General features: G+C 45.5%; 4 protein-coding genes across 10 annotated transcripts; 1 reads left to right on the top strand and 3 right to left on the bottom strand.

Moving 5' to 3' along the window:
- Nucleotides 1–12,837: 12,837 nt before the first annotated feature.
- On the bottom strand, nt 12,838–17,592 carry LOC133417790 (gastrula zinc finger protein XlCGF57.1-like). Its single transcript, XM_061705898.1, has 2 exons — nt 17,119–17,592; nt 12,838–14,522 (listed from the first exon to the last, which is right to left on the bottom strand). Exons 1-2 carry the CDS (start codon nt 17,147–17,149, stop codon nt 13,105–13,107), a joined length of 1,449 nt encoding a protein of 482 aa, XP_061561882.1. The 5' UTR covers nt 17,150–17,592; the 3' UTR covers nt 12,838–13,104.
- Nucleotides 17,593–18,758: 1,166 nt separating this feature from the next.
- On the top strand, nt 18,759–27,527 carry LOC133417788 (gastrula zinc finger protein XlCGF26.1-like). Of its 5 annotated transcripts, none has more exons than XM_061705893.1 (2): nt 18,759–19,285; nt 24,937–27,527. In XM_061705893.1, exons 1-2 carry the CDS (start codon nt 19,183–19,185, stop codon nt 26,619–26,621), a joined length of 1,788 nt encoding a protein of 595 aa, XP_061561877.1. In that variant the 5' UTR covers nt 18,759–19,182; the 3' UTR covers nt 26,622–27,527. The 5 variants fall into 5 exon arrangements, 4 of the variants coding, with proteins under 4 accessions (XP_061561877.1, XP_061561880.1, XP_061561878.1 ...); XM_061705896.1 differs by having other exon boundaries at nt 18,918–18,952; XR_009770401.1 differs by lacking the exon at nt 24,937–27,527 and adding an exon at nt 21,360–21,443 and having other exon boundaries at nt 19,268–19,285.
- Nucleotides 27,528–43,951: 16,424 nt separating this feature from the next.
- On the bottom strand, nt 43,952–55,492 carry LOC133395282 (high-affinity choline transporter 1-like). Its single transcript, XM_061664042.1, has 8 exons — nt 55,309–55,492; nt 55,012–55,125; nt 54,675–54,830; nt 53,052–53,200; nt 52,843–52,986; nt 44,890–45,043; nt 44,601–44,818; nt 43,952–44,527 (listed from the first exon to the last, which is right to left on the bottom strand). The coding sequence occupies exons 1-8, from the start codon at nt 55,490–55,492 to the stop codon at nt 43,952–43,954; spliced, it is 1,695 nt and encodes a 564-aa protein (XP_061520026.1).
- Nucleotides 55,493–63,920: 8,428 nt separating this feature from the next.
- On the bottom strand, nt 63,921–67,132 carry LOC133417800 (uncharacterized). Of its 3 annotated transcripts, none has more exons than XM_061705920.1 (4): nt 66,683–67,132; nt 65,408–65,818; nt 64,948–65,019; nt 63,921–64,271 (listed from the first exon to the last, which is right to left on the bottom strand). In XM_061705920.1, exons 1-4 carry the CDS (start codon nt 66,795–66,797, stop codon nt 64,018–64,020), a joined length of 852 nt encoding a protein of 283 aa, XP_061561904.1. In that variant the 5' UTR covers nt 66,798–67,132; the 3' UTR covers nt 63,921–64,017. The 3 variants fall into 3 exon arrangements, with proteins under 3 accessions (XP_061561904.1, XP_061561903.1, XP_061561905.1); XM_061705919.1 differs by having other exon boundaries at nt 64,948–65,037; nt 66,683–67,131; XM_061705921.1 differs by lacking the exon at nt 64,948–65,019.
- Nucleotides 67,133–71,126: the final 3,994 nt, after the last annotated feature.

Here is a 71,126-nt window from a genome sequence, read left to right as displayed (position 1 = left end):
CATTTTGCATGGTAGAGTTTTAACTTGCATTTGTAGATGTAGCGATGAACTCTCTTCACTGACATCCTAGCTTGTGAACAACTGAGCCTTTTGGAGATGCTCCTTTTAAACCGGATCATGACACTCACCTGCGTATTAACCTTTCCACCTGTGGAATGTCCCAAACTCGTGTTTTGTTTTGTTTTTAGCATTCCTCAACTTTTCCAATTTTTTTGTTGCCCCGGTCCCAGCTTTTTTGGAAAGCGTTGCTGGCATTAAATTAAAAATGAGAGCATATTTGCAAAAGAGCAAAAATGTTCACCATTAAATATTTTGTCTTTGGAGTGCATTCAATTGAATATTGGGGGGAAAAAAAGGCTTTGCAAATTATTTTAGGTTTACATTTTACACAATGTCCCGGAATTGTTCATTGGAATTGAAGTTGGGACATTGTGCCAACTTCAATTCCGCCAAAATAATAACGTCATTCCTTAAAAGTTGTGGCATGTAGAAAAGTGGGGAGCACGGATTTGACCTTCAGTGTCAGCCCCCGCTTATGTTCAAAATTGTTCAAAATGATTACGGTTCTCAGACACCATATCACATACTGCACGCTCACATCGACGTCCTTTTAACCACTTAGCAGCTCAAAGGCTTGTAAACGTTTGCGATAGCCGCATTGCATTTTACGGTGTCGTGTGGGTAGCAGTGCATCTCCAAGTGCCCATTGAGATTATGTAACATGTGAACTTCAGTCGCCCCCCCCCCCCCCCCCCCCCCCCGCCCTTCCCGGTCAGACAGAGTTCACCTCGCGTCCACTGGCTGTAGTGACAAAACACATCACTGTCGGCGCACCCGAATCCACTCCGCTACAAACAGCCCTCATCTCTCATTCGTGTTTGTTTCTTGTTTTTGTTTTTAAGTTCGAAAACCGAGGGGAAATATTGGACTGAGAATGTTTTAACAGCCACACTAAATCAATTACAGCAGCTTTTTTTCCCCATTAGAAAATATTACCGAAATCAAAGGAATAGTCTCAAACACCAAACCTGACTCGGAGAGACTAATTGATGCATTTGTAGGTTAGGCTAGAGAGACGACAATACGGCCCGCTCACAGGCGCTCTCGAAACGAGCTACAAGACAGCTGCCGTACATCCAGAATGCTGCCGCTCGGAGTCCTGCTCTGAGAACCTCGGGCACTCCGCAGTGCCCAGAGTCAGAGTCAGGACTAAATACGGTGAGGTTGCGTTTAATGCTGCTAAAATCCAGAACAGTCTTCCAGCAGATGTGAGACAGGCCTGAACTCTGGCAATGTTCAAATCCAGGGCGAAAAATCTCCCTTTGAATTCCCTTGGACGGTTGCATGCGACGCCTGTGGGTGCTAACCCCTGTATGAATTAAATATAAATGAAATCAAATCTTGGCTAGAGGACCCCTATACTTGTATGATACATACATTGCGCATACACATGTGGCCCAGAAAGGGAAGTGTACCAAACTTGTACCAAGCATCAGAACACCCCGAGCTAGCAACGTTGCTATGCCCACCAGTTACTGTTGCTACCATGACTTCTTCATGGTGGAATATTGCCAAACACAAAACACCACTGGTTTGATGTATTTATTGGGTACTATACAATCAATTCAAAGTATAAGAGAGGTAATCAACTTACCTGACGACCTGGTGACGGAAGCGGTGGTTTTCCCAGGCCAGCCATATGCAGCCATCCGTGTATAGAACGCCACCGTTATATATGTTTACACTTGGTTTGTTTGGAAAGGTTTCCAATTCCTTCTTTTTAACTTTTGGTTTTAACCTGCGTTAAATAATCTGGCCAAGAAACTAGAATAGCCTCGGGCGCACATGAAAATGATCGGTCTCTTTGGTCACACCTCCTGTCTCTACAGTGATTGGCTATTCTTGTCATGCCGTGACCAGTTGTAAAATAATAATTTAATTAAATAAGCGGCATTAGATGGGGCCGGAGCGAAGGAGTTTTGGTTTTGAAAGATCATTTTAATAATATACTACTGTCAAGTCATAACACAGTTTTAACATACTGTAGATGACGTTTCCCCAGATAATGAGCTATGGAAATGTTACAGCAGCATGGTAAGGGATGATAAACATTCAGAATGAAAGTCACACACAAAATATCACATATCACATCATATCACAGCAAGAAATGAGGGCAGAGAGAAGCAATAGGTACCGTAATAAGATTGAGAGAAAACGACCTCTGACTGAACTCCCAAGTGAACTTCTGCCTCCATGTCCTCCAGTTAACCTAGCTCTCGCTCTCTCGCTCCCTTTCTCTCTCACACACACACACACACACACACACACACACACATATATATGTACATATATATATGTATATATACACACACACACTCTGCACACCTGTTCCTTCCCGGCTTCACTGCCAGTTGGACGCATATTCTTCGAGAAAGCTGCATTCAAAATGCGGTGGAGTGTGAACCAGACAGGCTGCTTCATGGCTTCCAGCCCAACGAGGGTCTGTGTCAAGTGGTTCTTGGTTGTTGTTGTTTTTTCCTTCAGTCCCCTCGGGTCATTATTATTTAGCTGCTAAATGCTCGGCCATGTCCACCAGCCTGTCGCTAACGTTGTCTGTTGGTGCTAAAGATGGCGAGCACCAACTACTGATGTACTTTTGTATTCCTTGTTTCATAGTTCCGTCGAGCGTGAAATTCAACTTCTAACTGTTGTTAGCTGCCTGTTTCTGAAAACGCGTCTGTGAACAACTAAAGTTTTTTTTGTCGTCAACTATAGTGTGATGAAAAGTTGAGTCCAAGTCGATTCATGGATAACGTCATTGATATTTTCCGAACCCTTTTTCACCACGGACCGGTGTCGCAAAACCTCACCAGACCAGCATAGAAACTATCCATCCATCCATTTTCTGTACCGCTTCATCCTCACTCGGGTCGCAGGCGTGGTGGAGCCCAACCCAGCTATCTTCGGGCGAGCGGCGGGGTACACCCTGAACTGGCCGCCGGCCAATCGCAGGGCACATAGAAACAAACAACCATTCACACACACATTCAATACACTCAATTTAGAGTCTCCAATCAACCTACCACGTATGTTTTTGGGACGTGAAAAAAGACGTCAGCCTATCATCCATCCCGTCTCTTGTTTGATATACATATATAATCCATGACGTCAGAATTTTTCTGACACTTAGGTCACGCACATGCGCGAACAACGGCGCTAAAAGGTAACTGCAGATGAGCAAACAACGGTGCTAAGTGTGTCAAAACTAACAAGCTAGTCAGTGAGTTACTTCCAAATTTGTATCTCTCCGTGTTTTCTCTTAAACTTAAGAAAGGGTATCAAAATGAGTGGGGGAGCTGGACCAAGTAAGAAGACAAAAATGGACCACTTTCATACGGAATGGGAGGAGTATTCTTTCACGATGACATTTTCGAAATGCGTATGCCTCATCTGCCAGTCTGCCATCGCATTACCAAAGAAGGGAAATGTCGAACGGCATTTTAGGCGTGTTCATGGAACAACACGACACCGACTCGCCGCCAAAGAGCGAGCTGACAAAGAGAAAGGTGAAGGAACTAAAATCCCAGTTGTCCGGACAGCAGTTGTCACTTCAAAAGCGAAAGCCGCCACCGAAGCATCGTCATCGTTAAGAACAAGAAGTCCTTCCAAGAAGGAGAGATGGGGAAAGAGGCAATCGTTGAAGCAGCTGACGCATTGTTCCGGGACTTGAACAATAAGGCAGAAATATTATCTTCGATCAAAGCTCTCCAGCTGTCAAGAAGTACAGTTACTTCTGGCAGAGGATTTAACCCAGCAAATGTGGAAGGACATCGGAGATTGTGAGTGTTTCTCGCTGCAGTTGGACGAATCTACGGAAACAGCCCAGATGTGCATTTTCATTCGTATGGTGTTTAGTGATAGTCACTGCAAAAGAGGAGCTATTAACAGTACTGCCCAGGAAAGAACAGACGCGAGGAGAGGACATATTTCAGTCGTTGAAGAATTTGATCGAGAAAACCCAGCTCCCGGTCTACAAACTGGTGTCTTTCACCACGGATGGATAGTTGGCCGCGTGAATTGATTTATTGCAAAGTGCAGGCAGGACGATGCTTTCCCAGACTTCCTGAATTACCATTGCATCATCCACCAACGAGCGTTGGTGGAGCTAAAATGCTCAACATGAAAGAGATCAAGGACGTGCCGACGACGACCGCCTGTTCTATTCGAGCCAGAACTCGTCAAAGACGGTTATTCCGTGCACATCTGGTCTGGATGCGACCACTCTGAGTTGTTGCCGCACACTGACGTGAGATGGCTTAGTCGAGGGAAATTCCTGCAAAGATTTCGAGAGCTCTCTCCGGCGATTAAGGAGTTTTTCCGTGTAGCTGGACATGCAAGCAACTAAATGACGGTCAGTGGCTGTTAGACTTGGCATTTTTAACCGATCTGACAAACATGTTGAATGACCTTCATCGAGAGCTGCAAGGAAAAGACAAAACAGTGATCAATATGATCAGCTCAGTTAATGCTGCCAAACGAAAGATGCAACATCTCTCCTCAAAGCTGCAGCAGTCATGATTTGGCAAACTTGCAGAACCTGACGTCAGAGCTGGAGATGCAAGGGAAGGCCTGTGTGCAACTTGACAGTGCAGGCTACACCGAGCTGATTGACAATTGTCTGTCAGCGTTTGACAAACGCTCTCCAGGCTTTTCTTTGCTCCAGCCAGTCGCTACATTCATGTGCGATCCTTTGCGCGAAGATGCTGAGGTTGATTCACTCGCATCAAAAATTGCAACACTGCAACGCCTGAACTCTTCTGGAGTGGAAGATGAGATTTTGACGCTACAAGCCGACATTGAGCTGAAGTCCAGAGCTCATGGACAGTTTTGGAACTTACTCACAGAGCTAAAGTACCCCAACGTGAGGAAATGTGCTACTTTTTTAACTGCATTACTCGGCTCCACTTATTTATGTGAGTCAGCCTTTTCCCACATGAAGATCATTAAGTCCAAGAAACTTTCCACCCTAACTGATGAACATTTGGAAGTGTGCTTGAGGCTGGGTGTCAGCAGCTACTGTCTGGACTACGCATCCCTAGCTGATTCACTTCAGTGCAAGTCATCCGAGTAAAACCCAGGTAATGACAAAAAAGTGACATTGTTAATGCTGAGAGATTGCATTAAGATTGCGCGAGATTGGCTGATGCACGGTACATCAACATACATTGGTGCTGAGCTGTGTCGGCAGCCCAGAATTTTAGCTAATTGGAAGCGCCCTGCGCTCTCAAACCGGAGACATGGTCGCGGCCCCCAGCCCCCCCCCAAAAAAAGGTAGATCGCGGGAGGTTGGTTGCTTGAAAAGTAGATCTTGGGACAAAAACGTTTGGGCACCCCTGGCCTACCGTGTGTTGGGATAGGAATGAAATTCCTGTTATTACAGAGTTGTTGCCCGCACATTATTGGACGTACTGCAACATTTTGGTGCCAAAGACGGAGCTGCACTTTGTGCTGCTGCCCTCATTCCTCACTGCCGGTCCTGTGGTCCCGCTGTATTTTAAGACGAGCGGTGATCGGAATTGCCAAAGCTAGCGAGGCTAGCTGCTTTTCTCACACACAACCATCTTATTTTCACACTCGCCGATTAGCCGAAGCTACAAGGCTAACCACTATTCTCATACGCAATCATCTTATGTTCACACTCTTGGGCCTGCGCAGATGTATGACGACTGCGTCGCTCCGTTAGCTGGACATTTCCCTGTTTCACAGAGCGCTATAGTCGGGCGACGGCAGACGGGTGAGTTGAAAGTCCTCTGTAAATTGGACGATTGGGAGACGAGATGCCAAAAACACGTGCTTAGTCATCTTCAAGTTTTAAATATCTTGGGAATTTGATACATCACAGACAGTAGTGTTGTTAACAACCCTGCCAAACTTGAATGATGAGAAAAATTGCAGAGTCCGAGGCGGAGCAGGATAACCGCAGCGCGGCAGAGCGGTCCACCTGAGCCATCGGGATGGAAACCGAAGAGAGTTAGCGGGCTTGCTGAGGCAGCTTGAAAGAAGGGACGGTGCAAAACAGTTTAACGCTATAGCTCCGCACTTCAGTACGACATAGTTCTGAGTCTTTGCACGTGTTTTCGGCAATTATCTTCGAAACATGTCGAATATTTCTCGAAACTAATCTTTGATTTCACGATGCGGAGCAGTGAAGGCGACTTGTGGCCTCGTCGGCTCATCGGTTCGACCCCTGATGTATCATGTTGCATTTACAGTATCAACAACATATATAAGAAAATAAGAATGTGAACTGGGGTCCCTTGAACGGTCTGTCACTACGAAGCGAAGGCTACTGTACAAAGTGCTCTATGCTGCACTCGACCAGATATGAATCGGATATCCCGCCATTGCAAGCTAACCCGTTGGCTATACAGCACCTTTTAATTGCCAAATGGAGGTCAACGTACATCCACCCAAGCAATTCGCAGTATTTTGGGACACGTTCAGGTTGTTTCAGGTGGAGCATAAATGTAAGCAGTGACTTGGACAAAAAAAAAACAAAAAAAAAAAAAAAAAAAAACAACAACTGTGAATAGACAATTGCTTATTTCATCGTGAAATAAATGCGAAGACATTAGTGTGGCTTCTGGCCATGTGTTTGTGCTCCTCTAGCGTTCCAATAAACATTTCGACTTCACAACAGTAGCGGGAGTAGGCCAGAGGAGGGGGAAAATGAATAATAATTCCTTATGACACACTTGAATACATGATCTGTTTTGCTTTCTAAACACATGTACATATACAAGATGGGGCTATTGCATTCGTGTGTAGAAGTGTGTGTGTGTGTGTGTGTGTGTGTGTGTGTGTGTGGGTCGCGCAAAGGACAGAAGCACACAGGCGGTCTTTCGTCTGCCCTTAACTTAAACCCCCCCACCCACCCAAACATACACACACACGTGGGCGCACACCTCCCCTCCTCTCGTTCCCCTCTGCCCTCAACTTAAACCCTCACCCCAATCTTACCCCAGCCATCTCAACCTAGTCTACCCCCTACACCACATCCAACAGCCGTTGCCCCGTCACCTATCACCCACCCACCCACCCACCCGCTTGCACAAACGCTCATTTACACACACTGCCAATCGTTTGGACTATTACAAATCAAACATTTCAATCCTCGTATAGAGCCGACAACAGAGCCTGCAGACATTTCGTCGGTAACTTTCGCTACGCTGGCATGGGTGAAAGCCTTTTACGCAGCGCTATCAAAGTCCTGAATAGTGAACGACAAATCATCTGAGTCGGGACTAATGTAGTGGCCAGAATTACAGAATATATCGAAAAAAAACATGGTGTTTTTTCAAAGCAATCCCGCTCAGAGCTGATGCGCATTATGGGAAGGCGACGATGTTCCTCCGTCCTATTGATGAATCGGATACCAGAATTCACTCTCGGACACACTAACATAATCAAGGAACAAACTCCCGTTTTACAAGGTGCAAACACATCCACCCAAATGGAAGATCGCCGCACACTTGCAGCCAGCTGTCGTGAGCGAGCCCTGCGCGACTTCATGATGGCGAAGACACGGCAGGGGGGGCCGTGACCTCCGCACACCGCAATCTGATAGCGGAGGCGGGGGCGGGAGGCCCTCGGCATGTGCCTGATGTTGAACTCCGTTCTGGGCCTCGCTTGCACAAAAACAATAGTGTTTGAAAAGGTCGCACATTTTGATTTTGGCACCAAATGTAGTTTTTATTTGATTTTTTTTAAGTCATTCCAGCATCTACTAAAAGATGCCATGAAACGCTAATTTGGATCAGTATGATTTGCCTCTAAATCGAAGACTCCAAATTGCCCGTAGGTGTGAATGTGAGTGCGAACGGTTGTTTGTTTGTACGTGCCCCGCGATTGGCCGGCGAGCAGTTCAGGGCGTACCCCGCCTCCTGCCCGAAGACAGCTGGGATGGGCTGCGGCGTCCCGGGACCCGCGTGAGGAGAAGTGGTACAAAAATGGATGGAACTGTGCCGAACGAAGTCATCTTTTGCTTTTCCTTTCTTTTGAAATTACTTTTGTCATTACGGATAACTGTCATGTGTTTATAGGTTCGCTAAAATCAAATCAAAATCAAATCAAATCCGATTTTTTTTTTTTACAGTAGCATTAAACATACTTTATAGCAGTGTTCATTTTCTACGCGAAGTAGGCCAAAGTTCAGTTCACCGTTCCCAAAATGAGGTCGTTCAGCTCATAGGTTATAGTAGTTAACATAGTTCACAATTTTGAACTAAATTCACCATTCGGAAAATGAACGAGTTCATGGTTCCTTTTTCTTACGTCGCTGACAGGCGATTGCCCTCAAAATACCGACATTTCAATTCCTCCTTGTTGTCATCCATTCAGTCCGCACATGTAGCCAGCTGCAGCTTTCACCCTACAATCTCAAAAACATGAGGAAAACCTTTTTGCTCGAAGTGTTGTTTATTTATTTCTTTTTCATTTTTTTTTTTCTTCTGAGGATTTAAAACAAAAACGGACTTTCTTTTGTCCCTAGTGTCCAAACAAAACTGCAACACAGTCGTGACAGGAACGTTGGTGAAAGGACAATGAGAGCTTTTGCATTCCTTGCAGCTCTAGCTGACTATATTGACAAAATAGTTGATCTCATTTATTCTTATATTACAACACAAAATAAATCCCATATTATGCCAGTTCGATCGCACAGTCTTTGAGCTAAAGCATTCTGATACAAATAATCATTTTGCTAGAAATCAAATTTTACAATGACGTACTGCATTAAAAAACAAAAGACACAGGTCTGGAATGCCGGCAGGCCAGTCTTACGACAAAGCTACGCTGCTGTAACACGTGCAGGATGTGCCTTGGCATTCATTGTCTTGCTGAAATAAACAGGGACGTCCCTGAAAAAGACGTCGCTTGGATGGCAGCATATGTCGCTCTAAGACCCGTATGTTCCTTTCAGCATTAATGGTGCCTTCACAAATCTGCAAGTTACCCATGCCATGGGCACTAACACGCCTCCAAACCATCACAGAACCTGGCTTTTGAACTTTGCGCTGATAACGATCCGTATGGTCTTTTTCCTGCTTGGCCCATAGAATAGAACACGACGTCCATGATTTCCAAAAACAAATGGAAATGTAGACTCATCAGACCACAGCACACTTGTCCACTTTGCGTCAGTCCATCTCAGATAAGCGAGAAGCTGGCAGCAGATCTTTGTGTCGTTGCTATATGGCTTTTGTGCTGCATGGTAGAGTTTTTGAGCATGTCTCAACTTTTCCAGTCCCGACTTCCCCGTGTTCCCGGGCGTTTGGGAACTTGTACAGGCATGAAATTCAAAATGAGAGAATATTTGCACCAACAAAAAACAAAAACGCTCAGCAATTTCAACATGAAATATCTTGTCTCTGTGGTGTCCCAGCGTGGGCTCGGTTCCCATTCAGTGACGGTGTGAGCGTGAGTGCGAATGGTCGTCCGTGTCGATATGTGCAATTCCTGGGCGACCGGTTCGGTGTGTCGAAGTCAGCTGGGATAGGCTCCGGATAAGCGGTGTTGAGAATGGATGGATGGATGGATGGATGGATGGATGGACAAGGTCCCCACTGCATTGGAATTGGGGTTTGATATTATGGTAATTCTATTTCCAAAAAGGGGTTTTGAAATCGGAATCAGAGGTTAACCAGTCTCAAGGAAAAGACTGCGTTTGACCTTAGAGGCTCCATATGACTTGCGAACGACTACATTGGAACTGAAGTTACAGACCGCGTTCAGTCGGGGGGTCCACGTGTATTGTACGGGTTGTCATTGGTCTGTCACGATGGGCTTTCGGCCCAGACAGGGAGGAGCAGCAGGAAGCTGCCCGCCGTCAACACGCGCGATTTATGACACCTCGTCTTTCTTTGAAGAAGGGCTCCCGTTCGTACACGCTTAACTCCTGAAGCCAAGTGTCACTCCAGCACCCGCACGGGGGGGGGGGGGGGGGGGGGGGGGGGGGGGGGGGGGGGGGGGTAGATATCATTGGCTGGCATCGGCCACCGACACAAAATCTCCATGGAAACTGCTACCACACAGTTTCAGTTTAAGTGGGTGCATATGTTTGGGGTAGAGGTTTAGAGTACAAGTGACCTAAGGCCGAACCCTGAAGACATTGCCACTCCCTCCTATTTTTTTTGCCCGTGTGTGTTTATGGATTTAAAAACCCAATTATGGGGAGCTCAGAAGTGATAAGGACGAAATAGCCACACCTTCGGGGGCGAGACGACAGAATAAATCAATCAATGGAAATATAGGATGGGAAAAAAAAATCAAAGAGAGAGCAAAGGAAGAATAAGAAAGAGGAGTGAGAGAATGACCTCTGCCTGAACTCACTGGTGAACTTCTGCCTCCATGTACTCCAGTTAACCTATCACACGCACGCACGCACACACACACACACACGGTTTCGACTTATATAATGGCGAGCGGGATAATATGTGTTTCCAGTTAAGCTTTGGAAGTATGAATGGGCGCCGATCCCAGTATTAGTCATGTCGGCGGCGACTCCTCTCTCTCTCTCTCTCTCTCTCTCTCTCTCTCTCTCGCAATACGTACAATGGCACCAACATCTGATATTTAGGGGGCGCTTGTCATGTTTTCGTCGACAAACGTGCCAATCGAAGTTAGCAATCACAAATGGAAAACAACGTATTGGTCGATTTTCCTCGCTGAAAGATGCTTCAACATTGGGGCGGTAATTTCATCTGGCCTCAATGGGGGACAGTTTTACACGGAATTCCTTTGAAAGATGAAATAGTAAAATATCTTCTATAATAATATAACTAGTACAATATAACTGGTAAATATCTTAATCTAACCGCGGTGGGCTCTTTTAGTTGTATCTGATCTCGAAACAAGGGGTCACTGGCCTTTACTAACCTGGCTTACGTCTTCTCCAAGAAACCCAAAAAATAATTTCAATAATATTTCATCTCAGAGTATGTTAAGTGCAAAATATGGTCTCCATTTCACACATTTCGTTGGATTTGATTTGGGCTTGAGAGAACTGTCGCACAATTCTGTGGCATCGAGCAAGTAACAGCAGATTGAATTACACCGCCATCCAGCGGCAAAGATGTAAAAGTGCAAGTTATTACATTGGGTTTTTTTCTTCAAGTAATCGTTCATGTGCTCGTTAAAATACATATGACATCGCAGGGTCCAGCTCGATAAATTAGAATATAACAGCAGACACGGTAACATAGCAACAGAAGCCTGCAAATGTGATTTCATGTTCTCCAATTTGTCGTGGAACCGTTTCATTTTCCGGCGAATGAATCGCATCTGCAGGCTTCTGTTGCACAAGTTATTTCGCCCCCCATCTCAATTAATTAGAATAAATACATTCGAATGTATTATTTATTGAGATATACCTTTACACAGTATGGGAGCTGGAACAAATACAATAAAATAAGACGTTATTGATAGATAAAAAAACGTGATATCTTTAAAAAAAAAAAATATATATATATATATATATATATATATATATAATAATAATATTTACAATCAAAGTATAATAAACACGTAAATGAATAAATTCAAATGTTTGGTGCATCACCAACGTAAGTTATGACTTATTGTAGATTCCATAATACTTAACGATATATAATACCTTTTTGAAATGCTTAAACGTAATCGTATTCCCATCGATTGTGGTTGCTATTTAAGAAACCAATGGAAAATGGCGAGATCGCGACTCTTGAATTCAACAGATATTTTTGTTGTCATCATTATATTTGAATTGTGCCTTTACTTGTAGCAGGGCATTAAAAATGAAAAAGAAACCGAAGAAAATGACCGTATACATCTGAACGATGACCGTCACCATGGTCATTCGTGGAGTCCCACAGGGATCGGTACTCGGCGCTCTCTTTTTTTTTTTCCCTTCCAGTATTTACTGTCTATAATGGCGCTTGGTGATATCACACGCAAATATCAGATTAACATTCGCTGTTATGCCGATGATACTCAGCTATAGATGCGATGAAAACGAACCAACCCACGCGACTGCTCTCACGTGGTGGCTTCTTGTCTCGTCGAGATGAAACAATGGATGTCCGGTAACGCAAACTGAGCAATCGGGGGAGAAGAGCCTTGGTGAGAGAGGTCAAGAAGAACCCAAAGATCACTTGTGGCTGAGCTCCAGAGATGCAGTCGGGAGATGGGAGAAAGTTCTAGAAAGTCAACCATCACTGCAGCCCTCCACCGGTCGGGGCTTTATGGCAGAGTGGCCTGATGGCCGCCCACCAGCGTTCAACTTCCAACCTGACAGAACTGGAGAGGATCTGCAAAAAAAATCCAGAGACCGGCCAGTCCAAGACTTACAGAAGAACAGGACTTTTGGGAGTCCAAGGCTGTGACAAAACCAAGACCTTCAAAATGTGGTCTGAAGACCAAGACCAAGACCGGTCTCAAGTGTTACAGCACAAATGTTCAGGTTGTGACACATCTGCATTCAACGGAAAATGTAAGAAGTCAGCTTTGGCGGGCCCGGCAAGCCTACGGAGATGCAACAGAAACTTCCGTCAATCCGGCAAAGCATCCATCCCAGCTACGAAGTGTCGACTGTCAGCACCTCCGGAAGCTTGAGAGATTGATGAGATTGATTGCTTTGTGAAAAACCCACTCCTTTGAACTCTATCAACCAAAAAGGAAAGCGAGGCTCGTCAGGAATCTGGGCAACCAGAATCCTAGGGTAAAATGCAATAACTGACCCAAAGGGAACATCATGGGGAATAAAATTCCACGTTTAAGTTTGAAAAGTACTTTATTCAGGATTTGTATTCAAACTTTTTCGCCTTTCCACTAAACGTTAGTTGAAGTAAGTTTTTTTTCACCCTACTTCAATCAATCGTTCTCTTATTCGAAATGGACATAACAATCATTGGACAAACCGCATGCAAGTATTTTGGCACCAGTGCTAATTGTCAAAATCTATCCACAGGAGGCTTTTAGAAGACACAAAGGCGACAAGTAGATCAAATAAAAGATGCGAGATATAATATACGAATGGCCACTTTTGTATGATGAAATTCACTTTTAATATTAAACATTCACATATTCATTTAAAGCTTCTTGATCGTCGCTCATCTCACCGGCACACTTGTGCGTCTTGGGCCGAACCTTACGGGAAAATCTTTGACCGCAAGCTGAGCACGCAAAAGGCTTCTGTTCAGTGTGCGATTTTGTGTGTGTTGTCAAGGTTCCCTTTTTAGAGAATCTTTTACCACAAACTGAGCAGGCAAAAGGTTTCTCACCAGTGTGCGTTCGAGTGTGTATTTTCAAATAACCCTTTGTAGTAAATCTTTGACCGCAAACTGAGCAGGCGAAAGGTTTCTCACCGGTGTGTTTTCTTATATGTACTTTCAAATACCCCTTCATGGTAAATCTTTGCCCACAAACTGAGCAAGCAAAAGGTTTCTCACCGGTGTGAGTTCCTTTGTGGCGTCTTAAGTTCCTCTTTTCAGAGAATCTTGCGCCGCAAACCGAGCAGGCAAAAGGTTTCTCTCCGGTGTGTGTTCTCGTGTGTATTTCTAAGCTGGACTTTCGGGAGAATCTCTGACCACAATCTGAGCAGACAAAATATTTCTCTCCAGTGTGTGTTCTTGTGTGTATTTTTAAGCTTCCCTCTTGAGTGAATCTTTGACCGCAATCTGCGCAGACAAAAGGTTTCTCACCGGTGTGGATTCTTGTGTGTCTTTTTAAGCTTCCCTCTTGAGTGAATCTTTGACTACAAACGGAGCAGAAAAAAGGTTTCTCACCAGTGTGTGTTCTTGTGTGTCTTTTTAAATGTCCCTCTTGAGCAAATGTTTGACCACAATCCAAGCAGGCAAAAGGTTTCTCACCAGTGTGTGTTCTTGTGTGTATTTTTAAGTCCCCCTTTCGAGTGAACATTTGACCGCAAACGGAGCAATCAAACGGTTTCTCGCCAGTGTGTTTTCTTGTGTGTATTTTTAAGTAGCCCTTGTCAGCGTATCGTTTACCACAATCTGAGCAGGCAAAAGGTTTCTCTCCAGTGTGGCTCATCACATGCCTTTTCAAAATAGACTTGTAGCCAAACGTTTTCCCGCACTGAGAACATTTCCAGCGTTTGTCTCCAATGTGACCTTTAGACACTTCATCATCATCATCATCATCATCATCATCATCATCATCATCAGTGTGAGGAGTGTGTGACATGTCATCACTATCTGATATTGGAGCTAAGAGGCCATCTGTTTGTGATTCGTCACAGTGGTCTCCATCAGCTTCAGTTGTCATATGTTGACTAGAGCTCCAAGTGCTAGAAGGCTCCGCCCTTCTGCTCTCCTCACTTGGACCTTCATCTTCAGTCTTCAAAGGGACAGTAGTTGATGGCAACTTAGTGATATCCCCCTCCTCTTTGATGAGGCAGTGCTCTTCCTCTTTTTTAATGTGGGGGTGCTCTGGCCTCTGCTGGTCAGGACGGAGATCTTCACTGATGTCTGCAAGACAAGAAAATGGTCTAGTCAAATCAATTCTTACGTGACGTTTAAGGACCCCTCTAATGCCGTTAACATCCACACTTATTCAGCCTTTTAAAACGACGGGGATCACACCGCAGCGTATGTGTACTTTAAATTAGCGTAACTCCTCGCTACTTCGTGCAATGATAATCATTCAAACTGCCCCTGAAAGCTGCGAGACTAATAAATATATCTATTATTATGGTGCTAAAAGAGTTAAAAAGCAGGAGGAAACATTTCATTGCCCCATTTTGACACCCATTCGGTCCACAGCGCGAGCCAGCTCGAGCTTTCACCCTACAACCTCAAAAACGTGTGGAACAATCTCGTTGTTGTTGTTTTTCGTGAGGAATTCAAACAAAAACAGGACTGTCGTCCTTAATGTGCAAACAAAAACACGCAACACAGTATGACAGGAACGATGGCGGAAGGACATTTAGAACTTTGCATTCCCAGCAGCTCTGGCTAATTACATTAACAAAATATTGAATCGTTTCTACTCTTAGATTACAAAACAAAATAAATTCCATATGACCAAAGTGTGATCGTACAGTTTTTTTTAATCATTTTCCTAGGAATCCATTTTGACGTTTAATGTATGTGTTATATTACAAAAGCAAGCAAATTTATTTATATAGCGCATTTCACAACTCAATGGGCTTTACATGATTAAAAGCATTTAAAAACAAACATTTAAAATAGAGGGGGGGGGGGGGGAATAAAAGTACAATTAAAACAGCATACAGTGCAAGAAATATTTAAAAGTGGAAATGCTCTCAAAAGTGTGAGAAAAATGAAGAGTTTTGAACATGGACCTCTGTGGATGATGATTGCCGCATTCCTTGGTTTTCATCTGATGGCGAGACAACGGCAGACTCCTCCTCTGAATCCTCCTCATCGTCGGAAAATTGACAATCTGGATCATCGGTAACATTGTCCTCCGTCTGTGAAAGGTCCTCTCTCGCTGAAATATCTTCCTCTGCGTCGCCAACACAGTTCAAAATCTGGGAGCCAGTGTAAAGACTTATATGCTCTGACCTCTTTGTACTGGTCAGAACCCGGGTCGCAGCATTCTGAATGAGCTGCAGCTGTTTAATGCTCTTTTTAGGGAGTCCAGTCAGAGGACCATTACAATAGTCAAGTCCACTTCAGATAAAAGCATGGATGAGCTTCTCCTGGTCTGCTTGACACATGCACTCTTCACTCTGAATATGTTCTTCCGATGGTAGAAGGCAGTTTTAGTAATTGCTTAATGTGCAAAAAAAAATAATAATAATTACAGGTACGATGGTGGAAGGAGATTGATAACTTTGCATCCTTGCACCTCTGGCTGACTATATTGACAAAATAATTTATCTATAAAACAAACTAAATTCCATACTGTAACAGTGTGATCGTACAGTGTTTAAAATAGAACATTCTGATACAAATCCTTTTCCGAGTAATCCATTTTTACAATTATGAACTGGCAGGATAACCGGGGCCCCCCTTCTGGAGCCGGGGCTCGAAGGAGAGCGCCGAGCTAGTGCGTGAGGTTGAGAAGTTCCGACTTGATATAGTCGGGCTCGCCTCCACACATGGCTTGGCCTCTAGTACCAGTCTTCTGGAGAGGGGTTGGAGTCTCTTCCACTCTGGAGTTGCCCACGTAAGAGGCGCCAAGCAGGTGTGCATATAGTCGCCCGCCCGACTCGGCACACGCACGTTGGGGTTCACCCCGGCGGACGAGAGGGTTGCCTCCCTCCGCCTTCTGACTGTCGCCAAACAGTTCAGAGTGCCCGCCCTTTTTGGAGTTGCGAATCTCAGGCGTGAAGCCAATTCGATACATACATACATACAAGGGTTGCGATTCGATAGAAGAAAAAAAAGAACGATTTCTTTAAAAGGTGAAACGATTCGATATGATTCAATTTGGGAGCGATACGATATTACAATGTGATATGGGGAAAAAAAGCTACTTTTATTACTGTTGACGTAGACAATCATCAAGAACCCAATTCTATAAAATTACATTTGAACAGTTTTTTTCCCTAGCATTGTTGCTTTATGGCACTGTAAAAACAAAACAAAAAATGAAATCTCATGTCAATGTATTTATGCTTCGACATGGAATAAAAACATCATACAGCAACATACTTTTTTGTTGGCTGGGATCAGAAATGGGCTTTTTCAAGGTAACTGTGGCAACACTGCCTTGCTAATAATAATCGTAACCATAATCCATTCTCCATTCCGCTTCTCCTCAGTGGGGTCGCGGGCGTGCTGGCGCCCATCCCAGCTATCTTCGGGGCGGGAGGCGGGGCACACCCTGAACCGGTCGCCAGCCAATCGCAGGGCACATACGAACAAACAACCCTTCGCGCTCACTTTCCCACCGACGGGCAATTGAGAGTCTTCGGTCAACCCGGAGAAAAGTCACCCAGGCACGGGGAGAGCATGCAAACTCCACACGGGCGGAAAAGTGAGGCGAACCAGTTGGTCACTGTGCCGCCTTAATGTCATATAGTAACCGAAAATAAACAAACCAATGTTGTTCAAAATGGGGGGGAAGGAAAAAAAAAACAAGAAGTCAACAAACCTGCTGTGCGAAAGCCAATTGGAGTCTGCATCTTGTAAACAGCGTCCAGTACTTGACGTTGTGGCTCGCTCTCTCTTTCTCTCTTTCGTTCGTTCTTTCTTTTGTTAGCGTCCAGCTAGCTAAGGCTAAAGTCAGCGAGGCCGAGAAGCTTCAACCCGACACGGAGATTCAACGAATGAGGTTAAATGCAGCACATTAGTAACGGACGTACTGCGACGAGGATTCAGCACGTTCGGTACATAATTCAGGAGAATTGAGTTTGAGGTGGAGAGAAGAAGAAAAAAGAAAAAATTAAAAAAAAAGTACATCTGCGGCGAACGATGTACGGCCACTGCACTTGGACAAACTTTGTGTCACGAACGCGCGATTTGATCATTTGGAAAAACACCCACGACGGAGTAAATGAGAATAATTTGCGTTCAATTATAAAATTGCTCTTTTGTCTAAGAATTGCAACGCCTGTATTTGCGCCGTGGCGTCGCCGAATGGTCACGTGACGTGCGGGTGGGCGAGAAACTGTCCAGTCGGGCTTGGAAACCGCATTGCATTGTGGTTCGAGGCGGCCATTTTAATCCAGTCGGCTTCTGGGAAGCAGGGGCGGAGCCAGACGGGAGGGCGGGGTAGCACTGGACCCCCTGAAATCGGATTGGACGCGCCAGGTGTCAGCTGATTGTCGAAAGGAACCGTTTGCAGTGCTTTTCGGTTAAGGAATGCAACCAGCAAGGTTATTGTCATCGAATCGTGAGATGCATTTAAAAAAAATGGAGTTTATTTTCTATCTTATGAAAAATAAATGGTAATTGGACTGCACTCATATACAGTGCACCACCCCAGGTCTCCAACAAAAGAGGTCTCACCCAAATCTGATGTGGCATTTCAAAATAAAAGCCTGGTAGTCAACCTGTTTACATAATTGCCTCCAGTTTCTGTCCCGTGACCTTTTCCAATCCCCAAAATGAACCGAAAGTGCCCCAAAATAAACAGGAAGTGACATCGAAGTGCCCCAAAATGGACAGGAAGTGACGTGAGAGCAACACAATGAACAAGAAATGACTCGGAATTGGCCCAAAATGAACAGGAAGTGCCCTAAAATGAACCCAAAGTAAACCAGAAACTGTTCAGCTCATATCTATTCCAAATTTGTTCCAAAATTTCAAAAGAAAATAATAACATTTTGTGTTTCCCTTGTTTCCGCACTTCTTGACCGATTCAAACTGTTCCAACTTTAAACTGTTGGGCTCATTCCACGTCAGTCCATATCACTGCAAAATCTTTTATCCTTTTACACTGCAAATCATTCAAACAATATATCATATAATACCACATTTTGGCTTCCTGTAGAAGAAAACAAGTCTTGCAAGATCACATTTCAGTCCTTGATTACAGCAAAGCGTCGTCGGGGGGGAAAAAAAGATTCCGTTTTGGATAAAATGTGTGGAAAGTGACTGTTTGTAATTGTAGAATGTTGATCCAATTTCTGGTAGGTGACGTATGTAAATATTGTGCAGCACATAACTCAGTTGTCATATCCACCGGTTTGTTTGTTTTTTGTAATCCTGCTCCCCCAAAATGCGTTTTGTCGAATGCGCAGCCCCAATGTACGGCAATCCCACTTGGACAAACCTTCGTTCTAGAACGCGCAGTTAAAAAGCGTCAAATAAGCACTAAAGGGAGCTCCTGTGACTGAGTGCTAGCAAACCCAAAAAAGGTTCAATGTCGTATACACCGTTTTGCGTCTTAGTTTCCTTGTTATATATATTTGGAATATGGTGTTAGTGACATTAAGTTTGTCCAAGTGGCTTTGCCGTCCATCGCCTCCTGCAAATTTACCTCGGTAAGCGTCTTCTAGTTTAGGAAACTAGCACACGCGCTTCGCTAACCAATTCTTCCTCAATTCGTACCCAAAACGCAGAAACCTCGACACGTTGCGTCCATCACGACTTTACCGCACTAAAACCTCATTCACTGAGGCTTCGTGTCCTGTCGAACGCGTCTCGGGGGCACGTTCGAGCGCCTTGGCCTTCGTGTAGCTTAGCTTGCTAGCGAAGAGACGCGTTTGTGAAAATGTCTGCGAGAAGGACAGCGGAACTTTGGGGACCAAAACCACGACGAAGTCAACATCTGGACGCCGTTTGCACGAAGCCTCGAGTTGGGTCGAGCTCAGCAGGTTTGTTTACTTTTTAAAAACGGATGTAAGTGCATCCACTCGTCGCTTTTGTCAAAATAGGTTTGTTGACGTTTTCCATCCCCGTGCAGATGACACGATGGCGAAAGACGTAAAAGGTGATTTGGGCGAGACGTCACCTTTTGTAAACAAACAATAGATTTCAATGCACAGAGATAGCCGCGGCTAATAGTGCCGATGTTGCGAAAATGGTAAATGTACCTTCAAAATGGAGGATATCATCAGATAAGGAAGTGTTAAACGAATAAAATGAGCAATAGCTTGTAAGAATCAGATAGAGATGAAGGATTTTATGCTGTGTTTTTGTTGTTTGTTTTTTTTTGTTTGTTTTTTTAGCTTGAGAACAAGTGCATCGCCGGAATTGCTTCAAACTCCACAAAAAGCACGAATAATAACAGTGAATCATGGACATACAGTTTTCCATCGCGGACAAACACTACGAACGTGTGATTTCCGACGCCGAAATCGAGGAACGCTTTCCTCTTTGTCAGAACCATAGAAAACTTCGCCAAATTGAACCATTCAAAAGCGAGGTTGTTGTCATATACTGCCGTGCAGTTCCATCATAGTGGCCCGGAGGGCGCGTTGCGTCCTCTCTCGCTCCCCCTCCCTGTTTTCAGCACCTGTCGCCAATCAGCCTCATCACCACCATTATTTAAGCCTGCCTGTTCCAGGAACTCCTCGCCGAATCCTTGGCAGCTACTTCCAGCGGTACGACGGCCCACTAATGTCAAGTAAGCTACGCCGTTCCTCGCTTCCCTTTTTGACTCCCGTGTCTCTCCTTGTTTCCAGTATTTCCCCCGTGCTCGTGATCCTCATCATTCTTGCCGCCGAGCCAGCCGCCTGTCCTCTCCACCGCCCGCCGCCTGTCCACGGACATTGGCGGGTGAATGCGGGTGGGACGACTCGACACTGAGAGGGATTTCTTTTCAAATGGCCTCTCCGAGCTCGCGGTCCGGGACGAGCCCCCCTCTCTCTCTCTCTCGAGGATCTCATCGCCCTTTCAATCCGTCTGGATAACAGAATGCGAGAGGGGGGGTTCGCTTGCGCCAAAACCCACCCACCTTCATTGTCATTCCCACTGTCTGCTCTCTGCTGTTACGCCCTCTGAAGTCCCACCACCTTCTGCCGCCCCAGTGGACCTCTCACTAATTCCGCAAGAATATCATGACCTCTCCCCAGTATTCAGCAAGAACTTGGCTGTACTCCCTGCCCGCCCGTACGTTTGTGCCATTGACCTCTTGCCAGGAGCTCCATTTCCCACCGGCCGACGCTATAACCTCTCCCGTCCCGAGAAGAAAGCTATGGAGGATTACATCCGCGAGCCCTTGGCTGCTGGACCCGTACGCCTCTCCTCGTCTCCGGTCGGAGCTGGATTCTTCTTTACGGAGAAAAAAAAGACACCACCCTCCACCCATGCATTTGACTACAGACGACTCAATGACGTCACCGTGAAGAATAAATCTCCGCTTCCCCTCTTTGACGCCCAGATGCTTACCAAATTGGACCTCCGTAACGCCTACCACCTCATCCGTATCCGAGAGGGGGACGAATGGAAGACCGCCTTCAATACCCATCTCGGACATTTCGAGTACCTGGTCATGCCGTTCGGATTAACCAACGCTCCCGCAGTTTTCCAAACATTCATTCATGACGTCCTCCGCGACATGTTGAACCGGTTCGTGTTCGTATACCTCGACGATATCCTCATTTTCTCCCGCTCCCCCGAAGAACACCACGTCCGTGTACGCCAAGTCCTCCAGCACCTCCTCGAGAACAGTCTATACATGCGAAGAAATGCGAGTTCCACCTCTCCTCAGTGCATTTCCTCGGTTACATCATTGCGAAAGGACCCCGCCAAGATACAAGCCATCCCCACAACCCGGAAAGACCTCCACCGCTTCCTCCGTTTTGCCAACTTCTACCGTCGATTTATCCGCAACTGCAGCCAGGTCGCGCTTCACATCCACCAGCTCCCCTTGTTTTATACGTATTTAAGATCCGCGGTATACTCAACGATGTTACGTCTGATCGAGGTCCCCGGTTTTCTTCTCAGGTCTGGAAGGAATTCTGGAAAGCGGTGGGCACAGACGCCAGCTTATCCTCGGCGTATCATCCGCAGAGCAACGGCCATACGGAGCGGTCTGACCAATCCCTGGAATCGGATCTCCACTGTGTGGCCGCACGCAACCCCTCCTCATGGAGTACCTTCGTCCCACGGATCGAATACGCTCACAACTCCCTCACCAGCTCCTTTAGTATGTCCCCATTCATGGCTTGCGACGGTTTCCGACCCCCGCTATTCCAAGTACAGGAGCAGGCGGTGGCAGTTCCAACTGTACGGGATCACCTCCAGCGAGTCCAGGCGGTGTGGAAGGAAGTCCAGGCGCCCGAATACAAGGTGGGTCAATCTGTCTGGCTGCCTTCACACGACCTCCCACTTCAGACAGAGTCCCGTAAGCTCACTCCCTGTTTCATCATCGGTCCCACTTCCGTCCAGTTGAAGCCTCCACAGTCGTTGAAGGTTCATCCCGCAGTCCACGTCTCTTTGCTGAAGCCCGTCTACTCCCCACACGCGACAGGATTTCCTAACAACTTGATCTGAAAAGAACAAGTATTACCTCGCGTGCAACAATGAGAACGTGTGATTTCGGCGGACTGCCACTGGATTCACATACCCGATTGCCGACACAGAAAAATGGAAACAAAAAGGCGGCTGTATTTCTGTATTTATTAACATTGCGACGAAAAGTCAGTAGTTGTCGCTATTGTATCTATAACAATGCTAAACCGTTGCACTGTTTAAGGCTGCTCGAAATGGTCGACCAGAGACAAGAAATCCTTGTTTTGTGATCCATCCCTTCTCAATACCGCTCGTCCGTTGTGCACGGCCGACCTCTTCTGCGGATCCCGGACGGGCCTGCCGCCTCTGGGACGCCCCTCTGCGCTCCGGCCGAATCCAGCCATGAGTCTTTTTGGGAATGTTGCAACAAGTTTTTCACACCTGGATTCGGGGGTCCTCTGCCATTCCTCCTTGCAGACCCTCTCCGGTTCTGCCAGGCTGGATGGTGAACGTTGGTGGGCAGCCATTTTCAATTCTTTCCAGAGATGCTCAATTGGGTTTAAATCAGGGCTCTGGCTGGGCCATTCGAGAACAATCACGGAGATGTTCCGAAGCCACTCCTTCGGTATTTTAACTGTGCGCTTCGGGTCATTGTCTTTTTTGAAGGTGAACCTTCGGCCCAGTCTGCGGTTCTGAGCACTCCGGAGAAGGTTTTCGTCCAGGATATCCCCGTATTTGGCCGCATTCATCTTTCCTTCGATTGCCACCGGTCGTCCCGTCCGTGCAGCTGAAAAACACCCCCGCCGCATGATGCTGCCACCACCGTGCTTCACTCTTGGGACTGTGTTGGACACGTGATGAGCAGTGCCTGGTTTTCTCCACACATGCCGCTAAGAATTAAGGCCAACAATTTCTATCTTGGTCTCATCAGAGCAGAGAATCTTATTCCTCACCATCTTGGAGTCCTTCAGGTGTTTTTTTTTTTTTTTTTTTTAAGCAAACTCCATGCGGGCTTTCATGCGATGGTTGGCTTTCTCGAACTTTCTCCCATCTCCCGACTGGCTCTCTGGAGCTCAGCCACAAGTGATCTTTGGGTTCTTCTTGACCTCTCTCACCAAGGCTATTCTCCCCCGTTTGCTCTCGGAAGGGTTCTGGTCGTCCCAAACGTATTCCATTTAAGCATTATGGCGGCCACTGTGCTTTTAGGAACCTTAAGTGCAGCAGAATTTTTTTGTAACCTCAGCCAAATCTGTGCCTTGCCACCATTCTGTCTCTGAGCTCTTCAGGCAGTTCCCTTTGACCTCATGATTCTCATTTGCTCTGACATGCACTGCGAGCTGTAAGGTCTTACATAGACAGGTGTGTGGCGTTCCTCATCCAGTCCAATCAGTATCATCAAACACAGCTGGACTCCACTGAAGGTGTAGAACCATCTCAAGGACGGTCAGAAGAATCGGACAGCACCCGAGTTCAAAATGAGTGTCACAGCAAAGGGTCTGAATGCTTATGGCTGTGTGATATTTCAGTTTTTCCCTTTTAATAAATCCTCAAAAATCTCAACAATTAAGTTTTCTTTCTGTCAAAATGGGGTGCTGTGTGTACCCTCATGAGGGGGAAAAAATGAACTTAAATGATTTTAAACAAATGGCTGCAATATAACAAAGAGTGAAACTTTTAAGGGGGTCTGAAAACTTTCCGTACCCACTGTATTCTAGCGACGATTGTCATGCATTACTCAACGACTGTAGATCAGTTGGCCCTTAGGGTGGTCTGTCTCCGGAGCAAAGGAGGCAGGTTTAGTTGAAGAAGATGATGCAGAAAGAAAAGTTGTACCGTTGGGGCGCGCTCGTAACTTTTCCTGCCGCTTTGAACTTGTGGCGGGCCCCGCTCTTGCGCTCAACTGCAGGCGCGACTAGTGCCAGTAGTTGCTTACTAAGGCTCCGCCGACAGATCGAGGCTGGGGAAACGATCGAAGACGCGTGGCCAGCTTCTTCGATCGTGGTGATAAAGGACAGGGGAGGGGGAGGGGCTGGCCGGAGCCGCCCCGTAGCTGGAGAGCCGTTAGCCGGGATGAAGAAGAGCATAGAAGCAAGCCACAAAAGAGCGAGGAGGCAGAAGTCGAAGGGTTAAATACCAAGGGGGCAGGTCTAAGGGACGGGGAAATTGGAAAAGACCACACCCATCGGCTTGAATTTTATCTACACTTTGGCTCATAAAAGTGGATGTCAAAATCATGTTCATCTAAAATACTCCCAACTTTGTACACTTCCCACACTTAGGAAAAGAAACATAACAAACGATTGTTATAACTCCGGCGCTAACTAGTGTTCTTGGCCCAATCAGTTTTACGGGTTGATATCAAATGTAACTGCACATTCAGGAGGAGCAAATCCAGAAGGCAACCCGTCAAAATAGAATTACACATGCATCATGGTAACACATTTACCGTTGACGCTGACACCCTGACACGGTTGCAGTTCTTACCGATATATTTTTAACAAACTAGGCTTGCTCCAATATAAGGGAACATGCTGGCTAGTAGCTACATTAGCTGTGAGATCACTTCCTCCCTTTTGCCTGGAGGAGGGTCCGTGTTATGTCACATTCTCACTAGCTTTGCACACGGAATGACGTACAAATGGCAGTTTACGATGCTAATAGAGTAATAGAAATACCAATAGATTTAAGTAACGTCCCTCTGATGAAGAGGATATAGACATTTACAATGTAACAGGAAATCTTGACCTCCTGACTTTACCTCCCCCTTAATTGACAGGTGAAGGGGCTTATCTCCAGCGCCTTCGCCGGACACGCCCACACAGTCCTGCAGCTCAAGGGCAAACCTTATTTTTCATGATTTTAGAGTCTTATTTTAAACACTTTTTTTTTTTTTTTTTTAATTGATCCCAATTTATTTGACAGGCTTTTTAAAAGCACTGTGAAGTGTCACATTCTATTTATTCGTAGTACCATTAAATATAAATATAGACAATACTTCACAAAATTGAAGTCACAACATGAGAACTGATTTGGCCAAACCATGAGTTTTTTATCTTCTTGTGTCTTGCAGATGACAGTGACTATCTTTGTCCTGAGCAGCAGCAGCAAGATCCCCCTCACATTAAAGAGGAAGCAAAGGATGAAGTTCATCACATTAAAGAGGGAGAGGAGCTGCAGTCCCTTTACATTAAAACAGAGGAGGCGGAGAAGGCTATCACCAGGTTGCCATCGACTGTTGTCCTTTTGAAGAGTGAAGATGAAGATGAGCCAAGTGAGGAGAACAGAAGGGCGCTGCCTCCAAGCAACAGCAGCTGCTCAAGTCAGCACATGACAACAGAAGGTGATGGAGACCACTGTGGAGGATCACGAGCAGATTGCCTCTTAGCTCCAGCATCAAGCAGTGATGGCACAACGTCACACTCTTCTGACTATAATGATGATGAGGAACAGTCTGAAGGTCATAAGGCAGATCACACCGACAATAAAGACTGCAAATGTTCTCAGTGTGGGAAAGCTTTTGCTTATAAGAGCATTTTGAGACGACACGTGAGAACACACACTGGAGAGAAGCCTTTTTCCTGCTCAGTTTGTGGTCACAAATTCTCTGCAAGGCTAAACTTAAGAATACACACAAGAACACACACCGGTGAAAGACCTTTCGCCTGCTCAATTTGTGGTCAAACATTCTCTGTGAATGGACACTTAAAAAGACACACAAGAACACATACTGGGGAGAAACCTTTTGCCTGCTTTGTTTGTGGTACAAGATTCTCTCGAAAGGAACATTTGGCATCACACACAAGAACACACACCGGAGAGAAACCCTTTGCCTGCTCTGTTTGTGGTCAAACATTCACTAAGAATGGAAGCTTAAAAAGGCACACAAGAATGCATACTGGTGAGAAACCTTTCTCCTGCTCAGTTTGTGGGCAAACATTCTACGATAATGGGCTCTTAAAAACACACACAAGAACACACACTGGGGAGAAACCTTTTTCCTGCTCAATTTGTGGTCAAGCATTCTCTCAGAATGGACTCTTAAGAAGACACACAAGAAAACATACTGGGGAGAAACCTTTTTCCTGCTCAATTTGCGGTAAAGGATTCTCTGGAAAGAGAGAGTTAAAAATACACACAAGGAACCACACTGGAGACAAACCATTTGTCTGCTCAGTTTGTGGCCAGGGATTCGCTCAGAATGGACACTTAAAAGCACACACCAGAAAACATACTGGCGAAAAACCCTTTTCCTGCTCAGTTTGCGGTCAAACATTCTCCGAGAATGCAATCTTAAGAAGACATAAAAGAACACACACTGGGGAGAAACCTTTCACCTGCTCAGTTTGTGGCCAACGATTCAGCCAGAAAGGAAGCTTAAAAATTCACACAAGAATTCACACTGGAGAGAAACCTTTTGCCTGCTCAGTTTGTGGCAAAAGATTCTCAGTTAATCGAGACCTAAAAATACACACAAGAAACCACACTGGAGAAAAACCTTTTGTCTGCTCAGTTTGTGGCCAAGTATTTACTCATAAGGGACACTTAAAATTACACACAACAAAACACACAGGTGAAAAACCTTTTCCCTGCTCACTCTGTGGCAAGAGATTCTCTTATAAGGGAACCCTAAATAGCCACAGAAGAACACACACTGGGGAGAAACCTTTTTCCTGTTCAGTTTGTGGCCGACGATTCTCTCAGAAGAAATATGTTAAGACACACAAATGTGTTGGTGTGAATAGCAATGACCAATGAAGGTTTCGCCTCTCATCAGAGCAGGCTTCATCAGTTCATGCACCAAAGCTAGATAAGGACAGCTCGAGCCCGATTCCTGTGCAATGTCCAAGACAACCAGAAGAATACAGTTGTGATCGAGTCAATGCTCTTAGAATGAAATGAAAATATTCATCGACATGATGTTTAATTTATTCACTGCCAGCCTTTCCAGTTAACATGGATATTCGACTTCTACATCTGTCAATGGCAGTGAATTAATCTTGAATCTAATGACTTTAAATCTACATTCTTATATGCTATGTACTTTTTTTCAATGTCTCCTGTGGGCAAGTGTTGAGAATTAGCGCTTAGTGCTAAAACATTTGTAGCAATACTTCTGCTTTGTCCAATGTTTTTGTGTTGTGCGTATCAAATAAGCAAACAATAGATTGAAATCGACTGAGGGAAAACGTTTGACTCTGTGGTCAGACGGAAAATTGCCCATGTGATCCTGAATAAAATGGACAGATTTTCTAATGTAATTATCATATTTCTCATCGATGTATTTGTTTTTATTTTGCTTTATTTTTTAATTTACATTTTTTTTTTTACTGTGCTGTCTGTCTCTTGCCATGTCAGCATTGCGAATGTGAATCTGTTCTCAGTTACCTTATTTGGGTAAGTAAAAGGTTAAATAAAAATAAATACATGAAAAAAAAATACTGTACAATTTTTCAAACAGTGTTAGTAGGCTAACTTGTATATCGGGGAAGAGTTGTCAAAGATGATGCCAATGCAGATGACCATAGCAGAAGTCAGAAAGTTACACAACTGGCTGAGTTTCGGCGTTAAAAGGCATTGTGTCCTTCCAGATTTCGGAGCCAACAATATTGAATGGGACGCTCCGACTTGCCACAGTTTGTTGTAAATACAGTACTGTCTATTTCTTGCTGACCAATAAAGTTTTTTTTTTTTTTTTGTCAACGAGCTTGACAAGCAGTCTTCTTCAATATCATCCCAGAAGGGGCCCGGATCCATCCACCACATGTTGGAACCGGCAGACTTCAATGTGCCATGATCCGCAATTTGCCATCTGTCCTGAACTTTGTGTGTATCTCCCCCCCCCCATGGTAGGTTACTAGCTGAAGGAGCTTCCCTCTTAAACGCTGTTTTTTGCCAATCGGGCTTCAGTTGAGCGGGGGCCTGGAATGAGCATGAGGAGCTCTGGCCGTCTCGACCTTGTTTTTGGAATGTGGGACAAAACCGGAGTACCTGGATTAGAACCCGGGTCCTCAGAATTGTAAGGCAGTCGGCTAACCAGTCGTTCGATAACAGTTCAGGCGGCGGCAAATGTCACCGTGGGGCTTGATCGCCGAGCACTCTGGTATAGTTGTGTGTCAACCTGGGAGATGGTGATCATCTGAGTTTGAAACTCAGGCAGGGCTATCGTGTCTTGAGAATTAGGTTCGTTTATCAAGAACTGTATTTTCCACTGTTTCAGGTGTTTATTGTGTTCCGTTCCAAGCACAACCACCCCACCCAATTTCTTCAGCTGGGAACAAAAAAAAAACACGGTGAGACAACGTAATGCCGAGTATGAAGAAAAACAGGGGCTGCCGGCTTGACCACAGTGTGGGACATCTCTTGTTTCCCGTCAGCTTGCCATTATCGAACCCTTTGTCAGACCTAAACCCATATCGTGAGTTAGAACAAGAGCAATGGATGAGACTAAAATATTGTACTGTTTAAAAATTAGAGTAACACCTGTAATAAAGATCTGCAATATAGTGGGACCGCAAAGCAAGAACCATGGTACAGTGTAGGATTACTGTATCTGTATTCCGTGATGATAAATGCTGGGACTCATTGTTCCCGGGTTGGGACTCACTGTTTCCATGACATCTGCATCCCGGGGCTGGTTGGGCGAACTCCGATGCACCCTCGAGGAGCCTGTTGCGGGTGTAGAGCTGGTCCACTGTTCCACGGCCAGGACGAAAAACAGCACTGCTCCTCCTGAATCTGAGATTCGACTTCCTGATGTACAATCCTCTCGAGAACCCTTGAATAGACCTTACCAGGGAGGCTGAGGATTGTGATCCCGTGGAGTTGGAACACACCCTGCGGTCCCCCTTCGTAAAAAGGAGGACCACCACCCCCAATCTGCCAATCCAGAGGCACTGTCCCGATGTCCACACGTTGTTGCAGAGGTGTGTCAACCAGGACTGCCCTACAAAATCCAGAGACTTCAGGAACTACTGGCAGACCCCATCCACCCCTGGGGCCTTTGCACTGAAGAGCTTTTTAACCACCATGGTGACATCAACCCCAGAGAAAGGGGAACCCACCTCAGAGTCCCCAGACTCAGCTATCTCCTGGCAAGGCATGTCGGTAGAACCGAGGGCTCCTCGAAGTTTTTGGCCCATCGACTCACGTCTCGAATTGGAAGTCAGCAGCGCCTCATCCCCACCATTCACAGTGTCGATGGTGCACTGCTTCCCACTCGGATGGTGGACCAAAATTTCCTCGAAGCCGTCGGGAAGTGGTTTTCCATGGCTTCACCGAAATACTCCCGATACTCCCTACTCCCTGTTTTTGCCTCAGCAACCACCAGAGCTGCTTTCCGCTTGGCCTGCCGGTACCCATCAGCTGCCTTCGGAGTCCCACAGGCCTGATAGGACTCCTTCGTCAGCTTGATGGCATCCCTTACCGCTGGTGTCCACCAACGAGTTCTGGGATTGCAGCAATGACAGGCACCAACCACCTTACGGCCACAGCTCCGGTCGGCCGCTTCAACAATGGAGACCACTCGGACTCGCCTGGGACATGGTCAAAATTCTGCCGGAGGTGGGAGTTGAAACTCCTTCTGACAGGGGACTCTGCCATACGTTCCCAGCAGACCCTCAATACGTTAGGGTCTGCTAGGTCGGACTGGCATCTTCCCCCACCATCAGAGCCAACACACCACCAGCTGGTGATCAGGTGACAGCTGTGTCCCTCTTTCACCCAAGTGTCCAAGACATTCGGCCGCAAGTCCGACCACAACCACAAAGTCGATCAATGAATTGAGGCTTAGGGTGTCCTGGTGCCAAGTGCACATTTGAACACCCTTATTTCTGAACATGGCGTTTGTTATGGACAGTCCGTGACATGCACAGAAGTCCAATAACAGAACACCGCTCGGGTTCCAGTCTTGGGGGCCGTTTTTCCAATCACGCCCATCCAGGTCTCAGTCTCATTGCCCATGAGCAGGCGCACTCTACAGCACCCCCTCCAAGGACTCCAAAAAGGGTGGGCACTCTGGTACTTTGGTACATAGGCACAAACAACATTCAGCACCTGTCCCTCCACCCAACGGTAAAGGGAGGATACCCTTTTGTCGACTAGGGTGAACCCCAACGTACAGGCTGGTAGGCAATCAGTATGCCCACAGTATGCTTGACGTCTCTCACTGCGGGCAACTCCAAAGTGGAAGAGAGTCCAACCCCTCTCAAGAAGACTGGTAGAGCATGATGTGACAGCGCAATTTCCGAAGACGAAAAACATGGCGGCGCCCCTTGCATTGTCTTGGGGGGGGGGGGAAATACAGCTACGACAAGATAACATTTCTCTTTTCACTCTTTTCTGTTTCAACTGCGGACGGTCACTTCGTTCTTTTCTCTCTTTTTTTCCATTTCTCTTTTCCATCGCCAGCTCTGTGATATTATATAATACTGCTCTTCGATCCAACATGATGTCAACCTTAGCGGAACTACAAACTCTTAGACTAGACTATAGAATCATGAAAGAAACTACGCTGGACATTCAATCGCGAAGCGTGCGTGACCATCTCATTTTCTCGGGCATTCCAGAAAATGGTCCCGAAGGAGCAGATCAAAAAGTTTATGATGTCTGCGCTCAAGATACAGCAAGATCAAGTCGACAAGATTACTTTTCACCGTGTCCACCGATTGGGAGGCCTTCGTCCAGGAAACCGACCACGTCCCATCATTCCAAAGTTTGAACACTTTCAGCAAAAAGTGTTTCTAAAATCCAAAGATTGTGAGCGCAAAGGGGACTTCGTTTGGAATGAACGACCAGTTCCCCGAGGAAATTAACGAAAGGCATAACATTTTGTACCCGTTGATGAAGGATTACCGCGACAAAGGCAAACAAAGCGCGGTTAGTTGTCGACACGCTATATGTCGACGGCCAACTGTTTCATGATGCCAACGTCACGCCCTGGCACTTCTAGAGAAGTACTTCTTTTGATCTGTTGTCGTTATGAATTGTCCAAAGTTTATTGTATTTTGTTTCATTCTTTCCACTTTTGCTTTGATCAACAAAAACAGAATCACCCATGCCACCAGCATGAATCCTCACTCCTATCTCTCTGCTGTCCTGCTCTGCTTGTTTCCACACACACTAAACGCACAAATCGCTCAAAACTCTTCTTGCGCACCACAAACCACCACCACACACTATATTATCCCCTTGTCACTGTTTGTTCAATGTTTGCTCGCTGCCCTTCTATCTACCCTGGCTTTGCTGTACCTAAATATAGCATCTTTGTCACCCTCTCTAAATTACATTCGTCAACACAATACCCAAATATCTCCCAAAAACTGTCAGGAAAAACAACGACATAGAATGCATAGTACCAAATTACAATTATGATACACACACCCATTATATGTCACACTTAACATTCCTGTCTTGGAATGTCAATGGCCTTCGATCACAGGCAAAGAGAATTACGACTATGGATTTTACCACTAAACCTCCACTAAACTAGACCTCCTCCCCATAAAAGACTACTTTTCGCAATAAATAGTACAGTAGCAGATCCAGAAGGCCGATATATAATTATACAGGCTACAACAATTAACAAACTTTACACAATTGTCAATGTATATGCTCCAAATAAAGATGATCCAGCCTTTTTTCACACGCTCTTTTCACACTTGTTCAACTTGTCTGCCAATTCTATGATCAACTCCCAATTATTATGGGAGGTGATTTTAACCTTTTGACCTAAATCCCCTAATAGAGCGCTCAAATCTCAAAAATAGCCATCAGCCACAATGCCCCAATATATGAGAGCAGAATATGGATGACTTCGTTCTCGTTGAGATATGGAGGCTGAAAAAGAGAATACACATTTTTCTCATCAGTTCACCGCTCTTTCTTCGAGAATAGATTTCTTTCTTCCAAACAATTCGGCAACTCAAAGAATTACTCCCAAAATACATCGAATCATCATCAGCGACCACGCAACAATTTCTCTCAATCTAAAAGTTGAAACAAATTTGGGACCCCCACCACCAACATGGCGCTTCAACACGTCCCTATTGAAGGACCAAGATTTTGATTCTTTCGTGAGGACGCAAGGGGACGGGTTTTTGAAATTCAACAGCTCCCCAATCATATCCCCATCTTTGTTGTGAGAAACCCGGGAAAGCTGTTTTGAGAGGTCGAATCATATCATATTCTTCGTACAAGAAAAAACAAGAACAAAAATTGGAGAAAAAAAATGGAGGAAAAAAATTAGACACCTCACAGAAGAATATGCAATTAATCTGACAGATACGCTTAGAAACCAACTTCAAAAGGCAAAACATCAATTAGACGTTATCTTATCAAAAATAACAGATTTTCTACAGCAACAGTTAAGATACACTAACTTTGAGTTCAATAATGAATTGGGAAAATCCCTTGCAAACCAACTTCAGCGCAATAAAGAAAAGTCATTAATTACAGCCATTCAAGATTCAAATGGCAACTGTACACAGTCACCGCTAGAAATAAATGTAATTGTTTACAATTTTTATAGCATCTTATACGCATCTTCGAACAACCCAGATCAAAAAGAAATTGAAACTTTTTATTAAAGATCTCAACATCCAGCCATCCATTTTCTGTACCGCTTTATCCTCACTAGGGTCGCGGGCGTGCCGGATCCCAGCCGTCTTCAGGCGAGAGGCGGGGTACACCCTGGACTGGTCGCCAGCCAATTGCAGGGCACATAGAAACAAACAATCATTCGCGCACACATTCACACTTAAGGGCAATTTAGACATCCCTCAATTCAATAAACAAATTAAAGACAGCCTTGATGTTCCTTTAACCATCACAGAATTACATAACGGATTGAACAATATGCAATCAGGACGGGCGCCTGGCCCGGACGGAATCCCCGTTGAATTCATTAAACATTTTTGCCCAACGCTCGTGCCTCTATTAACAGTCAAGGAGATAAACGATAAAGGTAGAAAGAGTAGCCATATGAACACAGCTTCAATTAACCCCACTCTCCCAGCGAATTATCGGCCCTTGTCACTGATTAATGTAGATATCAAGATTATCTCGAAAGTCCTCGCAGCGAGACTTGAAAAAGGTACTTCCGTTTATAATCCACTATGACCAGACAGGCTTCATTAAAGGTAGAAGTTCCACAAATAATGTCAGACGTCTGTTGAATTTAATAAGCATGTCACAGCGTAAAAATCTAAACGCAATCACCATGTCACTTGACACAGAGAAAGCTTTCAATAAAGTTAACTGGGCTTTCCTGTTTGCAGAACTTTGCAAATTTGACTTTGGAGATTCATTTATACATTGGATAGCAACATTGTACAATTCGCCGAAAGCGACAGTCACCACAAATAGCATTACTTCGCAAAGTTTTACATTACAAAGAGGAACCAGACAAGGATGTCCACTCTCACCAATTGCTATTTGCAATATTCATCGAAACCCTTGCTGTCGCTAAACGTCAGAATGCTAATATTAAATGTATCTGCTCACTCGTGACAGAACACAAAATCAATCTATAAACTGATGATATTCTTCTTTACTTACAAGAACCCAAGTATTCTCTTCAGGCAGTCTTCAATTTCATTAAAACATTTTCACAAATATCAGACTACTCTTTTAACTGGACAAACTCAACAATACTCCCAATAACAGCAAACTCATGGACTCCTGCAGATCAAATCCCAGATTACCCTATTCCTATAGGAAACATTAAGTATTTAGGTATTAATATTTCGTCAAAACTCACAGAGCGAACCGATCTAAATTACACACTACTTCAGGGAAAAAAATCTAAAAATCATCTAATTTAGAACGCTGGAATAACGTGCCTATATCACTCACCACTGGGAAGAATAGCGACAAGAAAAATGAAAACCTTACCTGAAATAAATTATTGATTTTAAATGATTCCATTTAAGACCACATTTAAATGGTTTCAAACCTTAGATTCTGCTGGAATAATTTTTTATTCACAAAATAAGAAAAATAGAACTCTTCAGAAAGGTAAACAGGAGGGAGGCCGAAATGCTCCCAAATTTAGACACGATTATTTAGCTAACCAATTACAATACCTCATCAAATGGTTGCACCACAGTGAGGAGTGTGATTCTTGGCTAGAATTGGAACAAATGGACTACAACAACATCAAACTCCCAAAAGTCTTAAACGGCATAAATGCTTCAACGATCCGATATTCGCATCCACCTTAACGGCCTGGTGGCAAAGTTTAGAATCTACAGGATCTCAATGAGCTCCCAGTATGCTCTCCCCAATCTGGTATAATCCAGATTTCGAAATTAATAATATACCTCTTCATTTTAGTACATGGGAACAACATGGAATTAGCCACCTACAACAACTATTTAACAATAATGTTTTTAGGACACGTGATGAACTTTTCCAAGAAATTCCAATAACAGCCGGAAACTTTCTTCAATACAATAAATTAAAAGCCGCAATAAAAAAAAAAGAATACCAACACTCCAGAGCACCCTCAAACTTCCGGGGTTTGTCAAGTAAATAATGAAGCTTCTCCCGCAAAGTAAAAGAAATCTCTCAAAAGTTTCTAAATTAATGTCATGTACTGAATCAATGCACTTATCAATCACCAAATGGGAAGAAGGCCTTTCCATGTCTGCTGACCATAGCTACTGGATACAGATTTGTAACAATACGTTTAGAATGACAAAAAAACATAAAATCTACAGTTTATACAATATAAAGTGCTCCATAGAACACACTTTACTCAGTACACTATGCATAAAATGGGCTTCTCTAATATTTGCATGCAATGCACCAAAAATACCCCAGATATCTACAACCCCAATTCCACTGAAGTTGGGAAGTTGTGTTAAACATAAATAAAAACAGAATAAATGATTTCCAAATCATGTTCAACCTGTATTGAATTGAATACACTACAAAGACAAGATATTTAATGTTCAAACTGATAAACCCGATTTTTTTCCAGCAGAAAATCATTAACTTAGAATTGTATGGCTGCAACACGTTCCAAAAAAGCTGGGACAGGTGGCAAAAAAGACTGAGAAAGTTGAGGAATGGTTTTCAAACACCTGTTTGTAACATCCCACAGGTGAACAGGCTCATTGGGAACAGGTGGGTGCCATGATGGGCTAGAAAAGGAGCTTCCCTGAATTGCTCCGTCATTCACAAGCAAAGATGGGGCGAGGTTCACCTCTTTGTGAACAAGTGCGTGAGAAAATAGTCCAACAGTTTAAGGACAATGTTCCTCAACGTACAATTGCAAGGAATTTAGGGATTTCATCATCTATGGTCCAGCTTCTTCTTTTCCTTTCGGCTTGTCCCGTTAGGGGTCGCCACAGCGCGCCATCCTTCTCCACGAAAGCCCATCTCCTGCATCCTCCTCTCGAACACCAACTGCCATCATGTCTTCCCTCACGACATCCATCAACCTTCTCTTTGGTCTTCCTCGAGCTCTCTTGCCTGGCAGCTCCATCCTCATCATCCTTCTTCCAATATACTCACTATTTCTCCTCTGGACGTGTCCAAACCATTGAAGTCTGCGCTCTCTAACTTTGTCTCCAAAACATCGAACCTTGGCCGTCCCTCTGATGAGCTCATTTCTAATTTTATCCAACCTGGTCACTCCGAGAGCGAACCTCAACATCTTCATTTCCGCCACCTCCAGCTCTGCTTCCTGTTGTCTCTTCAGTGCCACTGTCTTTAATCCATACATCATGGCTGGCCTCACTACTGTTTTATAAACTTTGCCCTTCATCCCAGTGGAGACTCTTCTGTCACATAACACACCTGACACCTTCCTCCACCCGTTCCAACCTGCTTGGACCAGTTTCTTCACTTCCTGACCACACTCACCATTGCTCTGGACGGTTGACCGCAAGTATTTAAAGTCCTCGACGCTTGCTATCGCTTCTCCCTGTAGCCTCACTCTTCCCCCACCACTCATCTCATTCGTGCACATATATTCTGTTTTACTTCGGCTCATCTTCATTCCTCTGTTTTCCAGTGCATGCCTCCATCTTTCTAACTGTTCCTCCAGCTGCACCCTGCTTTCACTGCAGATCACAATGTCATCTGCAAACATCACGGTCCACGGGGATTCCAGTCTAACCTCATCTGTCAGCCTATCCATCACCACTGCAAAAAGGAAGGGGCTCAGGGCTGATCCCTGATGCAGTCCCACGTCCACCTTAAATTCTTCTGTCACACCTACAGAACACCTCACCGCTGTTCTGCTGCCCTCGTACATGTCCTCTATTATTCTAACATACTTCTCTGCCACTCCAGACTTCCGCATGCAGCGCCACAGTTCCTCTCTGGGTACTCTGTCATAGGCTTTCTCTAGATCTACAAAGACACAATGTCGCTCCTTCTGACCTTCTCTGTACTTTTCCATCAACATCCTCAAGGCAAATAATGCATCTGTGGTACTCTTTCTAGGCATGAAACCATACTGTTGCTCGCAAATACTCACTTCTGTCCTGAGTCTAGCCTCCACTACTCTTTCCCATAACTTCATTGTGTGGCTCATCAACTTTATTCCTCGATACTTCCCACAGCTCTGCACATCACCTTTGTTCTTCAAAATGGGCACCAGTACACTTTTCCTCCATTCCTCAGGCATCTTCTCACGCACTAGAATTCTATTGAACAAGGTGGTCAAAAACTTCACAGCCACCTCTCCTAGATGCTTCCATACCTCCACAGGAATGTCATCAGGACCAACTGCCTTTCCATTTTTCATCCTCCTTAATGCCTTTCTAACTTCCCCCTTACTAATCATTTTCACTTCCTGGTCCACCGCACTTGCCTCTTCTACTCTCCCTTCTCTCTCATTTTCCTCAGTCATCAACTCCTCAAAGTATTCTTTCCATCTAGCTAGCACACTGCTGGCACCAGTCAACGTATTTCCATCTCTATCCTTAATCACCCTAACCTGCTGCACATCCTTCCCATCTCTATCCCTCTGTCTGGCCAGCCTGTATAGATCCTTTTCTCCTTCTTTAGTGTCCAACCTGCCATACATGTCCTCATATGCCTCTTGTTTTGCCTTTGCCACCTCTACCTTTGCCCTGTGTCGCATCTCAATGTATTCCTTTCGCCTCTCATCGGTCCTCTCAGTGTCCCACTTCTTCTTAGCTAACCTTTTTCCTTGTATGATTTCCTGTACTGTGAGGTTCCACCACCAAGTCTCCTTCTCTCCTTTCCTGCCAGAAGGTACACCAAGTACTCTCCTGCCTGCTTCTCTGATCACCTTGGCTGCAGTGGTCCAGTCTTCTGGAAGCTCCTGCCGTCCACAGAGAGCCTGCATCACCTCTTCCCGAAAAGCTGCACAACACTCGTCCTGTCTCAGCTTCCACCACATGGTTCTCTTCTCTGCCTTTGTCTTCCTAATTGTCCTCCCCACCACCAGAGTCATCTTACACACCACCATCCAAAGCTGTCTAGCCACACTCTCCCCTACCACTACCTTACAGTTGGTAACCTCCTTCAGATTACATCGTCTGCACAAGATGTAATCCACCTGTGTGCTTCTACCTCCGCTCTTGTAGGTCACCCTATGTTCCTGCCTCTTCTGGAAAAAAGTGTTCACTCCAGCCATTTGCATCCTTGTTGCAAAGTCTACCACCATCTGTCCCTCCAAGTTCCTTTCCTGGATGCCGTACTTACCCATCACTTCTTCATCACCCCTATTACCTTCACCAACATGTCCATTACAATCTGCACCAATCACGACTCTCTCTCTGTCTGGGATGCTCAGAACTACATCATCTAGCTCCGTCCAGAATTTCTCTTTCACCTCTAGGTCACATCCTACCTGTGGGGCATAGCCACTAATCACATTACACATAACACCCTCAATTTCAAATTTCAGCCTCATCACTCGATCTGATACTCTTTTCACCTCCAAGACATTCTTAGCCAACTCTTCTTTCAAAATAACCCCGACTCCATTTCTCTTCCCATCTACACCATGGTCAAATAATTTAAACCCTGCCCCTAAACTTCTAGCCTTAGTGCCTTTCCACCCGGTCTCCTGGACACACAATATATCAACCTTTCTCCTAATCATCATGTCAACCAACTCCCGAGATTTTCTTGTCATGGTCCCAACATTCAAAGTCCCCACATTCAGTTCTAGGCTCTGTGTTTTCCTCTTCTCTTTCTGCCGAAGAACCCGCTTTCCACCTCCTCTTCTTCTTTGACTTCGACCCACAGTAGCTGAATTTCCAACGGCGCCCCGCAAGTTGACGGCGCCGGTGGCTGACGTTGTTAACCCGGGCCACGACCGATCCGGTATGGAATTCTTTGGATGAACGCTCATATTTGTTTGGCAAGGTTTTAAGCCGGATGCCCTTCCTGACGCAACCCTCTGCATTTATCCGGGCTTGGGAAAGGCCTACAGTTTGCACTGACTTGTGCCACCCATAGGGCTGCATTAGTCTATACTCCATAATATCATCAAAAGGTTCAGAGAACCTGGAGAAATCACTGCATGCAAGGCCGAAAACCAACATTGAATGCACGAGACCTTTGATCCCTCAGGTGGCACTGCATCAAAAACCGACATCAATGTGAAGAGGATATCACCACATGGGCTCAGGAACACTTCAGAAAACCAATGTCAGTAAATTCAATTTGGCGCTACATCCGTAAATGCAACTTGAAACTCTACTATGCAAAGCAAAAGCCATTTATCAAAAAATACCCAGAAACGTCGCCGGCTTCTCTGGGCCCGAGCTCATCTAAGATGGACTGATGCGAAGTGGAAAAGTGTTCTGTGGACCGACGAGTCCACATTTTAAATTGTTTTTGGAAATTGTGGACGTCGTGTCCTCCGGGCCAGAGGAAAAGAACCATCCGGACTGTTGTGGACGCAAAGTTCAAAAGCCAGCATCTGTGATGGTATGGGGCTGTGTTAGTGCCAATGGCATGGGTAACTTACACATCTGTGAAGGCACCATTCATGCTGAAAGGTACATACAGGTTTTGGAGAAACATATGCTGCCATCCAAGCAACGTCTTTTTCATGGACACTCTGCTTATTTCAGCAAGACAATGCCAAACCACATTCTGCACGTGTTACAACAGCGTGGCTTCGTAGTAAAAGTGTGTGGGTACTAGACTGGCCTTCCTGCAGTTCAGACCTGTTTCCCATTGAAAATGTGTGGCGCATTATGACCTGAACATTAAATACCTTGTCTTTGTAGTGTATTCAATTAAATATAGGTCGAACATGATTTGCAAATCATTTTATTCTGTTTTTATTTATGTTTAACGCAACGTCCCAACTTCATCGGAATTGGGGTTGTATTTTCATGCTATATGGAAATGCACACCAATTCAATGCTTTTGGTCTTTGGTTACACAAAAATGCTCATATATTCTGAACTGCAGGATTCCACTTTCCCCAAGATTGTGCATACTTGGCGACTTAAGCATAATCGACCTCCCGAATAAATATTCACGATCATTACTTGTCGCGTTAGCTACCGCTAAGCACGTAGCACCCGACCCCCTTGGCCGCGCCCGCAGGTGGTGAGCCCATGGGAAGGGGAACCCACGTTGCCTTTTAGGGCTGCGTCCAGCCGGGCCCAGCCACCGGGTCCTTTTTATCGAGCCCCACCGCCAGGCCTGGCTCAGAGGGTTTTTTTGTTTTTTTTTTCAAAAGCTGATCCTTCATTATTTGTGCTGTCTAAGGATGACCTTAATTTGTTCGCAGAGTACGAACAAAAACAAGTACGAAGATATCTAGAAATCGCAGGTTTGTGCGTCAAACATGCGTACGCCCGATTTACGCACAAATCTGTGCATATGCCTATTTAGTAAAAGAGGCCCATTGATTGTGTTTTCAGGTTTTTATGGCAAGCTGCTGGGTGACTATATTAGCAGCTAATTTAAGTTTCTATTTTGGACTCCCTGAATATGAATGTCCTTAATAGTCTGTCAATCTGCCGAATGTCAATACATTTACGCTGCAAACTACTATGAGGACATGACTTTCATCGTCTATTCACGAAAAGCTAAAAGATTCCACATTCCAGGAGCAAAGTAAGACTTTGAAGATTAATGTAGATTAATTGAAGACTAAATTGCCCGGAGGTGTGAATGCGAGTGCGAATGGTTGTTTGTTTCTGTGTGCCCTGCGATTGGCTCCAGCACGCCCGCGATCCTAGTGAGGATAAGCGGCACAGAAAATGGATGGACATCTTAAGGAACTTGAAAGTTGAGTTTCTTACAGCATCGAAGTTGTGTTTTTGTACGAATGTAAGAGTAAAAATCCACAGTTAATTTTAAACCGGATACACACAATAAATATATGATAATATTCAGATAATAAGTCTGAAGCATTTTTATTACAACATGGTTGTTTTTTTGTTAACACCCTGCTGAAATAAAACAGCATAGCTCACCACCATATACTGTTTTTGTTGTGTTTTCATGCTGGTCTTGCTGGTGACCAGTAGAGCAACCAAAGCCTGCTGGACTTGCTAGTGTCATTATCACATATTTGTTTAGTGGGTTGGGATGCTCGTGAGTTAGCATGTCAGTATGTTAGCACTGAAACCCATCTGTTTTCCCTTGAGGGCCAGGTTTAACATTTAATTTTGTTAAATACACATTTGTAGTCCTTTCTGGTCTTATCTGAAGATTATCATCTGTGTGTGAAGGAGTATTAGGGGCATCCTTAAAAAAAAAAACTACAAGCAATTTGGGAGACGAGAAAGTTGTAACACAGGTCAGTGTAACACTTTGCACAATTGCTCTAGTCAGGAACATGTTAGGAATCACCTGATTCACCCGCACATTGGTTTAGTCCTTAATTCAATCACTTCACTTGAATTTCTGGACTCAAGCAAAGAAATCATTGTTAGTAGGCAGTATTCAATTTCTAATGTTAACAGACAATTTCCCAATGGACAGTTTTGTTATTGTGAGAATATGAGGTAGAGTATGTATATTAATGTAAACATTGGGTGGACGGGGGATAGAAGTGCACAGTAATAAATTATTTGACTCTCTCTCTTTTTCACAAAAACTTGTGGGAAAACAGACAGAAAACACCACCCGGAACTTCAGTCAAGTCAACGCTCACTCAACTGGTTGAGTGAAACAATAAAATACGTCTAGGCCAACATTGAGACGGCTAACAAGTTAAACGGATGGTTACACTTGCGCACTGATGGTTTTTAGTGCTTATTTTAGTCTTCAAACCAACCTAAGCGCAAATGACAGAAAGAAAAAAAAAGCTTAACATTGAGCTAAAAACTTCACTGTAGCAACTTTACATCACTATGAATTGGGAGAAAATTCACATCAACGTTGTCTCACAGTATCACAAACACTAGCCTTGTGCCTCATTGGTGAAAATCGGGAAAGGAATCAGCATTTTATAGCATTTGGTTCCATCCATTTACAATATATATATATATATATATACATATATATATATATATATATATATATATATATATATATATATATATATATATATATATATATATATATATATATATATATATATATATATATATGTATATATATATATATATATATACATATATATATATATATATATATATATATATATATATATATCACCGGTATCGTTTGAAGTTACTTTTCGTGCCAAAAGGCTGTGTTACGGTGCGTACCCTTCAAAATAAAAGGCTCCAAGCTTAAAACAGGAGGTCAAGTTAAAACTTGCACATATAAACCATTTGACGTGGTGAAAAAGTGTCAAATAACTATTTTAACAATGCTATATTTCACTTTTAGGTAAAACATTAATGAATGAATATTGAGTCAATTTGGTTAGTTCCACACACATTGCCTTTTAGTTCATCGGTTTGATATTGATACTGGTTACAAAGAACCCCGAGTCAAATGTTCATTTTAGTCTATGCTGCAGGCTGCCAAGAAAATGGATGTTCATAATTTGGACACCCTTTATTTAAACCATGCAAACTTTTTTTGACCCAGACCCTAAAATAATCGGAAACGAGAATTGTTTGGAATCGGAATCAAAGTAAGCTCAAATTCAAACGATGCCCAACCGTATCAGCGACCACGCAACAATTTCTCTCAACCTAAAAATTCTGTCAAATCTGGGACTTCCACCAACATGGTGCTTTAACACGTCCCTATTGAAAGACCCAGACTTTGATTCATTTATGAGGAAAGAATGGGACGACCTTTTGAAATTCAATGACTCCCCAACCGTATCGCCATCTCTGCTGTGGGAAACCGGGAAATCTGTAATGAGAGGTCCAATCATATCATACTCTTTGTACAAGAAAAAACAATAACTGAAATTCCAAAATGAAATTGAGGTCAAAATTAAACATCTCACAGAAGAATATGCCATTAATCTGACAGATACGCTAAGGAAACCAACTTCAAAAGGCGAAACATCAATTAGACGTCATCTTATCAAAAAATATTATTTTTTACAACAACAGTTAAGATACACTAACTTTGAGTACAATAATAAATCTGGGAAATGTCTTCCGAAGCAACTTCAGCGCAATAAAGGAAAATCATGAATTACTGCCATTCAAGATTCAAACGGCAGCTGTACACAGTCACCGCTAGAAATAAATGAAATATTTTACAATTATTATAGCAGCTTATACGCATCTTTGAGCAACCCAAACCAAAAAGAAATTGAAACTTTTATTAAAGATCTAAACAGTCCTCGATTAAATAGAGAAATTAAAGACAGTCTTGATGCTCCTTTAACCATCACAGAATTACATAATGCATGCAAAAAAATCTGCAATTAGGAAGAGCACCTGGCCCGGACGGAATCTCCGGCAAATTCGTTAAACATTTCTGACCAATACTTGCGCCTCTAGTTTCCAGAACAGTCAAGGAGATAAACGATAAAGGTCAAATAAGTAGCCATATGAACACAGCACAAACAAGCACAACATTTCACGAACATGCTAATGTTGTCTTTTATTAATACGCTATCTTTCAATTGTGCTCTATCGAAGCTCTCCGTTTAGCGGACCATGTTAACCCCTGGGGCAGGTGAGCGCTTGGTCTTGTCATGAGATGGGAATTTTAAAACAGGACAGGACGCCTAAGGGGGGCCAATTTTACAACGGGACTTGCATCCTGAGAGCAGAGGGATGACTAATTTACAGTGTGTACGGAAAGTATTCAGACCCCTTCACTTTTTCACTCTTTGTTATATTGCAGCCATTTGCTAAAATCATCTAAATTCATTTTTTCCACATTAATGTACACACAGCCCCCCATATTGACTGGAAAAAAAAAACAGAATTGTTGAAATTTTTGCAGATTTATTAAAAAAGAAAAACTGAAATATCACACAGCCATAAGTATTCAGACCCTTTGCCCAGTATTTCGGGGTCGCATATCACCCAGAGTCCTACTGTATAAAGACTAATGTTCGGGTTGTGCGTGCCATTTGTTCTAATTGACATGTAGCTGGACACAAGAGTTTGTGCAATCAAACTTTTTGCTCAACAACTCTTTGTGTGACAAAGCCCCTTCTTCCATCACCCCTTCCCACGCTCAGGAGGGCTGGGTGATATGTACTCATGCTCACAGAAAATTCAGAAAAAAAAGTAACTATTGTATGACAAGAAGGCTAACTCGTCTTCCGGCTTCCATGACAAAAGAAAGATGATACACATCTCTGTGTTATCTTTTGCAACTCCTACTCAACCATAGCTTTTGTAAATCCTACTTGATATAATAGATACTTCAAGACAGGTTTCTTTTATCCGAGTTTCATTTGGGGACAAGATCACCAACAAACAAACGAACCGGGGTGAAGGAATTCCTCAGAGGATTTTTCTTCCTCCCTGATGAGGCTAGTGATAACCCACCTCCCGCCCCTGTTACTATGACTGCCAGGTCCCCGACTGGCAGTCATTGGCCCTACCCTGTGTATCAGTGCCCCCTCGCCCACTGCACCTCAACGCACCCGGTTGCCAGTACTAATACTTAACTATATGGTTGAGTATGGTTTAATTTACAAAACAATGGTAGCTATATGAATATGTCGTACACAAAAACATAGGGCATTAGAGTCTAGTTTAATCTAGTTGATTTGTTACATTATTACATGATTCCTCCAACATGATTTCATTTTCACTCTGAGGTCCAGGTGTCAGGTCCTTGTCTGTTTCGACAGCTTCACTGCTTGCTAACCTGAGAATCTTTCGTGCCTGTCGAGTTTTCACCTTACATATGTCAAATCTCTCCGGAATCAGTCCTTTATTGAACAGTAGTGAACCCAAGTAGGACACCAACAAAGTGGAGATAAAATTGCACAGCATGCATATAGTACTAACAGGTGCATGCTGTATGTACACTCCATTTTCAAATGCGCACCCTGGGAAGTGGAGGCTAACTGGCAACCCCAACGATGGTTCGCCACTCAGTAGTCGCAACACCACCCCGATAAAGAGGCCAATCACTGCGCCATAGCCATTGGAGATGTCAAAGAAGAGGACGCAAATGAGTTGAGGGAACATAAAGACATAGGTAATGGTGGAGCCGAGGACCCAGGATGACATAATACTGATCTCGAGGTAGGTGAGGGATGTGCCGGTGAGGCCGGTCAACAGCACAGTAATCCTGATCACCCACTTTATTTCATGATCTGATGCCTGCAAGGATGAAAGACATGGGCAATGAAATGGATCTGATATTAATCCTTGGGGAGCTGTAGCAAACTCTTACCTTCATCCTTAAGATACTCTTATAAATGTTGGTCACAAAGAGAGAGACTGCTGACAATAGAAGTGAGTCAATTGATGACATCACTGCAGCAGTTGTTGCAGAAATACCAATAATGGATATGTAATTTGGGGTGAGGTGCTGCAAAGCAATGGGCATGATCAGACTGGTCTCTCCGCGTTCAAATGGAGATGGGGAGCCATATCCCGTCTTATTCCAGTCTATTGCAAAACATAAAGTTTGGACATTGAAAATGTGCAAGAATTCACAATACGTTTTTCTCCTTCTGTACCTGTCGATGCTGCAACTGCTCCAATCAAGACAGCTGGGATTGCAAAGATGATGACAATGGGAGCGGCAATGAAGCCGACCATCCTGGCCGTGGCTGAGGAAGAGGCTGACAGGATCCTCTGGTGGTAGTCTTGACAGGCCAAGTTTCCCAAAATCTAAAATAAAAAATCTCTTATCTGCAAATACCTGCCATCAATATAGTCACCAAGGTGCACCTTATCGTGGTGGAGTGGTTTGTGTGTCCCAATGATCCTAGGAGCTAAGTTATCTGGGGCTTCACGCCCCTGGTAGGGTCACTCATGGCAAACAGGTCCGAGGTGAGGGACCAGACAAAACATGGCTCCCCGATGAAGAATACATTAAGTGGATCTAGGTTTCCCTTGCCCGGACACAGGTCACCGGGGCCCCCCTCTGGAGCCAGGCCTGGAGGTGGGGCTCAAAGGTGAGAACCTGCTGGGGTACAGCCGGGCACAGCCCGAAAGGGTAACGTGGGTCCCCCTTCCCATGAGCTCACCACATGTGAGAGGGGCCATAGGGGTCGAGTGCAGTGTGAGCTGGGTGGTGGCCGAAGGCGGGGACCTTGGCGATCCGATCCCCGGCTACAGAAACTGGCTTTAGGGACTTGGAATGTCACCTCTCTGGCAGGGAAGGAGCCAGAGCTTGTGTGTGAGGTCGAGAAGTTCCGAATAGATATAGTCGGGCTCGCCTCCACACACGGCTTGGGCTCTGGTACCAGTCCTCTTGAGAGGGGTTGGACTCTTTTCCACTCTGGAGTTGCCCATGGCGAGAGGCGCCGAGCAGGTGTGGGTATAATTATAGCCCCCCGGCTGGGCGCCTGTACATTGGGGTTCACCCTGGTGGATGAGAGGGTAGCCTCCCTCCGCCTTTGGGTGGGGGGACGGGTCCTGACTGTTACCTGTGCCTATGCACCAAATGGGAGTTCATAGTACCCACCCTTGGGACCTGGAAGTGGGTGATTGGGAGGAACGCCCCCCCCCCCCCCCCCTTGTACAACGCGAGTGGTGTTCTGTTATTAGACTTCTGTGCTCACCATGGATTGTCCATAATTGAACACCATCTTCAAGCATAAGGGTGCCCACACGTGCACTTGGCACCCGGACACCCGAGGTCGCAGTTCGATGATCGACTTTGTGTTCGTGTCGTCAGACATGCGGCCGCATGTCTTGGACGCTCGGGTGAAGAGAGGGGCGGACCTGTCAACTGATCACCACCTAGTGAGGGTCTGCTGGGAACGTCTGGCTGAATCCCCTGTCAGAAGGAGTTTCAACTCCTACCTCCGGCAGAACTTCACCCACGTCTCGGCGAAGGCGGGGGACATTGAGTCCGAGTGGACCATGTTCCGCGCCTCTATTGCAGAGGCAGCCGACCGGAGCTGTTGCCGTAAGGTAGTCGGTGCCTGTCGTGGCGGCAATCCCCTAACCCGTTGGTGGACACCAGCGGTGAGGGATGCCGTCAAGCTGAAGAAGGAGTCCCATCGTGCCTTTTTGGCCTGTGGGACTCCTGAGGCAGCTGATGGGTCCCGGCTGGCCAAGCGGAAGGCAGGTTTGGTGGTCGCTGAGGCAAAAACTCAGGCATGGGAGGAGTTCGGTGAGGCCACGGAGAACCACTTCCAGACAGCTTCAAGGAAATTCTGGTCCACCACCCGGCATCTTTGGAGGGGGAAGCAGTGCACTATCAACACTGTGTAAATTGGGGATGGGGCGCTGCTGACCTCGACTCGGGACGTTCTGAGTCGGTGGGGAGAATACTTTGAAGACCTACTCAATTCCGCCGACACGCCTTCCCTATGAGGAAGCAGAGTCTGGGTTCTCTGAGGCGGGCTCTCCTATCTCTAGGGTTGAGGTCACTGAGGGGGTTAAAAAGCTTCTCGGTGGAAAGTCCCCGGGGGTGGAGGAGATTCGCCCAGAGTTCCAAAAGGCTCTGGATGTTGTGGGGCTGTCCTGGTTGACATGCCTCTGCAACATCGTGTGGACGTCAGGGACAGTGCCTTTGGATTGGCAGACTGGAGTGGTGGTCCCCCTTTTTAAGAAGGGGGACCGGAGGGTGTGTTCAACTACGGGGGGCTCACACTCCTCAGCCTCCCTGGTAAGGTCTGTTCAGGGGTACTGGAGAGGAGGGTCCGTTGGGAAGTCGAATCTCAGATTCAGGAGGAGCAGTGTGGTTTTCGTCCTTGCAGTGGAACAGTGGAACAGCTCTTCACCCTCGGCAGGGTCCTCGAGGGCGCATGAGAGTCCATCCAACCAGTCTACATATGTTTTGTGGAGTTGGAGAAGGCATTCGACCATGTCCCTCGTGGAGTCCTGTTGGGGGTGCTTCGGGAGTATGGGGTACCGAACCCCCTGATATGGGCTGTACAACCAGTGTCAGAGTTTGGTACGCATTGCCGGCAGTAAGTCGGACTCGTTTCCAGTGAGGGTTGGACTCCGCCAAGGCTGCCCTTTGTCACCGATTCTGTTCATAACTTTTATGGACAGAATTTCTAGGTGCAGCGGAAGCGTAGAGGTGGTCCAGTTTGGTGGCCTCAGTCTTGCATCTTTGTTTTTTGCAGATGATGTGGTTCTGTTGGCTTCATCAGGCCGTGATAACCAACTCTCACTGGAGCGGTTCGCAGCAGAGTGTGAAGTGGCTGTGATGAGAATCAGGACCTCTAAATCTGAGACCATGTCCTCAGTCGGAAAAGGGTGGAGTACCCTCTCCAGGTCGGGGATGAGATCCTTCCCCAAGTGGAGGAGTTTAAATATCTCGGGGTCTTGTTCACAAGTGAGGGAATAATGGAACGGGAGATCGACAGACGGATCGGTGCAACGTCTGCAGTGATGCAGACTTTGTATCGGTCCCCTGTGGTGAAGAAGGAGCTAAGCCGAAAGGCGAAGCTCTCTATTTACCGGTCGAGCTACGTTCCTTCCCTCATCTATGGTCACGAGTTGTGGGACGTGATCGAAAGAACAAGATCCCGGATACAAGCAGACAAAATGAGTTTCCTCCACAGGGTGTCTGGGCTCTCCCTTAGAGATCAGGTGAGAAGCTCGGTCATCCGGGAGGGGCTCAGAGTAGAGCCGCTGCTCCTCCGCATTTAGACGAGCCAGTTGAGGTGGCTCGGGCATCTGATTAGTATGCCTCCAGGACGCCTCCCTGGTGAGGAGAACCTGGGGATGACCCAGGATACACTGGAGAGACTACGTCTCTCGGATTGCCTGGCAACGCCTCGGGATCCCCTCGGAAGAGTTGTAGGAAGTGGCTGTGGAGAGGGAAGTCTGGGCTTCCCTGCTGAAGCTACTGCCGCGACCCGACCTCGGATAAGCGGGATAAGAGTATGGATGGATGGATGGATGGATAGATGTACAGCAGATATTAAAATTCTGCACACCCTTGTTCAAATGCCAATGGGAAAAACAAATAAACGAAACTACGTTATGTCTTGACTTCAATGTGTGTGGGAGATTGTAGTCCAATGAAAACAAGGTTGAACTTTTTACCCATAATTCCAAAAGGTATTTTAGGTAGGCTCAAACATAATACTGCTCATCACCAAAAGAAAACTACATCTACTGTGAAGCATGGTGGTGGTAGCATCATGTTTTGGGGTTGTTTTACTTTAGCTTTAGGTAGAAGAACAGTTTGAAATAAAACAGCAGTCAGTGTCAGCACAAAACCTTTTGGCTTCTGCTAAAAAGGAAAAATAAAATCAGGAAAAGCCTACTAGAACAACTGAAATCTATTTGGTGTTAATCCGAGGTACATTAACTGGGGCAAGTGTGTGCTAACTCCTATTTAACATTTGAGTTTGAATGTGATTTGTGACGTATGAACATGTTGTGACATGTCTGGTCAGGAAACGCGGAGCCAGTCGAGAAGACCGAAGCAGCCAGGGGCGTATGTGACAACGCGTTTACGTCACTGATGCATGGACGGAGAAGTGAAGATCTTTGGTTGAGGAGCGGGAACACAATGCTTGTATAATGCGATGCCCGAGTTGAGAAGAGATAGAGAAAAAAGATAAATAGTTGTAATGGACATGCTCTCACCCGATGGCACCGTGACCCCCCAACTGCAGACCGAGCGGCATCACTGTCTCCGCTCCCCCGGCGAGGCAGACAACCACGGGGATGCCAGCTTTAACTTCGCACACGGACGCTAAATGAATTACAAACCAGTCCCAAGTAGCGTCAAAGCTGAGACACAGACACCTGGTTCCTCACCCGGACGTTAAATTAATTAACTTCCACTCCCAGCCAGCCTGAAGAAGCCCACCAACAAAGACTTCTCTTTCCTGCTGTGTTCAGTGACACTTGCTCCTCCTGGCTGGGACAATGGATGGATCACTGGAGACACCCACAGGTAGTAGAAATTCACTGCAACCCCGGATGAACTAATCACAAGCTTCACCTAACTTGAATGTTATATAATATTTTAAGAACTTTACATTCCAGACCCAAGATAGTGCCAACCCGTGTGGTCGCCTCGGTTACGTGCTCTGTGTTTTTGTGTTTTTTGCTCGTCCTTGGAGACATTACACGACTCACATACACAAGGGAAGACTTGCTAAACATCAGGGAGTCTACCCCGGACTTTCTTTCACCAACCTTCGCAAATCCGCCCAGTTTTTTCCGAGTTACTCACCGGGGTAGCGACTGCGGTCTATGGCGCATGGAGACGGAGACGACGCCACAGAGGGAAGCGAGCCGGCATCCAAGTGAAGCTCCGCAAGAGAGGACACAGATTGGCATTCCCGTCGATCCACCTCCTGAATCTACGCTCCCTACCCAACAAAATGGACGAGCTTCATCATCTGATAAAGACCAGTAAAGACTTTGGATGTTCCACCGCGCTGGGCTTTACGGAGACTTGGCTTTGTGAGGCTGTTACCGATGGTTCCGTAATGCTTCCCGGCTTCAACCTTCACCGGTCATGGACTTATCGGGGAAAACAAAAGGCGGCGTGATATGCTTCTATATCAATAAAAAATGGTGTACAGACGTCACGGAGCTCAGCACACACTGCAGCCCGCATTCAGAGTCACTGTTGAACTGTAAGCCATTCTACTTGCCGCGTGAGCTTGCATTTTTCATTCTCGCCGGTGTTTACATTCTGCCTCAAGCTAACACGAACGCTGCACTGCTAACGCTCGCTGAACCAGTAAACGAAATAAAAAAAATAACACCCAGACTCACCCCTCATTATTCTCGGGGACTTTAACAAAGCTAAACTCAACCACAAACTCCCTAAATACAAGCAGCACATCGATTGTCCTTCCAGGGAAAATAACATTTTAGACCACTGCTATGCTACGCTAAATAACGCATACCGTGCCAAACCTCGTGCAGCCCTGGGCTCGTCTGATCACTGCTTAATTCATTTAATACCAACGTACAGGCAAGAACTTAAATGCGCGAAGCCTACGGTGAAAACAGTGAAAAAGTGGACCAACGAAGCAAAGATAGAACTTCAAAGCTGTTTCGACTGCACAGACTGGAGTGTCTTTGAAAATTCAGCTGGAAGCCTGGATGAATATACGGACACTGTCACATCCTATGTCAGTTTCTGTGAAGAGGTCAAAGTCACTTCTCACATTCAATAACAACAAACCGTGGTTCACTCCCAAACTTAAGCAACTTCGGCAGGCCCAGACCTTGTGTCCCCATCCTGCCTCAAAGTCTGCGTGGACCTGCTCAATCCAGTCTTCACACAGATCTTCAATAGCTCTCTGGAACTGTGCGAAGTACCATCCTGTTTCAAACGCTCCACCATCATCCCAGTCACCAGGAAACCAGCAATCTCGGGTCTGAATGACTACAGGCCTGTCACCTTCACATCTGTGGTCATGAAGTCCTTTGAACGCCTCGTGCTGGACCACTTCAAGAGCGTCACAGGTCCCCTGCTGGAACACCCTGCAGTTTGCCTACCGAGCAAACAGGTCTGCGGACGATGCAGTCAACATGGGACTTCAATTCATCTCAGAACACCTCGACATCGCGGGGATGTACGTGAGGATCCTGTTCGTGAACTTCAGTTCTGCGTTCAACAACATCATCCTCTCCATCCATTGTGTCCTCTCACCCCTGCTCTTATCTCTTTCTACACAAACGACTGCACCTCAACGCACCCAGCTGTCAAACTCCTGAAGTTTGCAGATGACACCAGAGTCATCGGCTTCATCAAAGACGGTGACGAGTCTGCATATCGACAGGAAGTGGAGCGGCTGGAGCTGTGGTGCGGCCAACACAACCTGGAGCTGAACACGCTCAAGACTGTAGAGATGATCGTGGACTTCACCTTCGCCACAGCTGCCCCTCACGCTGTCCAACTGCCTTCTGTCAAACATCAAAACCTTCAAGTTCCTGGGAATTACAGTCTCTCAGGACCTGAAGTGGGTGATCAACATCAACTCCATCCTCAAAAAGGTCCAGCAGACTTACTGTACTTCCTGTAGCTTCTGAGGAAGTACAGCCTTCCACTGGAGCTGTTCAGGCAGTTCTACACAGCGGTCATCGAATCAGTCCTCTGTTCTTCCATCACAGTCTGGTTTGGTGCTGCTACAAAAAAGGACAAACTCAGACTGCAACATACAATCAAAACTGCTGAAAAGCTCGTCGGTACCCCCCTACCCACCCTTGAGGACTTGCACGCTGCCAGAACTAAGACAAGAGCGTGAAAAATCCTCTTGGACCTTCCACATCCCGGTCATCACCTCTTCCAGCTCCTTCCCTCAGGTTGCCACATTTCTGTCGGGATTGAAATGATTCTCCTTTTTGGTTTAAAATAAGAGCCTCTTCCTTCCCTCCTTCCTTCCTTCCTTCCTTCCTTCCTTCCTTCCTTCCTCCCTTCGCTTGTCGAGACAGTCATGCATGAAATCTGCTTTGTGACCGTTCACTGATGTCCAGTTTTACAATTCTCTAAAATAGCGGATTTATTGATTTAAAGATGCTCCTTTGTTGGTTTAAAATAACCCGCACTCGGCCTCTCCTAAGACACTCAGAACACATCTGAGGTGTTCATCACTCAGCCGGGATCGGCAGGATCTTTTGTTGGTGCTCATCACACTAAAAGTCTGTTCACACACACATGTAGAGCCAAACACCACCAGCATCCTCTGTGACCATCTTCTGGATTTTTGGAAATTTGTCTGCACTTCATGAAGCATAAAACTCATCCAGTTTGGGTTGAACTTCTATTTTAAGACAGTATCACACTGGACCTCAATCAGTTCCATCTGCAACTCCCGTGGCGCTGTTTCCAGGTCTTGTGTGACTGAATCTTGGAAGGCATAGCCCTAATAAGTATCAGATTTTATAGGACGGGATACTTTTACTGTTTGATAACACTTTGAACTTCCAGGTGACCGTGTATGACCCTTTGTAGTACTAGTTTAATTGTTTTAGAACCCTTTAAAGTACTGGTGGTGGCACGGTGTACAACTGGTTAGCACATCTGCCTCACAGTTCTGAGGCCCGGGGTTCAAATCCCAGCCATGCCATGTTCTGCCCGTGCCTGCGTGGGTTTTCATCCCAAAAACATGCATGGTAGGTTGACTGAGGACTCTAAATTGCCCGCAGGTGGGAATGTGTGCGCGAATGGTTGTTTGTTTCTATGTGCCCTGCGATTGGCTGGCGACCAGTTCAGGGTGTACCCCGCCTCTCGGCCGAAGATTGCTGGGATAGGCTACAGCACCCCCGCAACCCTAGTGAGGATAAGCGGAACGGAAGATGAATGAATAAAGTACTGGTTTTATTGTTTTATGACCACGAGAGGAAGCCATAATGACCGTCACATCATCAAGACGAACCCCCTTAAGCCATAAACCTGTCAAAACATGACCTGTTGGACGAAAGTTGTGTTCTTTTCTTTTTTTACTTGGCATTTGAACAAGGGTGTCTAGACTTTTCCCATCCAGTGTCGGTGCACATACTGGAAGTTGCACAGGCAAGGTGCTTACCAACAATAAAGTTTGATCAATCCACCTCCACATTCTGTCTGAGTCAACAGAACTAACCCAGGGAGCCTGGTAGGTGAAGTTTAAAGCAGTCGTAGTGATGTCTGCCGAGTAGGGGTTCCTCAGCAGGAAAGGGACGCAGATCCACTGCAAAAAAATATATAATTGGTAAACACAAACGTTGGCAGAACTGTTTGACATGAGTCACTCACCAGACCAAAGAACATTATCGTCAGCTGAACGATGTCTGTGTAGGCTACAGAAATGAGTCCTCCCAGCAGTGTGTAGATGATGGCCACTGCAGCCGAAATCCAAATACAATGTGTGTATGACAAATCCAGGATCACGCTCATTGATGCACCTAAAAGTGACAAAGGTGCCAGACACAGATATGTATTCCTGTTCATGATTTTTTTGTTTTTTCATAACCTCAAAAATCGAAATTGTTGGGATTGGAATTACGGGAACCCTGCGACATGCCTATGCTAACAGGGAAGTTATTTCTCAGTTTTTTTCAGTCGTATCTGGTGTCGTATTGTCTTTATCCATTTTGTTGTGGGCGTGCTGGAGCCTATCCCAGCTGACTTTGGGCGAGAGGCGGGGTACATCCTGAACTGGTCGTTAGCCAATCGTGTGGCACATATAAACAAACAACCATTTGCACTCACATTCACACCTACAGACAACTTAGTGCAGGGATGTCAAACTCATTTTTGCCAGATTGTAGTTAAGGCTTCCCTTAGAGAGCCGTTATGACTTCAGAACCATATATATGTATACACGCCTCATCATATCAGTACATATACAGTAGAACCTCAGTTTTCGTATGCCATAGTTTATGACATTTTTTTCTCCGAAATGTAGTCCCAGTTTTTGTACATCATCTTGGTTTCCGTACAGTTGAAAATGGTCCAAACACAAAATGCCCACATCACTCCAACTTCAATTTTCAATTTTAGAATGTTATAAATGTATATCTATGTATAAATGTTATTAAAAGTGAAGACAATTTGAAATGTTGGTCGAGAAGAACCTGAAGTAGATGCACATGATTCGCTCAGGCGGGCTACATGAATTGATATGGTGGGGCGGATCTGGCCCCCGGGCCTTGAGTTTGACAGCATCTTTAATTAACCTAGCATGCATGTTTTTGGGGTGTGGAAGGTGGTCCCCCTTTTTAAGAAGGGGGACCGGAGGGCGTGTTCCAACTACAGAGGGATCACACTCCTCAGCCTCCCTGGTAAGGTCTATTCAGGGGTGCTGGAGAGGAGGGTCCGTCGGGAAGTCAAAGCTTAGATTCAGGAGGAGCAGTGTGCTTTTCGTCCTGGCCGTGGAACAGTGGACCAGCTCCAACTCTCGCTGGAGCGGTTCGCAGCCGAGTGTGTAACGGCTGGGATCAAAATCGGCACCTCCAAATCTGAGACCATGGTCCTCAGTTGGAAAAGGGTTGCGTGCCCTCTCCAGGTCGGGGATGAGATCCTTCCCCAAGTGGAGGATTTCAAATATCTTGGATCAAGCCCAGGGGTCCACCCGAGAGCAGCCCGGCCTCCTGGACAGCCTCCCTGGTGAGGTCTTCCGGGCACGTCCCACCGGGAGGAGACCCCGGGGATGCCCCAGGACACGCTGGAGAGACTATGTCTTTCGGCTGGCCTGGGAACTCCTCGGGATCCTCCCGGAAGAGCTGGATGAAGTGGCTTCGGAGAGGTAAGTCTGGGCGTCCCTACTACTGACCCCGCAACCCGACCTCGGATAAGTGGAAGAAAATGGATGGATGGATGGATGAACGACGAAAAATAATGTAATTTTAGTGGATACTAAACAAAACTTTTACTTACCCAAGCCAGTGAGAGTTCCTGGCACCCAGACTACATCAGCCATGATCAGTGCCACGGACAAAACTCCACTGATTACTGTTCCATATTTTTCTCGGAATGGGTCCATCATTGTCACATACTTTTTGTCTCTCATTGTTTTGGCAAAGAAAAGTCCCCCTTTGGTCACACAAAATTATGAATGCTTGTTTTGAGACAACAGAGAAAGTAAAATTCAGTCATGCTCCTTTACACGCTCCACAATTATTATTATAACTTGGTTTTGCTTTAGAAATAATCTATGTTTCTGATAGGAAAAACTAACCAAAATCAAATTAATAGCCACAGGAGAAGAGCTTACCGATCAGAAAAGACAAACTGATTGTAATTGGCATGACAGCCCAGGCCAGGCCCAGGTCTGGAGTGTAAATGATCTCACTCAGTCCGACAATGAAGCCTCCTCCAATGAACGTACCTGGAGGACACAACACATACAGTACATTTATCTGCTTGTCTTATTTTGATTTCTGCGATTGGATAATTTGACCAGATCCTCAGATGACGCTGAAAGATGAGCCCCTAGTGTGGGGTTTGTTAAAAAAGGGATGGTTCTAATCACAGCAGTCAGCTCAACCTGCTTGTTGAGAATATACTGTACCTGTCATGGTGAAGACTCCCACCATCAGATGAATGCTTCTATTTGCCAGCAGTGTGATGTCCATCTGATTTGCCTGTCCGTTCTTAGGCATCTGTTTGGTCTTCCTCGAAGCCCAGATGCCAGTACACAGCACCAGCAGGTAGAAGAGCACCATCACCACAATGCCTGGGATGTTCACACTCATTTTGCTCGGAGGGAATGACTCTATGACAAAACTTTCCCCACATGCTTTATTTGATATTTCCACCAAAACAGCAGTCTGCAATTTAGATTGTCAAGCAAAACAGGTTTTATTGCAAACAGCAATAAATGAAAGCAAATATTCTTAATTCGGCTCCAATTTTGAACATCACTTTCATGATAATGTTTACACAACATGAATAAACTGTAACTATTCAGTCAAAGCAAACACCATTTGTTTTTCATAAGCACACCTGCTGTTCACACACACCAGGTTAAAGACCGGTCACCAGTGCCCTTTTCACAAATTCCTTGTGTAACCTTCGCATGGTGACGGTCGGGCCTGTATGCGCTTGCCTGTTTTCACTTGGCCACATAATTGTCAATGGTGCTCAATACCTTGTGTTCCAACCTTTTTTGAGTCTGCATTTTGTAGTCTAGTTCGACTGCGCCTAAACAGAACTGGCCTGCTAAATGGACTCCACGGAGTGCAGGGAATTAAAACAGAACATCATTGGCTAGTACGAACTTCTCACCAGTAGTGTTGTTGGATAAATTGGATGGTACGGGTGATTCCTGGTGAGGTGTTCCGGGCATGTCCCACCGGGTGTCATGTACTGTCCTGCAGTACTGTTTAGGAGCCTGGATGGCACTTTGCGCCCTCCCCTCCCCTCTCTGTTTCAGCTTCTCCTCAAGCCACGCACCTGTCTCCAATCAACCCTCATCACCACCTACATTTAAGCCTGCCTGTTCCCAGAAATCCTCGCCCAAGTATTGTAGCCTCTCCTAGCCTCTTGTGTCTCCTCGTTACCAGTTCCTGACCCACGTCATTCCTGCCAGCCCCCTGTTCTGTTCACTGCCTGCCACCTGTCCACGCCGCCGCCTGAGAACACATCCAGGACCACTTCCACTCCCCCCCCCCCCCAGGAGAGCCAAACGCCCCCCCCCACCCCAACCTGCAGGGCCAGCGGTGGAGCCAGTCCCCGCTCAGCCGGAGGGCGGGCAAGTGTCCCTTGTTTGTTGGAAAGGAGGGCGGATAGGGGCACTCAACAAGGAAACGATAAGAGGGGGAACCCCGGGAGCACCCGCGGGGCATGAGAGGGGAGCCCCAACGCCAAGCAGTCATCCAGCCCGGGGGGCCCGGCCTCAGGAGCACCGCAATGCAGCTAAGTGAGAACCCACCTCCCCCCCTGTTACTATGACTGCCAGTCATTGGCCCTACCCCGTGTATCAGTGCCCCGCCCCCCCACACTGAGTGGTGCGGTGCATTAAAATTTGGTGGAAAGGCCAGTGAGCCGGGGGGTGCAGGGCGCACGGACCGTTAAATAGCACAGACGTGCTGAAACCCGGTCTGACACCCACACCATCCCGACCCCATACCAGTCCTCCAGGAACCCTTTGATATGTATATGTGCCCAGATGTCATTAGTGAGAAAAACATATACAGTGAGTGGTGTGAGCATGTGCTAAGTGAGTGATGAAGAGGCATGGTTCCTGCAGATCAGGCCCATCAGGCCGGACAACCACCGATGAAGAGGGCTCCCCCACCCAGACCCGCAGCACCGGCCCCGGGACCCCCCCCCCCCCCCCTCCCACACACACATTCCTGCCAGCACCCACTACCCGCCCCAGAGTGCGGGAGGTGGACCCCCTGCCCCCAAACCAGACAGGGACAAAAATCCCACAGCAGGCCCCACAGCCCGCAGGGGGATCACCCGGCTCCCCTACAGGAAGACGAAGAGGTGACCACAGCGGGACGCAAGGAACGGCGAGAAGAGGAGGAAGCAGGCCCGAGGAGCGACAAGGGGGCCCCACTGCCCCCGCCATCAGCCGGAGCGGGGGACCCAGGCGCCATTACACCACCAATACTTCCTTGGAGGTAACCCCGGTGGTTTCTCCCCCACCCCGAGTTTGGGAAGGAGTGAAGAAAGTCCCGCCCTCACAGATGGCGGAACCGCAAACACGGGGACAAGAGAAGAAGATCCCCTCTCACCATGCAAACGGATCTAAAATGTGTGGGAAAAGAATAATAAATAAATAAATAGAATAGCGGTAGCTAACGAGACAAGCAATGATTGTGAATATTTATTAGTATGCACTAATACACAAGTACGCGCAATCTAGGGGAAAGTGGAATCGTGCAGTTCAAAATATAAGAGCGTTTCTGTGTAACCAAAGACCAAAAGCATTGAATTGGTGTGCTATTCCCATATAGCATGAAAATCAGAATCATCTTTATTTGCCAAGTATGTCCAAAAAACACACAAGGAATTTGTCTCCGGTAGTCGGAGCCGCTCTAGTACGACACAGACAGTCAATTGACATGTAACTTTGGAGACAGAAAGACTTTGAGAAAAACACTGAGCAATAAAGAGTTGCTCGTTATCTGGTAATGCTGGTACATTTGTTTTTGACAATTGTGCAAAAGATGCAGAGTCCTCTAGCGAGTCCTTGGAGCAGTTCGAATGACTAATATTGCAATAGTCCGGTGCAATGACCATTGTGTTCAAGCGAGTAGTGCGATCATCTGGGACAATGTCGATTGTGCAAATGTTGCAGATACTCCCCAGTCAGTGCGCAAATGGAGCAGATGCTACTCTGGCATGAGTGGCCAGTATTGGCAAATAGTGCTGCACTATTTGCAGATATGCAAACAGTGCAGCGTGGCGAGACGACGACAGCGAGCGCACGAGTAATGTATCATTGGCCCGACAAGGAATGTGACAACAAACTCAAGACAAAAAACACAAAAAAATTGCCAGCATGATTGCAAGAGGGAAGAAGCTGTTGGAATGTCTGCTAGTTCTAGTTTGGGATCTACAAACAACTGCAGCAAATGGCAGCAGCAAATACTATGAATACTATGCTCAGTCAAGGACAGATCCATGTTTAAAAACATAAATGACTTTTAATGTTACAAAAATGCAACGCTTATTCATTTTTCTTATCAACGTCAACATCGCTCTCTCCATCCGAGTCCGCAATGCATGCGCAAATCTCTTTAAGTTCAATCCTTTGGTCAAAATGAAATGTTTCAGTTTGGTGGCAAGCTGGAAATTTAAATTCCAGTAAAGAAAAAAATAAAATAAATACACCTCACACCACAAACTAAATCTTTTCAATAATTTCTATATTTTTTTAAATAACGTGTGACAGCTTTGTTATATTTTTTTGCAGTGTAGATTTTAGGTGCACATGCATGTAGGGCAAGTATACTTGGGACAAACTTGTCATCATACTGTGTGTGTTTTTTAAGCGCCTATTTTTATTTATTTATTTTTTTTTACCGATCACTGCAAACACACGCGTGGCAACACGTTAGTCTCTCCGGTGTGTTTTCCGATGTGCGTCGTCAAAAGACATTGACGAGCGAATGTTTGACCGCATAATGAGCAGGAAAATGGTTTCTCTCCAGTGTGTGTTCTTAAGTGTTTTTTTCAAAAGACATATATGAGCATATCTCTCGTCACAAACTGAGCAGGCAAAAGGTTTATCACCAGGCTGTGTTCTTGTGTGATTTTTTAAGGTTCCATTCCGAGAGAATCTTTGACCACAAACTGAGCATGCAAACGGTTTCTCGCCAACGTGCGTTTGTCTGTGTGTTGTCAAATGATTTCTAAGAGCGAATCTTTGAGCACAAACTGAGCAGGGAAAAGGGTTCTCTTCAGTGTGTGTTCTTGTGTGTTTTGTCAAACGACATCTATGAGCAAATCTTTGGCCGCAAACTGAGCAGACAAAAGGTTTTTCACCAGTGTGGGTTCTTGTGTGACTTTTCAAGGCTCCCTTCTGAGAGAATCTTTGATCACAAACTGAGCAGGCAAAAGGTTTTTCCCCAGTGTGAGTTCTTGTGTGTGTTGTCAAACATCTCCTTTCAGCGAATCTTTGACCGCAAATTGAGCAGAGAAAAGGTTTCTCTCCGGTGTGTATTCTCATGTGTCGCTTCAAATTCGACTTATAAGGAAAGGTTTTCCCACACTTAGAACATTTCCAGCGTTTGCTGTCAGTGTGACGTGTCACGTCACCTTCAGACGGTCCATCATCATCATAGTCAGAAGAGTTGGACGTCACGTCGTCACTATCTGATGGTGGAGCTAAGAGGCCGTCTGCCTGTGGTCCTCCACAGTTGGCGCCATCACCTTCTGTTGTCATGTGTTGACTTGCGCTGCCGCCGCTTGGATGCTCCGCCCCTCTGCTCTCCCCACTTTGACCTTCATCGTCACTCTTCAAAGGGACGCCAATCAATAGAACCTCGATGGTTTCCTCCTGCTCCTCCTCTTTAATGTGTAGGAAATCTTCCTTCTCCTTTTTAATGCAAGGCGACTCTGGCTCCTGCCGCACAGGACGAAGAGCTCCACTGATGTCTGCAAGACACGAGAAGATAAACGCACATGGATCTAATCTCAAGGTTCTATTTGCAACCTCCTTTGTCCTTGATCTTGTTTACACTCCAACAGAGACCAGAGCAACAGAGGAGCGAAGGGGGAATAACGTTTGTAGAAATACGACCTTGATGTTGTCATTTTAGGGCCACAGCAAATACAGATGACGTCATGTCATTGACACTTCAATTGCCCCGTTGTCTGAATGATTTGTAATGCAACATATCCACTTTATTTGTGAAATCAAATTCAATTCAAACACTACCTATCATCACTGTTTACGGTACTCGTCACGACTTGGTGTATGCAGAGGCAGCACACACGCACTCCCTCGTTGCTCGATCTCCGTGCCTCTCTGCGTGTTTACGGCAAGTGAGATGCTCTTCAAAATGGCTGCGTGAGAAACAACTTCTGGCTCCCTGGCCTTTGCCAGGGAAACTAAACCCAAGATGTCAACGCTTCCGGTGCGGAGCCGGGACGAGGGCGTGCACGGTGTGAGAACGGCCGAGTGCGTCGCACATTGTTTAAAGGAGGTGTGGGGTCTTAATGGTCCATATTTCACTAACAGGTTGATTTTGTTTTTTGTTTTTGTTTTCTTTTTTGTTTTTGCTCAAGAAAATGAATCTGGCAGTCATTTCGATGAATTGCAATCCATTTTGGAGCAATTGGTAAAGAACTGAATGCCCGCGGAATGCCCCTTTTTCATCAGCACAATGCGCAATGTCATGGGGTGACATCAGTGGCAGAAGTGGAAACCAAATTCAATGCATTGTCGGTGTGGAAAAGGAACGTAGCATGCTATAAAGTGGCAGTATTAACTCATATTTTAGATATCGTAGCTGTCGAGTGGAATACTCCCCAATATGACAACTTGAGTTTCCAAAAGTTGGTAACATACCTAATATTACTGTCATATATTCTCGCACTCTCACATGAACGGCACCCCAAAATGATGTTCAATCGCTAATTTAATATTCCAAAATATATATGTATAAATAGACAATTTATTAGGGTGTCTTCGATTAAAATAATACAAACGCTGGGGGGGCAAGTGTCACATGTTTGCAGCCCGGTGGACTCCAAATAGGCAGACACTGAGGCGCCATCGGGAACAACTATCCAAAGTGGAAGGCCTTGTGGAAATGATCAAGTAATTTGGACAAACGCTTGAAAGATACTTGAGACTCTAAAAGCAGCGCTGGATTTGACTTCAGGACCTGAAAAACCATTTACTCGGACTGTGGACCATAACAATGGTTTTAAAACAATATATTTTCCCCAAAACTGTTACAATGAACAATAATATTGTTGTTTTTTGAATTGCCTCTGCAAATATCCAAAGCGCCCACCCTTAATTATATTTTATTACTTTATTTGTTCTGCTTTTAAATCAGTATTGTTCTCATGGTTATTATTCTTAGAATTTCCTTTTGTTTCTCTAAAATTCTTTTTCTTTCCTCTGTAATATGGACTACTAGCTAGCCATCGAGAGGATTTTCCATGGACTGTTAGCATTAATCTGGCAATTTCTAAAATGATGTGTCTTGTATTTCAATATAAAATGAGGGTAATCTTTTTTTGTTTGTTGTCCAACTTGAGGGGTGGTCAGTAACAAGCTTAAAGCACGCTCGGTGAGGCCAAAGAACAAGCTGCTGTATATGGCGAAGTTACCATTTAGTGGTAAAGGTTGGTACTACTTCTCATGTTTGTGGTAACTGAGGACTAACACACCCGCAACTCTGAGTGGCGCTGACGTTTTAACTCCTTCACTGCCAGCCGTTTCCTGAGCACGGAAACCCCGAGACTGCCGGGCATTTTCGAGCAAATTGACGTCTTTAGACGGCATTGGCAGGGAATGAGCAAAAAGACTTTGCCGCTGTGGAGCACGCTGTTTCGCGCCTTAGCTTGCTAGCTCGTTGGGTCACGTGCTAGTGAACATAAACATTTAACTTTCCCGTGTGTGTAATTTGGGGACTAATACACACGCCCAACAACTCGGAGCGAAGCGCTGACGTTTAAAATGACATCGCCGCGGTGGAGTGAGCTGTTTAGCTCCTTAACTTGCTCGCTGAAAGGCCCTTATAGACCCAATCTTAAGTACATGGCAGAATCCATAAATTGTCTTTGACCGTTATTACGCCGGGCTCGAGACGGCAACCTTCCTGAAGCCGGACCTCCAACTCGGAAAGGGAGGCGAGTCTTACGAGCCCGATATGGAACTCTTGCTATCTGCTTCTCCGTAAAACACTTACCTGTACGGTTACATGTTTTGTCGTACGTGCGGAAGGCCGAGAAGCGCTGGCAGCACACGTCTCTGGCCTTATGTGTCCCGAGTTTTATAAATTCCGATTCTCAGTGGGAAATGTACACGTCACCGCACCACGTCATGAGTCTCACACGCACACCCAACTTACAGTAAAACTGGGCAACAATTTACACTGATATTTGTATATCTATCTCTACTTAGCTATTATTCATATTCTGAACAGTAGCTGACTTGGAAGTACCTTCAACATATCGGTGGAAGTACAACCCCAATTCCAATGAAGTTGGGACATTGTGTTAAACATAAGTCAAAACAGAATACAATGATTTGAAAATCATGTTCAACCTATATTGAATTGAATACACTACAAAGACAAGATATTGCATGTTCAAACTGATCAACTTGATTGTTTTTAGCAAATAATCATTAACCTAGAATTTTATGGCTGCAACACGTTCCAAAAAATCTGGGACAGGTTGAGAAAGTTGAGGAATGCTCATCAAACACGTGTTTGGAACATCCCACAGGTGAAGCAGGCTCATTGGGAACAGGTGGGTTGAAATTGATTGGCTAGAAAAGGAGCTTCCCTGAATTGCTCCGTCATTCACAAGCAAAGATGGGGCGAGGTTCACCTCTTTGTGAACAAGTGCGTGAGAAAATAGTCCAACAGTTTAAGGACAATGTTCCTCAACGTACAATTTAGGGATTTCATCATCTACGGTCCATAATATCATCAAAAGGTTCAGAGAATCTGGAGAAATCACTGCATGGAAGCGGCGAGGCCGAAAACCGACATCGAATGCCCGTGACCTTCGATCCCTCAGGCGGTACTGCATCAAAACCGACATCAATGTGTAAAGGATAGCACCACGTGGGCTCAGGAACACTTCTGAAAACCAATGTCAGTCAATACAGTTCGGCGCTACATCCTTAAGTGCCACTTGAAACTATGCAAAGCAAAAGCCATTTATCAACAACACCCAGAAACGCCGCCGGCTTCTCTGGGCCCGACCTCATCTAAGATGGACTGTTGCAAAGTGGAAAAGTGTTCTAACCCTAACCCCAACCCTGGTCCGATGAGTCCACATTTCAAATTGTTTTTGGAAATTGTGGAGGTCGTGTCCTCCGGCCAAAGAGGAAAAGAACCATCCGGACTGTTATGGACGCAAAGTTCAAAAGCCAGCATCTGTGATGGTATGGGGCTGTATTAGTGCCAATGGCATGGGTAACTTACACATCTGTGAAGGCGCCATTCATGCTGAAAGGTACATACAGGTTTTGAAGAAACAAACACATGCTGCCATCCAAGCAACAGTCTTTTTCATGGACGCCCCTGATTATTTCAGGAAGACAATGCCAAACCACATTCTGCACGTGTTACAACAGCGTGGCTTCGTAGTAAAAGAGTGCGGGTACAAGACTGGCCTGCCTGCAGTCCAGACCTGTCTCCCATTGAAAATGTGTGTATCCAAGATTGTCCCTGATGTGGCAACAGCAATTTGGGACTGTCTAGTGGTCGACTTCATGGCTGTGACCACCACATAGGAGTGGAAGTCCATTGTGTCTGCTTTAATATATTATCCATGGTTATTGTAATATATTGATCATATTGTATTGTGAGGCAATAAAGCAACACTTTTGGAAGAGCAACTCAGTGAAACTGCGGGACTGCATTAAGCAGGTTGTTTACGTATGTATTACGTATATTAAGGTTGTTTACGTATGTATTACCTGTATTTTTGTCCCAAAAAGTTAAAAGACTAAACACTTGAAATAAAGTGGATTTATTAAATTGAAAAAGTAAAAATACATGATAAAAGCAAAAAAAAAAAAAAAAACACTTTTTATGACGAGCAGGATTCCTTCCAGGGAGAAACTGGACATTTATTTATCCGAATGTTCCAAATTTAGAGTTAACGTGCTCTGTTCAAAAAGCAATTTGTGAATTTTAAATTTGACATATTCCTTCCTCCCAGGGGGCAGCCTTTTCAAGCAAGGAATCATGCTCGTCATAAAAAGCGTGTCCTCGCAGGTTGGTCGTGGAGGTGGAGGATTGGATTCCCACTCCTCCAAGAGCTGCATGAGATGTTCTTCAAGGATTTCCTGATTCCCTCTGCTCCTTTGACGTTTCCTCCTTCCTGTATGAAAAATGGAAACAAAACAAAAATTTGATACGAAGCCATTTGTAAAGTTCATGTTTGTTAATTATATCAGTAATGCATTTTATTTTGGGTGCCGAATGCTCAGAGGCCACACGGAGCCAAATTAGACGTGAAAGGGCCCAGATCACAACAAGCATGCTGTACTTCACATTTAAAAAAAAAAAATAATAATAATAATAATACAATTCCCCTGTTTTAATGTAATGCAAGTACATTGGAAAAATCTTGAGATTTGATGACATTTTTCAAATAAGTTTTATTTCTTATTTTACATTAATTTGTCATCTACATGTGTGCAAATTTGATCACAGCGATTGTATTTTAAGGCACAAAACTACTTGTACTGTAAAATTACAACTTATGAAGACCGAGAAATGATTACCACTCCATTTTCCAGATGAGCATAGCACTGTATAATTCTTAAAATGACCCTTGTCCCCCCCCCCCCATCACCACGTGTCATACTGTATACGTTTGCACTTTCATATTGAAATCAGAGCCCGGAAGAAAAAAAAAAAAAAGAAATGAATCCACAATAAAAAAAAAAAGATGGACTACAGTACTAGCCATGGTGAAAAGCATACCATAATTGCATACACAGGTACTATACTTGTACCCTATGAAATTCAATCAAGGTGTTTTGTTTACATACCCTCAGGCAGTCTTGTAGCAGCAGCAACAGCCTCCTGTTTCCCACCCTGACCATCCTTATCCTTCACCTCATCTGTTGGATGAGGTTTATCTGTAAATATAAATAAATAGTGTGTGTGCGTGCGTGTGTGTGTGTGAGGGACACGGGGAAAGAAAGTAGAGCGAGGCAGTGTGAGTGACCACCTCCCCTCGCAGATGATGACCCTGCACCGCTGTTACTCTGCGGTCCCCTCTTCCTCAACCATTCCAACTCAGTCCATTCTCAATGCTGATTGGGTGTCACGCCGCGAGTGCGGCTTGTAGCTAGACTCTCCCGACCTCAAGCGAACGGGTGAAGGAGGCGAATTCTCGCGTGCCCGCCACAGATTCGCATCCCTTCGCACGCACTGCATTGACTTTCTATGTAATCACGCCACGTGCGACGCCCCAAAACGCCCCCGAAACGTGTCATGTAATATCACCTTCGGACTCGTCATCACCGCCGTCGTGAGGAACGTGGGACGTTTTATTGTCACGATCTGATAGCGTAGCTAAGAAGCCGTCAGCTTTTGATCCTACGTGGTGGTCTCCATCCCCTTCTCTGGTCACATGTTGACACCAGCTGCTGCTTGGAGACTCCTCCCCTCCGTGCTCCTCACTTTGACCATCTTCATCTTCACTCTTCCAAGGGACACCAATCGAAGGCAACGTGGTGATAGCCTCCTCCTCCTCCTCCTTTTTGATGTGGGGGAGGTCAGACACCTCTTTTTTAATGTAAGTGGGGTCCAATTCCTTTTCCTCTTTAATGTGGGAGGACGCTTCCTCCTTCACTTCCTCTTTAAAGGGAGGGGACGCTGGCTCCTGCCACCTCGGACGAACATCTTCACTGAAGTCTGCAAGACAAGATGGCAAAACGCTCATGGTTTCGGAAAATCCATTTTCATGTTGCGGCTTCAATGTTGCGCATTATTATTTATATTAAAGTTTATCAGGAGAGGGACATGAGGCAACATTTATGAGAAATGATAAAAATAGGCAAGTCAACCCAAAAAAGTGCATCAAAACTCAGGTATCAGGATACAATGGAGCCCTGCATACTCACGGTTTGGCATTTGGGAATTCAAAAGATTTTTTTTGACAAACTCCGACTCCAACGGACAATCAAAACTGCTCAAAAGATCGTGGGTACCCCCCCTACCAACCCTTGAGGACTTGCATGCTGCCAGAACTGAGACATGCAAAATCCTCTCGGACCCTCCACATCCCGGTCACCAGCTCTTCCAGCGCCTTCCCTCAGGTAGGTGCTACCGAACAATGCAAAACGAAAACTAGCAGACATTCCAAGAGCTTCTTCCCTCTTGCCATTAACTTCTTAAACAGTTAACCTACAATTCCATTGCAACATGCTGCCAATTTTTTTTGTCTTAAGTTTGTTGTCACATTTCTGTCGGGCCAATTATACATTACTGGTAGTCTCTCCACGCTGCACTATTTGCATATCTGTTGTTGACCAATGCTGACCACTCATCTGACACTCATTGTCCCCAAACAATCCACGTAAACTGAGTAAAACTGTTCCACTTCGATCATGCGGCATCGCCCGCAACCCTTTCAGATCTTCTGATATGCTGCCGAGTGCCCACGGCCCCTGGGTCCACATACTGGAATCATGAGGAGACTCCACCCGATCCGCATAGTGCACATTACAGAATGTTAGTCGTGTTCAATGTGACGTCATACGACCCCAGCAAACAAACCTGCCCTGCGTGAGGCAACTCGAGGATTCTTGCAAAGAGCGTCCAGATGTTGACGTTGTCGCTCTTTTGGTCCACAAAGTTCCTCCTCGTATTCTGTTGTCCTCCTTGCACACATTTTCACACGATGCTCGCAATACTTTACGCCCACACTTGGCGATGTGTTGCTCGCAAACGCGTCACTCCGTTCGCGGCTAGCAAGCTAAAATAAACTAAGCTAGGCTAGGCTAGGCTAGGCTAGGCTAGGCTAGGAGGAGGAGCTCAACCGGACACGATGATTTAACGAATGATGTTTTAGTCCCGCGACGGAGTGATGGACGTCCTGCTGCGTCGAGGCTTCTGTCAAAATGGGCCCAGATTTGGCGAAGCGGTTTTGTCCCCCCGCCTCGCTCGTCTGTCGAGCTCCTCGGGCACAGATTGTATTGGGAGATACGACACGCCCATTTTTGGAGTTCCGCAAGAAACACCAAAGACCAAGGATGCTGGAACGTTGTGCTGCAGACGGTTGCGTAAAACGGCGTGCAATTACGACAAGGGAACTGGGACCTTTTTTTTTCCAGAGGTGTTGTGTATGGACAAAACAGTAACCCTCATGAAAATCGGTTGAGAAATGAGCAAGTTAAGTGACTTAAGTGGCCACGCACTGCCTTCTAAAAGTAACGTCGACCTTTCCAACATGGCCGCCACGTCGGCACGTCGGTTAGCTGGGCTGCTACAGCGCGCTGGCGTATCTATTGTGCATATCTTTGTCCTCGGGCCTCCGCTTCTTTATTTATGGGCCGCCAACTGGGCACGTTTAGTGCATTGCTGCTGCCCCAACACTCCCTTCCCTCTTCCCTCCCAATATCTTTTTCAAATGAGAACCCGCGACCTCCTAAATCAGTGAGTGTCCTTGTTTTAGTTTTTGTTTTTGTGGAAACATGGCTTAACAGCAGCATTCCAGACGCCGCCATTCAGATCGACCGGCTAGCACGCTACCGAGCAGACAGAACTCTCGCTGGAGGTAAGACTCGCGGTGTTTAGATCAATGTTGCCTGGTGCCGGGACGCTATCCTGGTCAGTCAACACTGCTCACCGCAACTGGAATTTATGGCTCTGAAGTGCCGGCCGTTTTATTTACCGAGGGAATCGAGCTTGTAGCTGTCTACATTCCTCCAAAACTCCAGCAATTACAGGAGTGAGGTTCTAAATGAGACATACCATCACATCAGTGAATAGCTGAGAGCTCACCCTCCTCATCCTAGCTGGGGACTTCAACCATGCTGACCCCAAGGCTGTGTTTCCTAAACTCTACTCAAACATTGACTTTCCAACACGGGGAAATAACTCTCTGGACAATGTCTTTACCCCCCTGAGAGGGGCCCTTCGCCTCCCCCACCTCGCCGCCTCAGACCATCTCACTGTTATGCTAATGCCAGCTCACGGACCACTGGTTAAAGTCTCCCAACCAGTTAGGAAACAGTTACGAGTGTGGCCAGAAGGGTCCCTTGAGGCACTTCAAGACTGTTTCTCCGCCACAGACTGGATCATGTTCAAACAGGCTGCCACCTACGACTCCATCACAGACCTTCAGGAGTAGACAGAGACTGTTACTGCCTACATCAGCAAGTGCATGGATGATGTCACCACCACAAAGTCCATCACTGTCCATGCTAATCAGAAGTTATGGCTGTTGGGGGAGTTTTATAGACGACTGAAGGTCCGCAACATGGATTTTAGATCTGGGGGTGAGGAGGCCCTGAGGACAGCCAGGGCCAATCTGTCCCGTGGCATCAGGGAGGCCAAGAAGGAGTACTCCAGGAAGATCCGCCACCGCTTTCAGTGACAACAGTGAAACCAGGAGTCTGTGGCGTGGTATTCAGACCATTACGGACTAAAAAACCCTCACCACAGATCTGAGACGGCTCCACCTCCCTACTAAATGAGCTAAGTGACTTCTTTGCTCGATTTGAGGCACACAACAGCAACCCTGCGCACAAGATTCCACCCCCTCCTGGTGACCAAGTGCTGACACTGACCCGGGACAGTGTGAAAGGCTCACTCGACAGGATCAACACACGGAAAGCCCCGGGCCCAGATAACATACCTGGTCGTGTTCTAAGGGACTGTGCGGCTGAACTCACAGATGTCTTCACTGACATCCTTAACACCTCCTTGAGTCAGGGTGCTGTCCTCACGTGCTTCAAAGCCACCACCATCATCCCGGTCCAGAAGAAGCTGTCTCCCTCCTGCCTCAATGACTACTGTCCAGTAGCGCTCACTCTCATCCTGATGAAGTGCTTCAAGCGGCTCGTCATGCACCACATCAAGTCCTCCCTCCCTACCTCATTGGACCTTTTCCAGTTTGCATATCGGTCTAACTGGTCAATCGATGACGCCGTCGCCACTGCCCTCCATTCTGCCCGCACACACGGACTCTTAAGGACTCATATGTCAGACTGCCGTTCATAGGCTTCAGCTCAGCATTCAATACCATCATCCCTCAACAACTCATCGACAGACTGGACCAGCTGGGGCTCTACATTTCGATGTGCAACTGGCTGCTGGACTTTCTGACAGGGAGTCCGCAGGGAGTACGGGTCGGCAGCAACGCATCCAGCACCATCACTGTGAACACAGGGGCCCCTCAAGGTTGTGTGTTGTGCCCCCTCCTCTTCACCTTGCTGACATATGACTGCACACCCACATACAGCTGCAACCTTTTCATCAAGTTTGCAGATGACACAACTGTGTTGGTTCTCATCAGCAATGGGGACAAGACTACAGGAGTGAGGTGAACCGCCTGGCCGGGTGGTGCACGGACGACAATCTCTCCCTAAATTTGGAGAAAACCAAGGAGATTGTTGTGTACTTCAGGAGCGCGCACTCCCAGCATGCTCCCCTGAACAGCGACGGTGCTGTGGTGGAGAGAGTGCGCAGCACCAAGTTCTTGGGAGTGCACATCACCGAGGACCTCTCCTAGACCAGCAACAATGCCACCCATCCGTCACACAACCTCTTCCGTCTGCTGCCATCAGGGAGAAGACTGTGGAATTTTGCGGTTGTATTCATCAGGCAGGAATCTGAACTCTCTGCCCCCTCTACCTCTTCTGTCCCCTCTACCTCTTCTGTCCTCTGCCCACCTGAACTCTAATGCCCCACAAATAGGACAAGGTGATCTAGAACAAAATGACAAGGTACGAGAGGATGGGGGGAATGAGCAAGGTAGTACTACTGATGAGTGGGGTGGTGGAATGCTTTTAGTTTCTAAAAACCTGTAAGAGCCTGTGACATGATATCTGAAATACAACCATGGATTGATATTTGGTTGTTCTCTTTGACAGTGGCATTTTTTTCCGACGGTTGCATTCATGTTTGAGTGGGAATTTGCATCATTTTATTAACACATGAAGTCAATACTCCTGTAAATGTACTTTTTTTCCCCATAAAAAAAAAAAAAAAAGTATTTTACCTACAATAATTCAAGTTTTCTTTTCAAAAATTTTATACACTCTCCTTGTCCTCAGTGTTCCCTCCGTGTTCCTTGCATCCACGCCGCCTGCCACGCGTTCCATGCCTCAACAACCCGCCAGCATATATCAAGGACCATCTCCATTCCGCTTTTTTCAATAAACCTTTCATCGCATTTTGGTTTTGTTGATGATTCTAAGGCAGAGTGGAGAGCATGGAGAAAAAAAAAATAAATAAATACAAAATGAAGATGCCAGTGTTTCGACTGGACCTGTTGCTAATGATGCTGCAGTGGCTACAGCATCATGGATTACACCACCACAACGAGAACGAAATTCAAAGTTAAAAATGGTTAAATGTTCAATTGTAAATCATACATTTTGCGTTGCTAATAATTTATTTTTGTAATGTTATGGTGAGTAAATAATTAAAGGAGTATTTGTCACGGTGTGAGTTGGATTGGACCCAAGAGCAGACTGAGGCGGACGGAGTACTAACATTCATCCATCCATCCATCCATTGTCTTTACCGCTTATCCACAGTAGGGTCGCGGGCTGCTTCTATAGAACGCTGGACGCTTCCATGTTAGCAAGCTATTGATCCATCTCAAATCTCCCTTTCATAGCAAAGATTGTCGAGAAAGGTATTTTTAATCAACTCAGTCATTTCTTGAACTTAAATGGACTTTTTGACAAATGTCAATCAGGGTTCCGAACTCAACACAGTACAGAATCTGCTCTTATCCAAGTACTAATGGATATAAGATTGAATACTGACTCGGGAACGGTGTCAATTCCGGTCTTGTTGGACCTCAGTGCGGCTTTTGATACGGTAGATCTTAATATACTGCTGAACAGGTTGGAAACGTGGGTAGGACTAAATGGAACAGTCCTTAAATGTTTCAGGTCCTACCTGGAAGAAAGGAGTTATTTTGTAAACATTGGAAGTGCTCAATCTCATCGAATGGCAATGACCTTTTGGGTCCCTCAAGGGTCAG

The sequence above is a fragment of the Phycodurus eques genome, chromosome 19 (assembly GCF_024500275.1).
Source record: "Phycodurus eques isolate BA_2022a chromosome 19, UOR_Pequ_1.1, whole genome shotgun sequence".
NCBI lineage: Eukaryota > Metazoa > Chordata > Actinopteri > Syngnathiformes > Syngnathidae > Phycodurus > Phycodurus eques.
Note: the sequence above shows the minus strand (reverse complement) of the source record. Positions and strands in the feature narration are given on the sequence as shown.

Coding starts and splice junctions, on each gene's coding strand:
- LOC133417790 (XM_061705898.1), bottom strand. CDS start 17,149: ATGCAGACTCCAATTGGCTTTCGCACAGCAG. Junction 14,523..17,118: donor AATTGGCTTTCGCACAGCAG/GTTTGTTGACTT, acceptor CTTGTCTTGCAG/ACATCAGTGAAGATCTCCGT.
- LOC133395282 (XM_061664042.1), bottom strand. CDS start 55,492: ATGAGTGTGAACATCCCAGGCATTGTGGTGATGGTGCTCTTCTACCTG. Junction 52,987..53,051: donor CGATAATGTTCTTTGGTCTG/GTGAGTGACTCA, acceptor ATTTTTTTGCAG/TGGATCTGCGTCCCTTTCCT. Junction 44,528..44,600: donor AGAGTATCTTAAGGATGAAG/GTAAGAGTTTGC, acceptor TCATCCTTGCAG/GCATCAGATCATGAAATAAA.
- LOC133417788 (XM_061705893.1), top strand. CDS start 19,183: ATGTCTGCGAGAAGGACAGCGGAACTTTGGGGACCAAAACCACGACGA. Junction 19,286..24,936: donor AGTTGGGTCGAGCTCAGCAG/GTTTGTTTACTT, acceptor TGTGTCTTGCAG/ATGACAGTGACTATCTTTGT.
- LOC133417800 (XM_061705919.1), bottom strand. CDS start 66,797: ATGTGTGCAAGGAGGACAACAGAATACGAGGAGGAACTTTGTGGACCA. Junction 65,819..66,682: donor AGTTGCCTCACGCAGGGCAG/GTTTGTTTGCTG, acceptor CTTGTCTTGCAG/ACTTCAGTGAAGATGTTCGT. Junction 65,038..65,407: donor CGGTGATGACGAGTCCGAAG/GTGATATTACAT, acceptor TTATATTTACAG/ATAAACCTCATCCAACAGAT.